This window comes from Rhipicephalus sanguineus, chromosome 1, assembly GCF_013339695.2.
Source record: "Rhipicephalus sanguineus isolate Rsan-2018 chromosome 1, BIME_Rsan_1.4, whole genome shotgun sequence".
In the NCBI taxonomy this organism is placed as follows: Eukaryota; Metazoa; Arthropoda; class Arachnida; order Ixodida; family Ixodidae; genus Rhipicephalus; species Rhipicephalus sanguineus.
This window is the reverse complement of record NC_051176.1, coordinates 102,617,933-102,690,021: the sequence shown is the minus strand read 5'-3', so window position 1 is coordinate 102,690,021 and position 72,089 is coordinate 102,617,933. Positions and strand designations below refer to the sequence as shown.

General features: G+C 44.6%; 4 protein-coding genes and 1 long non-coding RNA gene across 6 annotated transcripts; all 5 read right to left on the bottom strand.

The window, feature by feature from the left end:
- Window positions 1–754: 754 nt before the first annotated feature.
- LOC125756208 (uncharacterized) lies at window positions 755–1,400 on the bottom strand (the record flags this gene model as incomplete). The annotated part of the gene is made up of 1 exon (XM_037662022.2): window positions 755–1,400. A coding segment is annotated over one exon (633 nt), but the record flags the coding sequence as incomplete, so codon positions are not given.
- A 14,557-nt stretch (window positions 1,401–15,957) lies between these two features.
- On the bottom strand, window positions 15,958–28,929 carry LOC119394699 (acanthoscurrin-2). Of its 2 annotated transcripts, XM_049415492.1 has the most exons (3): window positions 28,870–28,929; window positions 27,419–27,599; window positions 15,958–16,574 (listed from the first exon to the last, which is right to left on the bottom strand). In XM_049415492.1, the coding sequence occupies exons 1-3, from the start codon at window positions 28,873–28,875 to the stop codon at window positions 16,162–16,164; spliced, it is 600 nt and encodes a 199-aa protein (XP_049271449.1). In that variant the 5' UTR covers window positions 28,876–28,929; the 3' UTR covers window positions 15,958–16,161. The 2 variants fall into 2 exon arrangements, with proteins under 2 accessions (XP_049271449.1, XP_037517942.2); XM_037662014.2 differs by lacking the exons at window positions 27,419–27,599; window positions 28,870–28,929 and adding an exon at window positions 18,156–18,376 and having other exon boundaries at window positions 15,960–16,755.
- Window positions 28,930–45,788: 16,859 nt separating this feature from the next.
- Window positions 45,789–48,772, bottom strand: LOC119377487 (uncharacterized). Its single transcript, XM_037646953.1, has 2 exons — window positions 48,767–48,772; window positions 45,789–46,748 (listed from the first exon to the last, which is right to left on the bottom strand). Exons 1-2 carry the CDS (start codon window positions 48,770–48,772, stop codon window positions 45,789–45,791), a joined length of 966 nt encoding a protein of 321 aa, XP_037502881.1.
- An 11,552-nt stretch (window positions 48,773–60,324) lies between these two features.
- On the bottom strand, window positions 60,325–61,230 carry LOC125756895 (spidroin-1-like). The gene has a single exon (XM_049411951.1). It carries the CDS (start codon window positions 61,228–61,230, stop codon window positions 60,325–60,327), a length of 906 nt encoding a protein of 301 aa, XP_049267908.1.
- A 6,398-nt stretch (window positions 61,231–67,628) lies between these two features.
- LOC119377367 (uncharacterized) lies at window positions 67,629–68,698 on the bottom strand. The gene is made up of 2 exons (XR_007416023.1): window positions 68,247–68,698; window positions 67,629–67,735 (listed from the first exon to the last, which is right to left on the bottom strand). It is a non-coding gene; the product is annotated as an uncharacterized LOC119377367 (long non-coding RNA).
- Window positions 68,699–72,089: the final 3,391 nt, after the last annotated feature.

Genomic DNA, 72,089 nt, shown 5'->3' with positions numbered 1-72,089 from the left:
GAAGTGATGCCCGACGTCTTCTTCTCGGTGATATGATTTCTCCTGCTGCACGAACTCCTTTTGAAAGCCCTGAAATAGAAGTGCTAATGTTATATACGGTAGTGACGAGAAATGCTTTGCACGTGCTTAGACAACGGCGCAAGCAGTTAGCGCGCAAATAATTATTTTTAAAGGGCTTGCGGTTCTGGAGCGCTAATCAAAATGAAATAAAATTAAACACAGGACACTTATTATATTACATAAGAATAAAATCAAATGAATATGTGCCATCTCCACCAAAAGGGATGACTTCGCTAAACCCATTTTTATTTACATGCATGATGTATCGCCTCAAAATGATTTGTCTTGCTCATGGTCTCTGTGCCTTTATTCAATTTGGATATTAAAAGTGTCTCATTGTTGTCCTTACGCTGAGGGTTCGCACTTCCTACGTGCCTTTTTAGCCCCCCATTGTACTTGATGCACCTACTGTCCTTTTAGATTACTGTAATGCACATCAGGGTTGACGTCCAGCTTTCTTTACTTCGGTGACTTCTTCTCATTGAAATGATTTCCACTGCTGCACGAACTCCGTTTCGCGTTTTTGAGGTCCAGCACATTAAAAAGATTGCAGCTTTACTTGTACAGCGAGAACTTCAGAACTGGCGACGTAAAAACTGCACAGCATCGTCTTCCTTTTTCTAACTCTTTCTCGACAGTTGAAATCCCACTTAATGCGTTCCATGAAGCTAACACGTGGTTTAAAATATTTCAAACAGTACCTACCATTAACCGCGAAGGCCAACGCCCGCATGGCCCACTCCCGCCGTCTTTCCGAAAGAGGACTGTCCGAATCCTCCCTGGTGTCCGGCGGCGCCTCCTTGGAAACCGGAGGAACCCTGCTGGTGGCCAGTGCCGAAGCTCTTACTGTCACTTGCGGAGAAGCCCGAGTTGTGGTTGTACCCCTGGTTGTTGTTGTAGGCGTTCACGTTCCTGTGGGAAGAGCCACCAGCGAAACCACCGGATCCCTGGTTGTGTCCAGCGGCACCACCCTTGTATCCAGACTGGTGGCCTCCGGCCGATGAGCCATAGCCGGACTGGAAGCCACCGCCAACTCCATGGCCAAGGCCGACTCCGTGCCCAAGGCCTACTCCGTGTCCGAGACCTGCTCCGACCAAAGCGGGGTTGCCAACGACTCCACCACCAACAAGACCGGGGCCTCCAAGTCCGGAACCCACGAGACCGGGACCAACTCCAGCGCCGTAACCACCAAGGCCTCCCAGGACGCCGCCACGCCCTTCCACATCCTTCTTATCTTCCTTCTTCTCGTCCTTCTTGGTGGCCTCTTCGGCGAAAGCCGTGCAAGCCACGAGGGCGAAGAGAGCGATAGTTGCAAAGACCTGCGCGTAAAGATAAAAAAGTGATTAAGATATTATGAGATAATGCAAGTACGGAATTGAAGCTTTAGGGTTCTTAAGCCACTTTCCTGAAGAAACAGAATGTGCTTGTTCATGTAACTGTCCAGCACCTTTCAGCAAGCTGAGAAAAAGTCCGACGTCATTGAAAATTTAAGCTCGAACTAAGACAGGGACAAGTAAGGGAATGACACCAGCGCTTACTCTCAAATGAAAACTTTATTACACCAGAACAAACATGTATACCCAAGCAGGGCACGGGTTCACCTCCAAATATGCGCACCGTTCGTATATTCCAACACCGCATCTTTTTTCCAATCCCTTTTCCTCAAGTAGTGACACTTCTTTGCCGGAAATGGTTATTTAAGCGTGTCTAATGAAGTTGGACCTTCTCGTCTGGATATGAAATTGTACAACAAGTTCACGTGTGATGCGATCGCAATATTTCAACATCTCAAAAGTGTCTGAAAAGCACGGTTCACAGCAACGCTTGGCACAGTGCAAAGCCAAAAGCGTGAGTGGTCTTGCTTTCAAAGACGACTGGCTCTCCCTAAAGCGTACGTTTATAAAGCGACCTGAGTGTTTCACATACATCTAGAGACATTACAATGGAATGCAATATACTATTAGTAGGACTGACAATTGGGATTCATAAATACGAAAACGGCGCCACGACGTAAGACAGGATCACGAAGGAACACACGCAACAGAAGCGCCGATCGGCGCATGCGTTTCGTGTGTTCCTTCGTGATTTCGTCTTCGTGGCGCGGTTTTCGTCATTACGAAACAATATATTATGTTCGTCTTACACGAAACTAACTTAACCCTATGACCAGTGGTACAACCACGCACGGCAACTTTGCTACTGGCGTCCAGCCTATTGCCGACGATCGAACATAAACCTGCTCAGCTTATTCATGTTCAATCGTCGGCATTCACGCTCGATTTCGGCATTCGACTTTCATGATAATTTGCAGTCATAAAGAATGGCAAGATAAGCACATTGAACTGGAGCGTTTTCAACATGACAAACTGCCGTCAAGCACATGCACAATAGAATCTAAATGTGCCAGCATTGCACTGAATCATATATATATATATATATATATATATATATATATATATATATATATATATATATATATATATATATATATATATATATATATATATATCATCAATAACCACGCGAAAACACCCAATAGCGCACCTACCTTCATGGTTATGCAGGCGCCGAACCTTAATAATAACGCAGTAGTTTCTCAAGTTAAGCTACTAGCTTGTGTCACTCCTTGGCAGCGATTATGTTGTCATAAGACTGTGCGTCCTCCCTTATATACCTCCTACATGGGAACCTAATGTACGTCACAGAAACGAGCAATTAAGACGCTGTAGGCGTTCACCCTTCAGGACACCACTGTATTTCAGTATCTATGGCAACTAAGAGAAGCGGGTCAGACCGCTTTTCGCCCTCCGAACGTTCCATTTCGCAAAGTTGCTGTCAGAGCTTCTATCGCATGCAACTTCTAAGAAGGGCAATATACTCTCTTTCTCTCGCTGTTTGTCGCCACTCTCCCTCAATCGCCGGGGCCTCCACATTCGATAGCGGCCTCCCCCGTCCTTGAATTCTGGAAAGCCGCGCGGCCTCCGACGATCGGCCGGCGCAATGTCGCGCTTTACGCCTGACTTCTGTTTAAAGCTTGCAATGCGCTTGAAATCTCTCATTCCGGAGCCAACTGAAAGAATACCCACTTTTTGGAAACGCCTGTCGTGTATTACCAGTTCTTGTTTATTAAATGTGTGTGTAGCACAGTTCTGCAATATACGTGATGCGCGCAACTTCCTCTTTCTTAGGGAAAAAAAAACATGTAGCAGACACTTCGAAGCTTCAAACAAACAAGCTAATAAGGCTGAAAGAGTGCACAAAATATACAACTGCTCCATCAAGCCGTGCAAGAAAATACGAAATAGGTTGAAATGCCCTAACATGTTGTTCGCGTACAGTTCAAACTAGCTTAATCTGTGCAAAAAAAACATGCGGTTTTCAATAGAGCACACACTTGAAGTTCGCTTGTACTTCAATAAATTACAGCCTGCAATACAATATACACCAGGTACAGTACACTATAGCTTACAAGTTTCAGAAGGGTATGTTCATACACACCCAGAAAATGTATACACCCGCAAAACACAGCTAAGGCATAACAACAACTTATATTGTGCCAATAATTATCAATTTTCTTGACACTTCCACGAAATAATTCAAGGCTCTAAATGCACTCGTATTAGTACTCATTTGTTGGACATAGTTCCTATAGGTTTTCTAGCGAGAGCGGCGTTTAGTCGAGAGCGCGCAATTTACCTCTTAATTTTTTCCTATGTGAAGCACCAGTGCTTCAATTCATCAAACATGTGTTCGATATGTTCTGATACTCAACGGCAGCACACCGCACTTTCAAGTCGATCTATTTTCTACAAAAACAAAATGTACGCAGTGTCTTCAAGCAGTTTTAGTGTTATTGCTCCGAGTGAACGGTGGACGTTTAAACGAAATGTTGAATTGCATTTTAAATGCGAAGCGTTTCTTAGCGAACGTTTGGAACTTTGAGCGTTTCTATCTATCTATCTATCCAGCCGCCTACGTCTGGGTGCTCTCATGATCGCCTCCTTAACTTGGCGTAGACAAAAAATGGCATGGGAGGGTAAGAGGCTTTGACGAATATGACTTTCAGGTCATGACATGAATAACGTGAAAATCCCCTCGCGTACGTCGTCAAACTCTTTCCTCCAGATACGTGTGGCACATACCCGTTTACCACGGACAGCGCTGTACGGGTATGTGCCACAGGTGACTGACAGTTTATATCTACCCAGGAACGGCGAGAACAGACATTGGTAATTTAAATGCCAGAGCGTTAACAGAAACCGGCACCGGCAGCGTTGACCCGACGAATGGAAAGAATAAAAATTAGGATCCCTGCAGGAATCGAACCCAAGCATTCTGCGTGGCAGTCGGGTATTCTAACACAGAGCCATGCCAGGTTTACAAGCTGGTTTGGAAAAACACCCTATGTAGGCCTAATGTCGGTGAAACTTCGTTTGTGGCTGTGGTGCTGGCTATCTAATTTTACAAGAAAGCCATAAACACTACATATCTACATATGTACTCCTACGATGGAGGTGTGATATCAGATTAACGTCTGTGGTTCTAGTGTTGACTCCGCTTTTATAGCAGTCGAATAAACATTACATTTGTATTCCTATAATTCAGCAAGCTATATTTAAACAATGCTTGACCCTGGAGGAATCCATTAATGAAAGTTACGTATGATTATCACATGACTGCACCATAAAGTGCACTTACTTTCGATAATACCGACGTATGTACTCTAACGTGAGGGCTCACGTTACGTCGCACAATAAGTTACCCTTTAAACGCTAGTGTTGTCGACGTGTTTGGTAAGCCCACGATGTGCACACAGCTACTACACTTACAAAAACACGTCGATCCACCTTGTAACGCTTGGCTCAAATCCATGAAATACAGCATAGAAGTACTCGCTGATTGCGTTGCATCAAACCGAGTCCCAAAACGAGTGGGATCTGCCGAATGTTTTTGACCAATCAAAATATAACAATGCTCTTTCCCGCCGTTTTCGAACCAACCACATATTTATCGAAAAGTGCATTGAAATTTCACGTAAGCTGCTACGTGCACCACTCTTTGAGATGGGTATAAGAAATGTATTACTGCAACTGCAAGCAGCTGTGTTACCTGCAATGCCGCAGTGTCTATGAATCCACTGAAATAAAATTTCATGCTAAACCTCTACGGCCTTTGCACGTAACTGATTGTCTTCATATAAAGAACATGATCACTTGTCGAGTCGAGGGTCAAGAGCGAAGCTTGTGAATTGTTCAGTGTGACGCACATTAGTAGTTGTGGTTGTGGATATATGAAGGTCAAAGAGGACATTATACAGCGTCAAGATGTGCTGTCGTAGAAATTATAAAGTGTCATAGCTTGAACGATCGCTGTTCTTTCATAGATTAGATGTAAAATGCGGATGCTCAACTTTCATTTTCATCGCAGCACTGTGTGTAAATCGAAAAAAAAAATACAACACAAAACATCTAGCAATGTTTACCATAGTTTATGTGTGTAGCATTTGAGCACCACGCGCACACACATTAGGGGCCCGAAACACTGGAAACGAAGGCATAGAGAGGTTTGATTTATTAAAGGAAGTGTGCTCTTGATGCGGTACAATTATTTCACTTTTTTCAGTGTTGAGCTAAATGGGAGCCTGTACCAGTGCGGAGGGATCGCTCATGTTCTTTAAGGCGCTCATTCACACAGCGGCCTCACTGACCTACATACACTTTTCCACAAGAGAGTGGAATCTTGTAGACCACCCCTACGCTGCACTCAACAAACTTCAGGTGTTTCTGTTCGCATTGCGGCTTTTTATTTTCTTTACAAACACGCCTGCACAGCATAGACAGTTTCTGGGGGGGGGGGCAGAAAATACAACTGGGATTTGGTACATAGTGGCCACATTCTTAAGACTGTGAGCCACTTTGTGGCAATGCGGCACTACTACAGGCCTCTTCTTCTGTGTGTCGTTTCTACACCTCTGGCGCTTGCCTTTCAGTTTCTGAAGCAAAATTTCAGAGACCGACGTCACTGCCACACTTGGGTAACGCGCATCCTGCAACCTTTTTAACTGCACGTTAAAGCTCTCGTTAGCGGTGTGATGGCACGATTTCATATCCAAGTGTGGTAGTGACCAAGTTGTGGTGGTTGTGCGCTTAGGGTGCACGACGCATGTCCTACCGGTATCTGGTTGGTATAAAGAGTGGAGTGACGCAATAAACCATGTCAGTTGAGAGTAGCGCAGTGTTCTATCTTCTTTCTTGTGGCGTCGTTTATTGCGCTAAAGAGAGCATTATGGATTCTGACCAACTAGCCCGCCAACGCATTCTCTTGGGAGCCGAAATGTCAGTAAATATTTTTCGCCTTGGTCGGCGTCCATCAATGTTTTAAACAAATATTTCACACCTATTTCTTCTTGTCACATCTACGAAACATGCCTATATTTTGTTTGAAAGTTCCTATTGTTCTCTATCTCCTTTTATTCTCTTTACCCCTTTCCACACTGCAGAGTCGCGAGCCGCTAGGTACACTGGCTAACTTCCCTGTTTGTGCACACTAACATGTTCCCGGTCATCATAATTTGTGAGCCCAACTTATCGAAGCCAGTAAGACTATAGGGGTACGAAGCTGTCATGTCCCCAACAAATGGAGCATGCAGCAAAGTCCTCGTTTATGTTCGTCGGGAACTCACTTATTTGTTGCATCCAATTGCGCCTCATGATGGCAATCAATGTGTATGCCTGACAATTAAGAAGAACAAACTCATGTTCACTCTGATAGGCGTTTATATATCGCCTTCAAGTAATTTTGACTCAAAAAGATTAGATAGTATCTTGGCCGTGTGTCCAGCTCCATGGGTCATCATAGGAGACTTCAATGCACATCATCTGGCATGGGGAAGTACGAGGACAAATGCAAGAGGGCGCCGATTAGCAAGTTTCGTTCACAATCATGACCTCACCCTCATGAACGACGGCAGCCTCACTTTTCTTCGAGGAGTGACATATGGCAGCTGCCTTGACCTTGCTTTCGTTTCCAACTCGTTCGCCAGGTGTGCTAATTGGTTTTCGGATATTGAGACACACGGGAGTGACCATATTCCCACTTATCTTCACATCAAAGGGATGTCCTGATCTGGTCCAGGGAAGGCCGTTCGAAGAATTGACTGGACCACTTTTAAGTCTGACATGGAGGATGCTTGCCAAGCGGGTCTAAGCACTGGGCTAGAGCAAGTCATCAAGTGCACAATGCAAGATGCCACGCGCACGATACCGATTACATCCAGGCGGAACGATTTTGATGCCAAATTGGAAAGACTGCGAGCGCTTTGCCGCCGTGCGGAACGCAGATATCGGCGCACAAAATCCGTCCACGACCTTAGAACAGCCAGAAGAATGCAAAAGAAGATTCAGCGTCGTATGGACAAGTTAGCCTCCGAACGTTGGAGAACGTTTTGTCAGACACTAGACCCCCGCAAGCCCCTATCTCACATCTGGAGAACGGTGCGTGGTCTGCGCTGCATTCCTGAACAGCGTTTTCCGTTCAAGGCGCTTGCGCTCTTACAAAAGCGGCGAGACATTGATGTCGCAGAGGACTTTTGCGCGAGGATAGCAGACCAAGTAGTTCGTCCAGGTGCTTTGGCCGAAAGTGACGCTCCTCATTCCTGTGACGGCCGCATGGACCTTCCATTTACAATGGAGGAGCTTGAGGCGGCACTAGCCCTATGCAGGCGTTATTCATCACCGGGGCCAGATGGTATATCATATCGAGCCCTGTGCAATCTGGGAGACTGCACGGGGAGAGCTGCTACGTCTGTACAACGCATCGTGGCAAGAGGGCAGTGTTCCTGACGTATGGAAGACAAGTCGTTTGGTACCACTTCTGAAGCAAGGCAAGTCCCCACTTGAACTTGCCTCATACTGCCCTATCGCACTGGCCAGCTGCGTGGGAAAGATAATGGAACGGATGATCCTTAGCCGCCTCGAGTGGTATCTCGAACATTACAAGGTTTATCCAAACTCCATGGCTGGCTTTCGACGTGATCACTCATCTATTGATAATGTCATTGATCTCGTAACGTATGTCCAACATCATAAATCACGCAAGCGTTTGTCTGCAGCCTTGTAAAAGGCGCATACGATAACGTGCTACACGAGGCCATTCTCGACGCCCTTGAGATGGTTGGCCTGGGTGGTCGAGCTTTTCGATGGATTAGTAGCTACCTGACAGCTAGATCTTTCTTTGTGTCAACCGACGACGGCCCAACCACACGACACTATACCTGTAGGGGCGTTCCTCAGGGCGGAGTACTAAGACCTACTCTGTTCAATCTCGCTATCATTGATCTTGCCGAATCCCTACCATGCACGATCGAGACATCTATATACGCAGACGACATATGTGTCTAGACATCAGCCGTCACACGCCTCCAGATACGAGCGAGGCTTCAAAAAGCTGCAAGTTTGACAGCGAGCTATCTCGGGAAGCAAGGCCTTCAAATATCCCCGGAAAAATGTGCATTAGTGGCCTTCACACGTAAACCAATGACGCACTATGCCATTTCTATCGAAGGACGGACCATTGCTTATGCCCGAAACCACAAATTTCTGGGTATAATCATAGATAGAGACCTTCGTTGGAGCCCGCATGTGTCTTACATGAAACAGCGCTTGACAGCAATCTCCCAGCTGTTCAAGTTCCTGAGTGGAAAAACCTGGGGGATGCCGGTCGACGCAATGCTGGAACTGTACAGATCACTGTTTCTCGGTTTTTTGAGATATAGTCTGCCTGTACTGACTAATACACGCAAGACAAATATTCGCACTCCGCAGGCTGTACAAGCTCAGGCTCTCAGAGTTTGCCTTGGCTTGCCAAAATGCGCGTCGACTGAAGCGACTATTTCCATCGCACGTGACCAACCTATGCAAACGCACATTGCGGTTGAAGCCTTGAGAGCTCATATTAGGCATTTTTCCCGGGCCGATTGCCACCACCTTGCAACATTGCCTTCAGAAAGACCACAGGCATCGTATTGTGCAACGATTGCGAACCATTCTGCCCACCTTCCGTCAGGCTTCAGCCCCGCATCTAAGCCAGCGATACCTCCTTGGTGCTTCAATGAACCTGAAGTGCACCTCAACGTCCCGGGAATCAGAAAAAAATCTGAGCTCTCATCTCCAGTGCTGAAACAGTTGTCTCTGATTCGTTTACACGAGAAGTACGCTGATTATGTGCATGTTTATACTGATGGGTCGACTACCCTCCAGTGTTCGTCCGGAGCAGTGGTCGTCCCAGCGAAAGCTATCAGCGTCACTTTCAAGACAGACCACCCAACGACATCAACAGCAGCAGAACTTGCCGCTCTTCGCGTTGCCCTTGGTGTAGTCAACCGTGAACAGCCCCAACGATGGTCAGTCTTCTGCGATTCGAAGGCAGCCCTGCAATCTTTGCTATCAGCCCTGAGACACGGACCATACGAGCAGTTGGTCTTCGAGGTTAGATATCTCCTCCATACTTCGATAGAGAAAGGACATTCTAAAAAGACAGGGCGTGCAAACACGGACAGAAGAAGGAAGTCAGGACACCACAAACGAAGAAAGGACACCACGTGACATTTCAGTGGCTGCCAAGTCACTGCGGCCTGATAGGCAAAGAACACGCCGACAATGCTGCTCGATCAGCTCTTCAAAGTGACAGGATCGAGACGATACCCCTATCAAGGACCGATGCTGCTAGCCAACTTCGAGTGGCTGCACAGGAAATGACTTCCTCCACTTATAATACAGCAAGCAGACTGCACAACCACCACCGCCACTGCCCGACCAATCTGCGTCTTCAGACACCTACGGGACTACGCCGAAATAATGCCACTCTGCTTTGCCGTTTATGGCTAAGAGTGGCTTTCACAAAGTCACTCTCCTTTCGAATCCAAATGGCTGACAACCCGTTTTGTGACAACTGTGGTAGCGAGGAGACACTACAGCACATCTTCTGCGACTGTCCTCGCTACAATGCGCAGAGAAAATCCCTCGCAGTCGCTCTTGCTCGCATAGATCCCAGACCGATGACGGCAGAAACCATTGTGGATTGTCGTCCTGATAGGTCATCGCGGGTGAAGGCGACGAAGGCAGTGCTCAACTTCTTGAAGACATCAGACCTGCACCGTCGGTTATAGACTAACGTCGTTATGATGACCGTGAGATGTGTGTGACTTTTTGTGCGTGCGTGCTCTCCTTCTCTCTCTCTCTCTCTATCTTTTTATCTCCCCCATCCCTTCCCCCAGTGTAGGGTAGCATACCGGTTCTTCTAGACTGGTTAACATCCCTGCCTTTCCTTTCTCTCCTTCACCTTCCTCCTTCCTTTCCTGTATTTTCTACTATTTTCCGTCCCCTTGAGATTGCTGGCAGCCATGAAAAATACCCTGCTTCTGCTGGCGAAGGCGCATTCTGTGGGGTAATGCCTCTACAATGTTGTATAGTTGCGTTAGACGTATGCATAGTTTTTGCTTTTTAATCCCCTAAGAAGCGGGTAATAGGCATCCTGTGTTGTTATACACGAAAGTAATGGCGGCTGATCTCCACAAAATCTCAAAGGGTTGGTGTGGTTTGCAATCATTGCAGCACCTGTCGTTGCACGTGATAGTCCAAGACATATATGCCGACTACAGGCCAGGAGGTGGCCGAGTGCTTTCTCTGAGGAGGGCGGTTGAATGCGGAGGACATGACAGAAATACGATATTCTTTGCTTTCTGATTCCACAATGCACGTGAAATATAATGAAGACCTTCAACAGCCATGTTAGCTCCTGTAATTCGCCGTAAAACATTTATCCTAGTTGGTACTGACGGGTTAGTTGGTCGCACATGATCTTGAGAACAGCCGCGCAAAATTGAAGAAAACATGGACAAAGAAAGGCACACACAAATACAGGCGCTAACACAAACACAAGAGCCTGTGTTTATGTGTACATTTGTTTGTCCATGTTTCCTTAAATTTTGCGCAGCTGTTCTCAAGAACATTTATGCCTTATTTAGTGTTTTATCCCACGTATTTTACTTGCGATTCCCATGTTAGTCATCTATCTAGGACATCTGAGAACATGTACTGACTTGAACGAATCAGAGGTTTCGCATTTATAACGGAACTTTCTCGCCTGTTTTCTTGCGAAATGGAGAACAGTGGTCTTCTTGTGTGAGAGAAACAACAAATTAAAATATCATTGGTACAACTAGGCCTTCTTGCAGATTCTGCTTTATGACAAGGATATGCTTGACCTAGAGATACATGTGCACAAAGCGTCCGCGCAAATTTTATAGCTCAGGGCGGCAGGCAAAACACAAAGAAACTGAAACATAAAACCAATAAACACTGACTTACTTAACACACTTCCTTGCAGAACGCGCCCTCTTGCGTTGCTTGGTCTTTCCGTCGACTGTGTCAGTGACTATCGTTGTTTCTTTCAGAAAATGTGTCATCCAGCGCATAGTCCTGCAGAAACTCCCAACAGAGGAACGCCGTCTAGAAAATGGTGTGACTTGCTGTATCACAAACCAGCTTAATATAAATAAATTCACCAACAGTAATTTATCCAGACTGCCGTTCGTGCTGAACATGCTTAATCAGATATATAAATGCGTCCATGACGCAACGCAAGCTGCAGAATCTCAAGAAGCTATTGCACACTATCTGGCTGTTTTCGACGCCCTCCCCCTTCCAATAGCATGGTATCAATAATTGTTCACACGCTTCGCATGCTCAGCTTGTAACTCCTGCAGGAAGAAGTTAATCTGAATAATTATTACTGGTATAATCCACGTCTGACTCCCTGAGAAACCCAGGCGCCGCTTTAATGATCAGCGCAGTTCTTGTTCATGTTTGTTTTTGTGACATCGCTTGCTTGTAACCTGAAGTGTTTTATGAGTTGCAGTATGGTAATAATTAGAAACAAGGAACTATGTAAAACCACTTTTTTAATCACCTTCCTTCCTTCCTTCCTTCTTGTATCGCTCGATTGATTTCGGCAATTTTCTTTCGCAGCCTACGGTTTAGTCTCTGGCCCTTCCGCCGGTTAAGTAAGGACTGTTTAGCTTCTATGAGGTGCTCTAGTCGGCTGTCCATCTTCTGGATCGGGAGATCAATGGCCATACATTATAAAGATTCTGTTCAGTTTCCATTATTTTGTTAGTACTTGACTATTGACTAACACGAAGTGACACCACCTCTCTAAAGGGATCGGTCACTTGACGGGACTTCGGCAATGACCGATTAGCTTGGTATTGTTGAAAGCGCGTGGAAGCTCGTTCTAGTTTCTTCCTGCTCAAATAAAAAAAAAATGTCTCGGCATCCAGGCCCTACATAAGTGGATGTCCAGCAAAGCTGTTGAAAACCACCACCACCCTGCGCTGAGGGGTGTATGCAATGCCTTATTGCTTAGGCTAATGGTAGTGGCAATCGCTTTCTGGTCACTGTGTCACACCGTGATGGGTTCTGCGACCACTTTCTCTGCATTCCTGGCCATGACCAGATCCAAACATAATCTGTACTGCACGGTTGGTTGATTTGGGTCGTTGTAGCATACGAGTCCATAGTTGTCCCTGAAAAATAACAGCAACCAGCCCTTCTTGTCGGGCTTCGCAATGTCAGCACTGATGCCCCCGACCATAACCACTTGTGTTTTAATATATCTGCTGGTTCTTTTATATCTCAAAGGCTAGTGACGTCACTCCCGACGTTGCAAGCTACAGTCGCTGCGGCAGCTTGAGCAACAGTAATCTTTACCGGAAAACGAGTGTGGGGAGCGCTACGTGCCTTGCATTGTCACTATAAGTGCGCCTTATCATCAATTATGTGGTTGGATGCTTGCTTTGAGCTTGTTCTTTATTGAAACGAAAGCTTTGCTGTATGCTGAATGAGTGATTTCAAATAATTTATGCTCTTTTCACTTCATTCACTGAAGATGTATTTTTTTAGGGGCGGTGGGGTGGGCAGGGATGAGTGGCAATTTGCAAATCTTACGCGCAGAACAGCAGAAGAACACCGAGAAAAAACCGAACAACACAGTCGTGGTGTTGTGTGCTCTTATCTCAGTGTCCCGTTACTGCGCTGTTTGAAAAAGTATGTGTACGTACCAATAATCCCTTATAGCCACGGTTTCCAAATCTTCCGGTGTAGGAGCAAACGCGCCATCGTAATAAATTATTCACGTAATACGATTCACCACGCAGTGACAATCAGATATCTATTCATTTAATACTGCCAACTTGTTTTATAAGCCGTAGGCAGGAGTGGATTGTACAAAAGAAAATGCTGAACAATATGTGAAAACAATTAGAAACAAACCTGTGAAATAAAAAACTAAAGACAGTGTTGAAGCAATCTTCGCAGCATGTGAATCACAGAAAACAATGGAATCCCGTAAAACACAGCACGATAATACAGGTGACAATACTCGCAAGAAAATACCGAGATCACAGAGAGAAGTATTGAGAGTTCAGGACAAATTAAATTACTACAAAGAAAAAAATGGCAAGAATGTGCAAAAGAACGCATGTTCATGCAGTAACCTGCTCAACAACAAAAAGATGGGTGTTATCGCTTTTCTTTCAACATCGCACGCCATTTGGATAGTGACAGACGCTATGGGCAATGCTCTCAGGTCATAGCATTAGCGAGACCGCGCACATGGTTGGGCTCCGCAGTACATTTTTAGGCAATGCGTTTCATTTATGGATTGTACGGGGGAAAACGATTGCTTTAATATATTGGTTCGGACCCGAATATTCGTTTACCTCAAACGAATGAGATGAACGGGTTGGGCGCCGACTACGTGGTTTAATACACAATTTCCTATCTATTTTGACATGTTCGCGCTAAATTAAGCATAACATCTTGATCCTCTCTCGATAGCGTCCGTGTCTGTAGAGTTTCGAGGTTCGCGTCCTGCAAAAGAGCACTTACGGATATGTGACGACGGTAAGAATGAAAGATAAATATGACTGCTTTCCGCTGTATGTTTTCGATTTCGTTTACGTTTGATTGGGTCTAAGGGCCCCAGACAGGAGTAGCGTATTCTAGTAATGGTCTCATGAATGTCTTGTAAGCCAAGCATTTTGTATAATACTCGTTGATTTAGCCAAGGTTCTTCTCAGGTATCCAAGTTTCTTCATGGCCTTTCTTTTTAATGTTAGCTACATGGTCATTCCACCTAAGGTCCGACGTGGTCACTAAACTAAGGTATTTATATTGTGTAACAGACGATGAATTATGACCATTAATGCTGTATAGAAAAGGTAACGACTTCTTTTTGCGTGTTGTGGTCATCGATACTGTTATTTTGAGGTTAATGCTCATTTGCCATTCTAAGCATGAATAGCTATAACTGATAAAGATGAACTTAGGATAGCCTGATCTGCCTCGCTGCGGATTTCATGGTAGAGTATGAAGTCGTCTGCAAACAGCAGAAATTTGACTGGTATGTTTTGCACTATGTCATTAACGAACAGTAGAAAAAACAGGGGACCCAAGGCTGATCCTTGTGGTATTCCAGACCACACATCGGATGAGTCCGATTTTGCGTCGTCGACAACGACTGTTTGTCGCCTGTCTGTCAGATATGCCTCTATCTATTGTAGTAGCTGATTAAGGTAAAGGCTATGCCTTTACCTTATTAATTCACCGATATACATTCACGTTTGTTAAGTATAGCAATTATAGTTACGAATTTTCGATGTTTTAGTATAGTTCTGTCACTTACCTATTCCACACGTCTTCAGCTGTTCAATGTTTTATCAGCGCGCAGTTGTCACTTTTCTGAAAACATTTCTTGAGTAGAGGGCGCAGAGACATATTCTCTGAACATTAAATAATAGCCGGCCTTCGCACTGCTATCTACTTACATTAGCGAGCGAGTCTGTGGCTTACGAATGCATTATAATTGTGGCCTGAGCAACCATCATTCAGCCCAAATAATTCATTCATTACCTGAATGAATTAAATGCTCATGACTTGAACGAGAACATTGGTCTCGCCGAACGTGATTCTCCGTAATTTTTTTTTTAGATTTGCTACATGTACAGGCTCAGAATTCTGCAATAATACCATTTGCGAAATTGTGTTCCGAAACCCGGGCACGCCCATGGCCGATTCTACGGCGACCTGCAGATTGTCGCGCCATTTGGGAGCAGCAATACAAAACACTACATCGCCGCAGCGCCGCCCCTGCGTGCGCTCCTCGCAAGCTGCTCAACGAAGCACGCAGCGCTGGCGTCGTCGCGACCGTTTATTAGTTTGTTTTTTGGTCAAAAGATGACGCCACAATCGACAGACCACCGCGATTTCGGCCAATGGCGAGCTTGGATTTTGATGCAAGGGGCCTACGGGGAGTTTAGCAGCTCGTATGATTGAAGAACTGTGGTCTCAATGACACAAGTCTAGAGCGGCCAGTCAGCCGTTTCAGCCGCTGTTCTTTTTGTAAAAATATGCTGACACCGACGCCGTAATGTTTCCAAATGTGTTCACAGCGGATGCTAGGTCATTGTGCTATAATACAAGCATCAACAGAAGATTGCAGCTAATGCGAGGTAGCAGCTGCGGAAGATGACAGCGTCCACAACCAAGCGTTCGACCACTCTAGACAAGTGTGATTCAGACTGTAGGCCTACTTATGCATATATTTTAGCAGATGTCCAGAAGCATAAGCCATCGTCCACCAGCACTTGTTGGGGTCGTTGAGGTCATAGAGGGCGCCAGCAGCGTGTGAGACACATTACTAAAAAAAAAGCTATGAAGGCTACCTGGAGTTGCGTCCGGTCTTCCAGCCTACAATGGCGAAAGGTAGCTAAAGAGGCAAAACATACGTTCCAGGCCTTCGAGCTGTAAGAAATAAAGACGATGCTTTTCACAGCAACAGTTTATTCATTCTTTGGATGACATAGCTGCAAAATAATGAAACATGAACAAACGTATCAACTGCTGTGTGCTCAGGTTTTCTTAAGACAGAGTGTTGTCGATTAAAACGAACCATTACTAACAGCATATTCGCTTCTGCGTGCGCCCGTAATGTGAATCAACGACGACATTGTTATGACCTTCTTCCTAATAAATAATGTTATATTTAGCCATGGAGACCGACACCAGCGTGGCCAACTCCCGCCGCCTTTCCGAAAGAGGATTGTCCAAATCCGGCCTGGTGACCAGCGGCGCCGCCCTGGAAACCGGAGGAACCTTGCTGGTGGCCAGTGCCGAAGCTCTTGCTGTCACTGGCGGAGAAGCCCGAGTTGTGGTTGTAGCCCTGGTTGTTGCTGTAGGCATTCACGTTCCTGTGAGAAGAACCGCCAGCGAAGGCACCAGATCCCTGGTTGTGTCCTGCGGCGCCCTTCTGGAAGCCTGCCTGGTGTCCTCCGGCAGCAGAACCGTACCCCGACTGGAAGCCGCCGCCAACTCCATGACCTAAGCCGACGCCATGTCCAAGTCCGGCTCCGACAAGGCCAGGGTTGCCAACGACTCCGCCACCGACAAGGCCAGGTCCTCCAAGTCCAGTGCCCACGAGACCGGGACCGACTCCAGCGCCGTAACCACCCAGGCCTCCCAGGACGCCTCCGCGTCCCTCCACGTCTTTCTTATCTTCCTTCTTCTCGTCCTTCTTGGCAGCTTCTTCGGCGAAGGTCGTGCAAGCCACGAGGGCGAGCATAGCACTGACAATGAAGAACTGTACGTCGAGAAAAGAAAACAAAGACGTTCTTGTAACCATGTGACGATAGGGCACTCTTGAACAGCAATCCCCCATAGTGGATACCAGTCGTTATTGGGAAAAAAGAAAATAAGAAAGAAAGACTGGCAGCTTTAAAGGAGCGATATCGCTAATTCTGTCGTGTACCGTCGCTAACGTCCTCAATAATTATAGCTTTCCACTCCGAAAACACGATATCTAACAATCTCTAAGCTCGTGATAGCGTGAAAAAGTTCGGAAAACCAATGGATACAATTGACATGTATGGCCTCATAGGCTGTGAACTCCTTTCGCACCATTGTGCAACCTAAATTTGTTTACTTTCTGCGGAAGCAACGAGCAGTAAACTGTACACTGCATTGACTGTGCATGCAAGGACATGAAGTTTACCACTCCAGATAAGCACGCCCTATTCCCAAATTGTAAAACATCAAGCTGTCTCGCTTTGTGCGCACTCACGCTTTGTATTTTTTTTTGTTTTTTAATATCACCTGCAATCATTACGAAAAGGCGCCGGAGTTTCTACATTTTTGTGGCAGTTCAATAACTGGCTTGTCTAATGATTATAGGAGTTCTATGCAGGTCACCACTCCTACAATGGGGTGCAACTCGGCTCTTAGAAAATTGTGCACAGTAGTTTAAACGCTGATTCCTGAGTAATGCTGAGCTCGATGATGTCGAAAGTACAAAAGATTATCTATATGGAGTTAATCCTCGTCAGGGTACGTAAGCTGTTGCCCGTTCTGGCGTAAACATAATTCAGAGATGAAGGGTGCAATTTCACACGACATCGTACAGGACAGCTTATGCCATTTGCTATTTTGCCTGTCTCTATAAAAAGAGGTGCTTTTGAACTTTGACTGTAATTTGATTCATCGTAGTAGTCAAACAAGAAGCACAAGAATTGGTCAGCTATTTATGAGGCATAAAATGGGTGATAAGCACAGCATAATAATCTGTGTAGAAAGTAATAATGGTGCTTGAAGGCAGTGGTAACATTTCTTTTTTTTTTTGCAATTTGTAATGCATTAGAACACAACAAACACTTACGCCTATGTATTGGGATGGGGCAAGAAGTGCTATCCACTAGCACAAATATAGCGCAAAGACTCTAATGATAAGTTGGAAGCGTTTGTTTTCTGTTACTCTTGACGAATGACCTCATGTTTCGACTTAACTAGGTACCAATTCGCATGTTCAAGTGAAGTATTCGAAGACGATCACTTCGAATTCGTCAGTTAAACTCGCGATCTTACTGTGAAATCGACCAGAACTCCTTGCCTCCTGACCAATTCTGCAAATTCATCGGCCTCTTCAAATTAGGCAGAGTGAAGATCCCCAAAAAAAGCATAGAATCGCAAGACAGAATGTGTGCTTACCTTCATATTGGCAGAGGAGATACAACGAAACAAGGACAAGACCTTTCTGTATTGGACTCGTGTACCAGCTCGTTGGTGGCGACTGATTTGCTGAGCTACGCCGCTTCGTCCTATTTATACCCATTCAATGACGACGGAAGGGGTTAAAAACAACAAAGTTGGACGCCGGAGTACGACAGGTCACCACGTGTTTCATTCGTTAATGGCAACAAACCGAACCGCGAAAAGAGAGCTGCCGCCCTTTCTAGCATTCCCTCTCAGCTCCGTTGCACTGGAAACTTTCACCGTTCTTTCTTTCGCAGAAGTGCAACCACCCATCTCACTCTCGTCTTTCGTCACGCCCTTCCTTCGATCATGCGTGCCTTGAACAGCGATAGCGGTGCCTTCGTCCTTGAAGTCCGGAAAGTGAAACGGCACCCCGTCAGTGAATGCGTCGCCTTATTGTCGCGTTTATTCGCAGTTTTCATCACGAAATTTCCACAGAGTTGAATTAAATATCGCAGGACAGTGTCTCGGAAGGATAGCAACTGCCTGTTCGTACTTTCTCTCTTGCCGTCATCATTCCGCATAGTTCAGAATCAGCTACACTGGCTCTACGGGCGCGGTACTATATTGCTTGTTTATTTCTCCGTGTTTCGGCATTGACGATGGCAAGTTACCTGTGACAAGTTCCGATGACAAGTTACCGATGACAAGTTCTCTGTGGGCTCTTCTTTTCGAGAAGCTTGAACATCAAACAAATCAGCGCGCATTACCATTACTATATTACGATGGTCGCGCATGTGAATGAAGCGCAACCAATGTCTTGCGATTGTACGTTGGCTCTTTCATAGACGTGTGTAATTTCGCTAACCTTTTGAATGGTGTTTTCTTTTGGTGGGAGGGTTCTTTCACACAGTCGTATAAATTTACTACACACGCTTGCTGCCATGCATGCAGCTTTTGTTTCTATCAATTATTTTCAGTGTAGTACGTTATTACGTTATTAGCTGTAGTACGTTGAGCTCAGCAGTAATTAACCTATAGTGCGTTTGTTTACAACTAGCGGGAAAGGAGTGAACTTTTGCGCGACTGTTTTCTTTTTTTTTCTGCGGATGTTTTCTATTAAGCGCTTACAGCATTTCAATCTTGGAAGCGTGCCTAAGCACATGCTTTCGAGAGAGCTTGTTCACGCGGCAAGTGCTAAGATGATAATACAATTGCCCTTACCACAAGTAATCGCTGCGCTTACTTTTCAATACAATATGTTATCGGGACTCGCGAAGAAGGTTGCCAACATTCCACGTCAAGTTGTCCAACATGGATGCAATAGGTGGTTGTCAATAAGGAGCGAATTTTCAAGTGAAGCTCGAACTGACTGACCTGTAACGCTGGCGTTCCAAAAAATCCTACAGCTGGCGCGCATCAAAGAAATAATGAAGAAAATAAATTTTTTCGTGGGGTCAGCCTGAAAAAAATCACTATGCAGAATCTCCTTTGAGAGTTGTCGAAGTGATGCGTAAGCGTAGAGTTTTATTGTGTAACATCCTATGGTTGCGGTCTTCCCTGGAAGGTTGTTTTCGGGCAGCACGGCGTCCTTCATCTTTCTAGCGTTCGTCAGGGTCGGGAACGGCCCAACGATGCGGCATCCCACGACTACCGAAGCGCAGGACACCAATGTATGACGAACAGGGCTCACAAGTCATATTATGATTAACGTAACATGCCCGTCGCGTGCTTCATGAAACCCCTTCCCCATTCGCGTGTGGCGCATTTCCTGCGCCTCTGCAACCCATTTTTAATGGCTGAGAAAAATGGAGGAAAACTTCGTAAAATGCGAAGGATGGTAGTATATGTGAACATATGTGAATTATCAAAAGGTAAAGCTGCATGTCTTCTACACTGCATTTAACTTCAACTGCATGTGTAATTTGCATGAATTTTGAACATTTCATTTGATATGCCCTTATCAAATCTCAACCTACGTAGATCAGCGCCTTCCTGGGCATTGTCTCTTTATAAGTGGGCCTTGTGTTTTGTTCTTGTCCTTGAGGTACCCAGCTCACTTGGAACTATATTGTAGAGCTGCTATTTATCAGGGGTGTGCGAGTAGCGAATTTTAGGACCGAATCGATTACAAGTCTAATGGTATTCGAATAACTTTCGAATAGTAAGACACTCATTTTCAATACAGACTTAAAATTCCACATTTATTTGCAACAAACATTCACAAACATTAGCAATGTAACTTTACCGTTACTTCCGACCGAAAAAATGTGCAACACTTATGCCACCTGAGGTAAGCTCGCATAAATCTGTAATAGGAACCTTCTACACACTTTGTAACTGTAGGTTTAATACAGCATTTAATTCAATATTTAAGGTGGTACATTGTCACCAGTCTTTAAAATAAAACTGAGACCTAAAATAACACTGTTTCATGATTCAGCATCATCAAGTATGTCATGATGATGATAGTGGACTGAGTACAAACTCGATTCGGCACCACTATTAAGCAAGAACATCTTCATCCGTTGATCGATGTAGCTACGAAACTCTCTTAAAAGCTTGGGCTGCACGCATGCTGGTAATTCAATACTTAAAACAAGAAAAATGATCCCTCGCCATTCCAACCTATTGTTTGTTTAGGGCTTTCACGACGGTTCTTATTAAAGTATTCGAAACATAATCGGCATTTCGACTGTGCCGTATTTTCTTCGAGTACCGAATCAGATAGAATAAATTTCACTTCGTTATTCGATATTTTAGAATATTTGCACACTCCTACAGTTTATGGGTGAAATGTAGATGAAGCTGATCGCTTTTAATTGGAACAAGGGGGATGCACCCTGTAAGATCCAGAATTCTAGAAAGAGTTTTCGTTAGTAATCGCTAGCAATAAATAGCAACACCAGACTGGAGGCTCAACTTTTATGCGCAGTAGTAAGAGATTTCTGATTATTTGAAGTATGTTGCATCCTGTCCAGCATTGATGAGTCTGTATTTGGTTTGCGTGTGTGTGTGGGGGGGGGGGGATGTTTTAATCAGAATGTGCTATACACATACATTATATTTTCTATTAGGTTCTAGCCAAATGGAGCTGCAAGGGCATCACAAGTACAACAAAGGTAATCCAAAGTTTTTAAACACTCTTTTACAAGCTTGCGTGATTAAGCACAATTTAGAAAGAGATGTGATTATTAGAAGTCAAGGTCCTTTTAGCTTAGCTGATTTAACACGTAATTGTTGAAATGTTTCTATTCGTATTTTTCTTGAAGATGTAGAATGTTGCCTACAATTTTCAGATCTTGACATCGCCAATGCAAACAAGCCTCCCGGCGTCAACACGCTGTGGTGAAGGCTCCTCAAAGGACCAAGTGAACCACATGACAACGCACGTAGGCGTGCGCAGGGTTCCCCGTCATGGGGGTGGGGGGGTGAATGTTCATCGCAGCGCCCTCCCCCCCATACTAAGTCTATGTACGAGGCAGATTTTGCACCCCCCCCCCCTTTTAGCTGACTAAGGAGGTCTAGTATGGGACAGATATTGCTCCCCCTCGTTCTTGAGTGACTAGGGGGGGCGGCCCCCTATGCCCCCCTCCCCCTCGTGCGCATGCCTAAGACAACGCAGCTCTCGAGTGAAGCTCCTGTACTAGAATCAACTGCTACTTCCATGAGCCTCGACGGCTCAGGTAGCTGTGTAAACACTGGCTTTCCGTGATATTAGTTCCATCGTTTTGCTGTGTCAAATAATAGTATCCCTGTATTAGGAAATGTAGCTGTGCCATTTCTAAGGCAACTTTTTCTGCACTTGGCCGCTGCAAGACACACCATGAAGAATGCGATGGACCTCCACAACTTTCAGAGGACGCTCATGTGCAGACTTAATATCGTCATCATCAGCCTGTCACGCCCACTGCAGGGCAAAGGCCTCTCCCATGTTCCGCCAATCAACCCGGTCCTGTGCTTCCTGCTGCCACGTTATATCTACAAACTTCTTAATCTCATCTACCCACCTAATTTTCTGTCTCCCCCTCACGCGTTTGACATCTCTTGGAATCCAGTCAATTACCCTTAATGACCACCGGTTATCCTGCCGACGTGCTACGTGCCCGGCCCATATCCATTTCTTCTTCTTGATTTCAACTATGATATCCTTAACCCCCGTTTGTTCCCTGATCCACTCTGCTCTCTTCCTGTCTCTTAAGGTTACACCTATCATTTTCCTTCCATCGCTCGCTGCGTCGTCCTCAATTTAAGTTGAACCCTCTTTGTAAGTCTCCAGGTTTCTGCTCCGTAGGTAAGTACCGGTAAGATGCAGCTGTTATATACCTTCCTCTTGAGGGATAGTGGTAGACTACCATTCATTATTTGATAATGCTTGCCGAATGAGCCCCATCCCATCCTTATTCTTCTAGTTATTACACTCTCATGGTTCGGCTCCACGGTTACTACCTGTCCTAAGTAGACGTACTCCTTTACAACTTCCGGTGTCTCGCCACCTATCGCAAAGCGCTGTTCTCTGCCAAGATTGTTCCGCATTACTTTAGTTTTATGCATATTATTTTCAGACCTACTCTTCTACTTTCCGCATCCAGTTCAGTAATCATGTGGGCTGTATATGTGGGTATACAGTGGGTAAATATAGTGCGTTGTAACACAAAGAAAGCTCTGCAGGAAGCTTAAACATGGATCCTTGATTAAAACCGAATATTCGTACGCGTAGTGATGAGGACATGACGTCCGATTTGTGTCGGCTGCCTACGGACGAACACATAACTTCAAGATCAGTCGTAAATGTTGTTGTGAAAAGTGCTTTAAATTTATTGCATACAAATGGCCTGCAAAAGGCTTTGATGTTTTTAATTTCAACATTACGAAGCGCGAAAGCGTTTGTATGAAGAGAATAGAATGTACGTCATACCCAATGGGATAGTTCTTTAAAATGGTAGCCGGGTATACGATGTACCATTGAAGTCCCCCTTGCAAAATTTATTCCAACATCATGACGAGGATCTTACGTCCAGCGACAGTTCTCCTTTTATGAAGATGTTTTTCTATATTGAATACTGAGAACTTCTCAATTGTGCATAACTAGTTATTGATCAGACTGAATACTGCATGTCAATACCTGTTTTATTTGTTATTTAATGTGGTTTTCTGTTTATTCCTAGTGTATTGATTTTCTTTCTACACAGATTTCATTCTGTATAGTTCTGTACTACGGTTTATTCTATGTGTTGAGGTTGGCCTTTCATTGTCTGTACGTACTGTACTTGTTTGCACCTAACCATGCTTCAGAGAGTGGTCTGTGGAATAAAGTGTTCAAAAGTATCTCCCATCTTTCTTTTACTTTTAGAATAGCAGCAGCCTTTCTTAGCAGTATTGTTCTTTGAGTAGCATTTCGTAGGGTTGAAATCTTCACAAATAAGTTTCTGCTTTCAGATCGTGTTCATATAAAGCAATAGCATCAGCTATTGCAGTTGTATCCTCGCTTATAATGTATAAGATTGCGATTTGTTATGTTACAGAACAATGTAGGCATGGATCTAAACCAAATCCTAAGCATGACAGCGCAATGCGAATGCTGCAGCCTTTACTGCGGTCCTTTTCATGACTTTTCAAATACTTTCATTGGGACTATTCAGCACTCTCTGACAACATGGATGTTTCCAGATACACCTAAAAAATTTACACTATCATTTTAAGCGCATTGAATATAGGAATGACTTACTTTCTGGTCATCTCGTGGCATTAATTTATGCACACCATGCTTAGTGTCACACATATGTCTGACATAACTAAACCGATGTGAGACTTCAATCCGACAAATCACCGTTGAATTTTCTTATATGTTTGCTGTATACCCGAAATGACAACTCAGGGGTAATTTTTCAGTATAATATGATAGGAACACTGAAAACAGATGTTTTACTGTAACGTTGCGCAAGCATGTCTTTGTGGAACACAAATATAGGTAAATTTACAGTAAATGAATGCGAAGCATTGTTCCACATGGTATGTGGAACAGGGCTACGTATATAACTAGATAGACTTACTGGAACTGTGATCAAGGTACTAAACAAGCGGAGCGCTGCTGCGTATACAACCCAGTGAAAAATAACTGAAGCACTGTTCAGCATATTTTAAATTTCATCTGGGACACTTGTTACACCTAAATAAGCCGAACTTTTTTGAAAAAAGAAATGTTCCGCCTACTGGCTAGACCTTATGTGGAACCAGATTAAGAGTGAAGGGCATGCCTAATAATCATATCGTGGTTTTGGCACAGAAAACCGCTGCAATTATTACCATTATCAAATGCGAAACATTTCTTAGCAAACCCAATGCCCTTTCACCGTTTCTATCAAGCCGCGTACAACGGGGCGCCCTTGTGGCCATCTGCTTAACTTCGTATATACCTAAATTGGCATAGGAAGACATGACTGTATGATGAACACGATGACTATAACATGAATAACGTGACATGCCCGTCGCGCGCATAAGGAAACCCTTTCCCACAGTGACGTGTAGCATATACCCGCATACCACGGGCCAAGGAATGCGGGCACGCGCCATAACTGCTATATCAGCGCTGGAACAGCGATAATAGACTTTGGAATTCGTGACACGATAGCGTTAAGGAACCATGTCGTAGAAAAACCGCTGCGGGCATCTGCGGCATTGTCGATGAACGAAACATTCCGATGGACACAAAGAATAACAATCACTGTTGAAGCCGGAATCGAATCCACGCATTCCGCGTGGCCGTCACGTGTTCTAACACAGAGCCAGGCCTGCGCATGAAAATCCTTTGGAAAAAGACCCCGTGCAAGCGTCACGTCAGGTCAAAGTCGTTTTGTGGCTGTAGTGTTTTCTATCCGCTTTCATATCAATGCAATAATATTACATAGACACTCCTACGACTCGGAAGCAATAGACAATAGTTGCTGGACGCAGGAAGAATACGCCGGCGAATGGCACACATACGTTGTAAATTGTATGACCGGACAAACAGCAGGAACAGAAGGGAAGAAGTTGACAGAACAGATGCTCTGTTTGTCCGCTCATACATTTCACAATATGTTCCACCAACTGGCCCAGCATACCACCATCTTGGTATACATATGGTATACATACATATCGTAGCATGCACTGCACTTCGCTTCGGCAAAACTGACGCCTGTACTCTGTTATAACGTGAATACCGACGTTACATCTGACCATTGGCTACCCTTAAGGAGCACGTGTAGTCGACGTGCCTGGTAAGAACACGATATGCGCACAACTACAAAAAGTATACGCAAAGACGTCGACCCATCTCGTAACGCTTGTTTGAAAGAAAAAAAGATGCTGCATAGGCAGCTCGTCGCTGACTGCTTCGCATGAAATCGACTCCCACAATCTGCGGGATCTGGCGGAATTTTATATTTCTGTGAGCTTTGTTTTGTTCTGGCTGCCTAAGTGTAAGCCCGTTTGAAGGCGCTACTTCCTGATACGGGTCGCAGTTTTCATATTTCGGGGGCTCTCTTGCTCAGCCAGAAAAATTTAGCACGGAATTAGTAGATTGCTTAAACTATCGCAGTTAGACTGTCATTTAAAAGTGCCTTCAGATGCCTCATTGATCCCTTGTTAATTTGGGCAGAAGTTCCAGAGTTACAAAATTTGTTATACTTGCCTAATTTAATGCCATTCACTGAAATATTACTGGCGGCTATTCCAGTGTACTGGAAACAATACGTACAACGTTCTCATCACTGATTGCCGAAACTTTCATCACTTATTGCTGAAACCTTGGTGCTCGAGAGCTGGGACACCCTGTACGGTACTCACGAACTGAAACATGACATCGCTTGTTTTTTTCTTTTTTCTTTTGCATAATGACTGCTATGACCGATTGGTCCTGATAACCACGTCATGTCGCAGCAAATCTGTCCACTCATGTAAGTGTTCGAGTGAATATTATGCCGAGATGACACAAACTCTGGACGCTGGACACAAAAGTACGTGCATTACTTAGTCCAAAATTTTCGCGCTTCCATGCATGAGTACTGTACCTGTATGCCACCTTCCGGCCAATGTTTTGGGGGCTTGGTTCTCACAACGCGTATTAATTCCCAGTCCTAAAGTTCTAACATGGAGTGTGTCATTATTCACAACCTGGCCAAAATTCAGGCGCATTTTACATATAACAAAGTAAATAACCATGAAACGTTTTGACACTTGGGCAGCATTGATAAAAGGCACACAAGCTATACAATAGTCATGAACAGTAGTCAACACGAATACGTAAAAATTATAGCCCTGCGCAACCATCATTTAGCAGAAGTAAGACCGTTACCTGAATGAATTAAATGCTCGCGATTTCAACAAGAACATTTGGTCTTGCTGAACGTGCTTTTTTTTATATTTACTACATGCAGTTATGCATAGATTTTAGCAGATATCTGGAAACATAAGCCGTCGTCAACAAGCACATCTTGTGGTCGTTCAGGTCATAGTTGGGACCAGCTGCGTTTTCTTCAAGATTAGCAGAAAACAAAGCTAGGAAGGCTACCCAAAGTTGCGTCTGGTCTGGCAGCCTGCAAAGGCGAAAGGAAACTAAAAAAGCCGAATGTACGTTTCAGTTCGTCGAGCTGCAAGAAATAAAGACGAAGCTTTTCATAACAACATTTTATTCATTCTTTGGATGACATCGCTGATAAATATTGAAACAGAAATCAATGTATGAACTGCTATGTTCTCGGATTCTCTTTAGATGGAATCTTTGAGATAAATGCTAAACCTTAGTAACAGCATACTCGCTTCTGTGCACGCTCGTAAAGTGAATCAGCGATGTTGTGATGATGTGCGGAACAAATGGTGTCCTCTTTAGCCGTGGAGACCGACGCCCGCGTGGCCCACTCCCGCCGTCTTTCCGAAAGAGGACTGTCCGAATCCGGCTTGGTGCCCGGCGGCGCCTCCCTGGAAACCGGAGGAACCCTGGTGGCGGCCAGTGCCGAAGCTCTTGCTGTCACTGGCGGAGAAACCCGAGTTGTGGTTGTAGCCCTGGTTGTTGCTGTAGGCGTTGACGTTCCTGTGGGAAGCACCGCCAGCGAAGGCACCGGATCCCTGGTTGTGTCCCGCGGCACCCTTCTGGAAGCCTGCCTGGTGTCCTCCGGCAGTAGAACCGTATCCCGACTGGAAGCCGCCGCCAACTCCATGACCCAGGCCAACGCCGTGTCCAAGTCCGGCTCCGACTAGGCCAGGGTTGCCTACGACTCCGCTACCGACCAGGCCAGGACTTCCAAGTCCAGCGCCCACGAGACCGGGACCGACTCCAGCACCGTAACCACCCAGGCCACCCAGGACGCCGCCGCGTCCCTCCACGTCTTTCTTATCTTCCTTCTTCTCGTCCTTCTTGGCGGCCTCTTCGGCGAAGGTCGTGCAAGCCACGAGGGCGAGCATAGCACTGACAATGAAGAACTGTACGTTGAGGAAGAAAAACAAAGATGTTATGGCAACCATGTGATGATACAACACATTTTAAGAACAATCCCCCACAGTGGGTACCAGTCGTTATTGGCACACAAGAACAAAAAGCAAAAAAAAAACTGGCAACTTTAAAGGAGCAATATCGTTAATTCGGTCCCGTCGCTAACTTCCTGAATTACTGCGTCTATGCACGCTAAAATAAAAATTAACTAACGACCTCTTAGCTCATGGTAGCATGAAAAAGTTCGCAAAAGTAATCAATACAATTTACACGTATGGCCTCATAGCTATGAACTGCTTTGTGTCACTATAGTATATAAATTTGTTTATTTTGCGGAAGCATTTACTGTGCAGGCAAGAACACGAAGTTCACGGAGTGGTACTTCCCCGCACAGCCGTGGTTGCTAGCCGGACCTATGCGCATAGGTAGCATTTACAGTAACTCTAGGTCACTCCACATGAAGGCGCCCTCTGCCCACGTTGTATAACACTGAACTTTGTCGCTTTGTGGACTCTCACGCTTTCATTTTTCGCTGCACTTCGTATCATTTCGAGGGCGCCGCACTGGTTGCATTTTTATGGTAAGTCAATAACAAGCTTTGCTAATGATAATAGGCATTGAATAGGAGTTGGAGATGGGCTGTAATTTAATTAACCGTAGAAGTTGAACAAAAATCACAAGAAGGGGTCGGCCGTTTATGAGGCATAAAGTGAGTGATGATCACTTCACCATGAACTAAAAATTATTTTTTTTTTTGCAATTCGTAATACATTAGAACATAACAATCACTTACATTACGTCAATGTATTGTGATAGAGCAAGAAAAAATAACTTTGAAGTTCGAAATTTATTTATTCCTTATACAGAAACAGAAGCAAGAGATGAAGGTCGTGTGACCTGACAGGATCTCACTCCCATGTGCGTTCGGCATACACGTATGTGATTTTCAATACAAGTGTCATCAACCACTTGCAAACACAGTGCCAATACTCCAGTAATAGGTTGGAAGCTATTGTTTTCTGTTGCTCTTGACAAGCAAACTCAAGTTATGGCGCAAGTGGAAACGAATTCATGTGTTCAAATGAAAAATTCTAAGACAATTGCTTAGAATTCGACAGGTAAACATGCGATCTTACTGTGAAATCAAGCAGAACTCCTTCCTTCCTGGCCGATTGGTCAGACTGCATCAGCTCCTACCAGTTAGGCAGATTTAAGCTCTCCAGAGAAAGCATAGAATGGAAAGACGGATTCTGTGCTTACCTTCATATTGCCAAAGGAGATGCAGCGAGACAGGGAAAGACCTTTCTGTACTGGACTCGTATACCAGCTCGTTAATGGCGACTGATTTGCTGCGCTACAGCGCTTCGTCGTTTTTATACGCATTCAATGAGAACGGAAAGGGTTAAAAATAGTAAGAAGTTGGAATCGGAGTACGACTGGTCACCACGTGTTTCAATCGTTATTGGCAACAAACGCAACCGCAAAGGGAGTGCTGTCGCCCTTTCTAGCATTTTCTCTCAGCTCCGTTGCACTAGAAGCTTTCACCATTTTTTCATTCGCAGAAGTGCAACCACCCATCTCACTCTCGTCTTTCGTCATGCCCTTCTTTGGATCATGCGTGCATCCAAGAGCGATAGCGGTTCCTTCGTCCTTGAAGTCAGGAAAGCGAAGTAGCACCGCATCAGTGAATGCGTTGGTTTACTACCGCGTTTTATGCACAGTTTTCATTACAAAATTTCCAAGGACTTGAACAAAATGTCGTAGCATAGTGTCTTGGAAGAATAGCAACTGCCTGTTTCCATTTTTCTCTTGCCCTCATCATTCCGCATAGTTCGTCGGCGGCTACACTGGCTCTCCGTGCGTAATGCTATATTTTTGCTTGTTTACCTCAGCGTGTTTCACTGTCCTGGCCCTCCCGCGAGGGCCAGGACAGTGAAACACGTCCTGGCCCTCGGGGTACTAAATGGAGGGATACAAAATGGGTACAAAATGTGTGTTGTACAAATAGGTTCTACAAAATGCCAGCTAATGTTGCCACTTGAAAGAGGGCATTTCCCATATATCATCTATGGGTCATTTCTGAAGGGTATTTGGCGCCAGGATTTTAACAACATATAGATACCTACAACAAAACTTCATGTTGGGCGAGTTGGTGCTGCATGACATGCGACATTTTTTTAGCGCAAAAGTAGAAGCAAAGGAATTCTGAGAACAGAAGAAGAAACAGTGCACAGGGCGAGCGCTAAACAACAACTGACTTTATTTCGGAAGAAAAACACAGAAAGTAGGCCCCTTAAGCGCATGCGTGCCGCCGCTGCGTGGCTAATCAAGCATCAAGTCAAAAAAGCTCTACTCGCTATTGAATAAATAGATAGAAGTGTCGCTAATACACGCCGTGCCCTTGTTCTTAATATGACAAGCTTCCAGCAACTCTCTTCCCAAGGTATCAGCATTTCTACCCAGAATCCTAACCTCGCGAAGCTGCGGTGCACATGTGCAAGCAGCGCAATGAACGGGTAAATGCGCAATGCCTTTAATTTTCAATTACAACTCATGTTCCCGCGCACGGTCGTTAATACATCTTCCAGTTTGACCTATGTAGGTCTCCCCACGCGATAGTGGCATGGCATACACAACGCCGATTGCGCACTTTACGTATTGCCTGGCATGTTTTTTCTGGCAACCATGCTTTTCTTTTTCTTGGCATACGCGTGTGCACAGGCCGCCCAGCTTTCGAGGGGCGGAGAGCACGACCGGCACGCCTTGTTTCCTGGAAACTTACTTAAGGTTGTAGGACAACCTGCGAATGTAAGGTACCAGTTCAGGTCCCCGCCTCACTCGTTGTGCGTCGCTGGTACTTTGCGGCTTCATGCCTCTCATCTTCTTCAACATGTTTTGGGAGATTGCACCAAGGACCATGCACAGGTAACCGGCTGCACGTAGCCTCTAATTGCACCTCAAAGCTGGACTGCAAAGTGTGCACGCACGACTTCACCACAGCCGACTCGACTCCAGGCAAAGTTTCGTAATACCTCTTTTAACTAACGTGGAGTATGCCGAATCATAAGGCAATAAATCTTTTTGAGCACGTGGTTTGTACCGCCAGCAGACATGGTCTCTTCTATGATGTAACCTGAAATTTAAAAACTGGATGAAACCATTGGATGGAAGTTCATGGGTAATAGTCAAACCTTTCCAATGCTTGTGAAAAGCGGTTAAAATATAGTCAACGCCGTAGTCCAAGGTAAAATTGGTGTTAGGCTTTAAAATGATTAAAAAATCGTCGCCATATCTGCGCAATCGTGCGCAATCGGCGTAGTGTATGCCATACCACAATCGTGTGGGAAGACCTTGGGAGATGTATTGGGAGATGTATGTATTGGGAAATTGGGAGATGTATTAACGACCGTGCGCGGGAACATGAGTTGCCTTTGAAAAATAAAGGTACTGCGCATTTACCCATCCATTGCGCTGCTTGTACACGTGCACCACGGCTTCGCGAGATGAAGATTCTGGGTTGAATTGCTGATACCTTGGGAAGAGAGTTGATGGAAGCTTGTCATATTAAGAACAAGGACACGGGGTGTATTAGTGACACTTAAATCTATTTATTCAATAGAGGGTACAGCTTTTTTTACTTGATACTTGATTAGCCACGCAGCGGCGGCACGCATATGTGCTGAAGGGGTCTACTTTCTCTGTGTTTTTTTTTCGAAATAAAGTCAGCTGATGTTTCGCGCTCACCCTGTGTACTGTGTTTCTTCTTCTCTTCTCATAATTCATGTCCTTCTACTTTCGCGCCAAAAAAATTCGCACGTGATATCGATACCTATATGCAAAATTACTAAAATCTGGACGCCAATTCTGAAATATAGTTTTGTTTCCTGGTTGTGTATCAACACATGGTGACCGCAGCGCGTGGCTCCCGAAAAAAAAACTGCTGTAGGTCAGTCAGGCCTGTGTAGCTCACGAGCATAGGCTTCCAAAGCAACGTCGAGCGGCGCCACTGCTCTTATCGCAACTGGGGGCATCCACGGCCACAACACTGCCGCGCAAGCTTCCGCGCACGCGCGAAGTTCTCAGATTGCATCTGTGGTGCTTCACAATGTAACTATTTCTGACAAACAGTGCTCTGGGAAGAATGAGGAGCGCATGCGCGCACGTGTCCTTGCCGCCGCCGCTCCCTTACAAAAAAACTTACAGCCAATCTGCAGATATTCTACAGACCACGAGTCACCCCTGATTCGGAATGCGGAAAGAAAAGCGAAAGACTGTCACCCTTTGTCACCTCCCAGTAGGCAATTGGAACACCCTTTCTGCAGAAAGTCCACAGAGCATTTGTAGCCGCCAGGATGCAGCATGCCGGCAGAATGTCTGCAGAGCGTCTGCAGAATTTCTGCAGCATTTCTGCAGAATGTGTGCGGAGCTTTGTCGCGGATGAAAAAAAGTCACAGTTTCGCCGCAAGGGCGAAGCAATGAATGCGATAGCAAGAAACTAATGCTATACGAAGTGAGGCTCGCCAATGGATACTCTCAGTTTGAACAGCGCTCCTGTTGCAAAGGCGGCCGAAGCAGCGAAGGAAACTAGCGTGCTTCAAGTGTCGAGCTGTGACACTTGATAGTTCGCGCTCATCTTCTGCTTGTTCGTTTAGCGGCGTCCATTGGGCTTGAGTGACTTTCGTACGCTCCGTAACATGAGCGCGGACATCACGGGGAAAGCGTGAAACATCCCTCTTCCCCTCAGCACGAGAAAACCGCGCGAGCAGGCAGCGGAAGGGCAAGGTTCTCCCTGCGCAAATATAAGAAGAAGCGAGCGAGCTCGCCGACGACTTTTAAATGCGCCCGTCGCGCTCCTAGCGCCATCTCGCTGGTAATGAAGAAACGCTTATAAGCGCCTGTCGTCTCTGAGTCCGTCCAGCGGTAAAGGGTGTGTATATAACGCTCGCCGTTAGCTACGTGGAGGATCTGCGGTTCGTGGCGTAGTTGTTAGCGCCACTCGCTGCGGAGCAAGAGGTCCCTGGTTCGATTCCGCGCTTCGGAAGCATTTTTCTGAATTATTCTTCTTTGGGGCTTTTATATATATATATATATATATATATATATATATATATATATATACTTATACATATACGGTGCATGACGTCGGCGACGGCAAAATTCAGCCGAGACTGTCCATATAATTGCTATCGCAATAAAAATAAATAGGAGCTACCCTTTGCGTTAGCACCAGAAGTCAAGTAACATGCAGCATCCAGGGTTAGAATACCGAACATACACCCACCAACACACGACCACAGCGTACACGCAACAACAGCACAGTAACTACCGCACACTCGCGCTTCACAAACTAACACCGACCACCCGGTATATATATAGCCATGGTATCTTGACCTGCCAATCAGTGGCGGTGGGAAAATCCCTTCGCTTCAAATTTTTAAATTTACACGTTCACAGAATGCGTGTAAATTTATGCTGAATGTTAGGTAGCCATAAAACGCGCAGATCTGTTAATCTACGCCCGCCAAATGTGCAGCGCTATTTTAATTAGCGCATTCCAATTACCAGCTGGCAGGCTGTCGCATGGTGCTGCAGAAAAGCTGCAGCCTTTCTGCAGAAATTCTACAGACCATGAACAACCCAGGTGCAGAGCATGTGAAGACAAGTGACAGACTTTCTGTCACCCCCTATCAGTGTGTGACTGAAAGGTGAAATCCATTTAATCATTATTATCAAATGTGTCATGATCCAGAATATATAGACACATACATATATATTATATACATCCGCACGCACGCACTCTGGGCGCTCATTATCAGAAAAGTCTGCTTGCCGTCTCCTAGGGGTCTGCAGAAAATCTGCAGAGTAGGTCTATATGGGGGTGACTGGTGGGTGACTGGAAGGTGAAATCCATTGAAATATTATTATCAAATGTGTCATGGTCCAGAATATATAGATACATACATATATATTATATACATCCACACGCACGCACTCTGGGAGCTCATTATCAGAAAAGTCTGCTCGGGGTCTGCAGAAAATCTGCAGACCAGGTGTGCAGAAAGGTCAAGTCTACAGGGAGGTGACTGGTGTGACTGGGTGGTGACTCATAGATGACAGACAGTTGAAACCAATTTTTGTAGGGGTAAATCCGGCGACAAACCGCCTTCGCGGACAGCGTCTGCCCCCAGTAACGCATAGCTCAGCCGCGCGAGCGTCGCGCCCAAACGCCCAAACTTGAGCTTGGGTTTCCTATACTTATTAAGCAAAAAAAAAAAAAAAATGGGACGGTGACAGTCATGTGCGGAGCGCGGGCCTCGTGTTTGAGACCCCTGGCATAAACGATTACCCGTTACCAGTAACTTCTCTGTGCGCTGTTCTGTCCAAGAAGTTTGACCATGAAACAGATCAGTACGCATTACCATTGCTATATCACGACAACCGCTAAAGCAGACGAAGCGTAACCAATGACTTTCGATTAAGTATTGCATCTTTCATACACTTATTGAACTTTGTTTATCTTTAGAATACATAAGTTTTGTTTTTGGTGAAAGGAATCCTTCACACAGTCGTCAAAATTATGCGTTATTATTATTAATTATTTTAACTATGATTTGCAGTACTACGTTGAGATGAGCAGTAATTAATGTAAATTGGTTTGCTTACAACCAGCGGAAAAGGAGTTCACCTATGCGCGACTTTCTTTTTCTTTTATTTTTTTTAGTTCTCACCAGCCACGGTGGCCTAGTGGTTATGGTGCTCGACTGCGGACCCCAAGGCCGCGGGATTGAACCCCGGCGGCGGCGGCGGCCGCATTTTCGACGGAGGAGAAAATGCTTGAGGCCCGTGTACTTAGATTTAGGTGCACGTTAAAGAAACCCAAGTAGTCGAAATTTCTGGAGCCCTCTATTACAGCACCCCTCACCATCATATCGTGGTTTTGGGACGCTAAACCCCAACAATTATTATTATATATATATTCTTTTTATTTCTTGGAAGCGTGCCTAAGCACGTGCCTTCCAGAGAACTTGCGGACGCTACTCGTGATCAGCTGATAATAGAATCTTCACTTGCCACAAGTAATAACTGTGCTTAATACTTTTTTAAATGCGGAGAATTTCTTAGCGAACCATGGACGAGACCCCCTAGGGGGCCATCGCCTCCTCTGGGCCAAATAAATTTATTCAGTCAGTCAGTCAGGAGCTTAGGCACTTTGAGCGTTTCTCTTCCCTCCTCTCTATTTCTCGTCTTTCTATTCCCCTTCCTCGATCCCCCAGTGTAGTGTAGCCAACCGGAAGTGTTTCTATTTAACCTCCCTGCCTTCTCCTTTTCTGTTTCCTTCCTTCCTTGAGCGTTTCTATCTATCTATCTATCTATCTATCTATCTATCTATCTATCTATCTATCTAGCCGCCTACGTCTGGGTGCTCTCGTGATCTCCTCGTTAACTTGGTGTAGATTGAAATTGGCATGGGAGGGTAAGAGGATTTGGCAAGAATGACTGTCGGGTCTTGACATGAATAACGTGAAAATCTTGTCCCGTACGTCGTCAAACTCTTTCCTCCAGACACGTGTGGCACATACCCGTTAACCACGGGCCGCGGTGTACGGGCATGCGCCACAGGTGATTGACAGTTTATACCTAACCAGGAACGGCGTGAGAAGACATTGGTAATTTAAATGCGTGAGCGTTAAGAAAAACCGACATCGGCAACGTTGACCCGACGAATGCAAAGTATAAACATTAGGATCCCAGCAGGAATCGAACCATAGCATTCTGCGTGGCAATCAGGTATTCTACCACAAAGCCACGCCAGGTCTAGAAACAGCTTTGGAAAAACAGCCTATGCAGGCGTAATGTCGGTGCAACATCGATTGTGCTAATTTTATAAGAAAACAATAAACACTACATATGCACTCCTACGATACAGGCGTCATATCAGGTTAACGTCTGTGGTTCCAGTGATGGCTCCGCTTTTATAGAAGTCTAATAAACATTACATTTGTATTCCTATGGTTCAGCAAGCTACATTGAAGCCTTGTTCGAGCCCGGAGGAATACATTAACGAAAATTACCTATGACAATCACATTATTGCAGCGTAAAGTGCACTTCGCTTAAATAATACTGACGTATGTGCCCTAACGTGAGTGCTGACGTTACGTCGCACCATAGGTTACACTTTAAACGCCAGTGTTGTCGACATGCCTGGTAAGCCCACGATGTGCACATAACTACCACACTTGCAAAAACACGTCGATCCACCTCGTAACGCTTGGGTCAAAGCCGTAAAATACAGCATAGAAGTACTTGCTGACCGCTTCGCATGAAGCCGATTCCCACAAGGCGTGGGATCTGCCGAATTTTTCAATATGATATGTTACCGAAACTCCAGAAGAAGGTTGCCAAAATTCCAAGTAAAATTGTCCAACATAGCCTCAACGGGTGGTCGTCAATAAGGAGTGAATTTTTGTGCTATGGATACGAGAGGTATTTGAAGCAAGAAAAGAAAATAAACCTCCATACGCTTTCTTTCCTTTCAGAATTGCATTGGCCGCCAGTGCATCGATTGTCTTCAAGTTTCAAAAATTGCCCTATTACTCCTGCGATAATGATGCTGAAATGCATGTCTGCTTCACCGTAGAAGTGAAATCATAATCATACCGCACCAACCCTACTACACTTTATTCCGGGCAAGTTTCATAGACACTAAGGTAGCAGCCACGTTTCGGAAAGTGCACCTCGAAAAGAAAGATACTTTAAAGCGGAATACCGGGCTGCTTCAGATGTCGAAATACCTTATCTTGTTATTACATCAATGGCGTCTCATATGCAGTCAGATTTGCCAAACAAGCTAACAAAAAAAAACAATCTGGAGCACTTGCCCTATCGGGAAAACGGGGAGCAAGCGAAGCTGTGCGTCGGTGCTCCTGACGAACTGCTTTTCTTTCTTTCTTTCTTTCTTTCTTTCTTTCTTTCTTTCTTTCTTTCTTTCGCACTGTGCAATGCTACCTCCTAACTATTTACTTCTTCCAGGCAGGGAATTAGACCTTCACCCACGTGCTTAACAGCGCAATACTTCAGTTGTGAAAGGGAAAATAGACAACCACCCGTTTGTTGCACGAAGCCACAAGGACATCTGGTAGCTTCGTGCTACAAACGTGTGGTTGTCAATTATCCCTTTCATAACCCTTCCGCCACCTTGCGGGATTCCGCAGAACTGATTTGTGACACTTCATTTGCTACAGGCAATAATGACGGTCATGCAACAATGAAATGTGGCAACGTGAAATGACAAGTCACCTCGATAAAAGATCAGATTGCTATATCAGAAAAGGCTGATCGCCGGCAAGCCCGCGATCTGGAGAGCATCAATTATTGGAAAACCGCGCCTAGCGGACTACTAACGGACTAGCGGACCCATCAAGGCCCCATTGCTCTACGTTCGCTGGCGCCGGGTTTTTGCGTAATACCCCCAAATCTGTAAGTTATAAAACGTTGGGTTAAAAATTTCAATGGCGTACACTTGGAAAAACACTATGTCCAGCACCGACTTCTAACAATGGGACCAGGAAAGCGAGTGACTTTAACTAAGCTTCACTTCATTGACTAGCCTACGTTGTGGGAGGGGCAAGATGCACAAAAAAAGTAAAGCGTGAAACCAGGAACCTTGCATCCAGTAAGGGTTGCCCAGTTTGGCTACTTTGCGCCAGTTTGGCTAAATTTTTTTTAGGCCTGTGGCGGCAGAAGAAGCATCTTGGTTACCTTTTGGCCACTTTCTTGTGGCCTCGATTTGAATCAAATTATCAATATCTTGTGACGTCGCAGCCGCTGGCGTTCGACTAGGCGTTGTCAAAACATGGCAACCAAGGCGTGTTTCCAGCTCCCAAAATTGAATTTGGTGCTTGCATTACACGAAAGAATTTTGGGGAAGTGGCTGCAACTCGGGGGGAAAATGTTGCATGGGGCCCCATTATGCAGACCAGCTATTGCTGAACGCTATTTTAAACTGTAATTGGAAGTGAACAGGGCAATCGAAAGCGCTCCGCATCCAGGACGCTCTGCTCTCATTGACATTAGAAATTGGATATCTGACGAACTGTCTGTGTTATTTCTTATAATTAGGTGCGGATTGCGACACGGCAATGTTAACTGCTTGGACGTCGTCATTATGCAAGAAACGATGCGAGTTAAGCGACTACAATTTATGCTTCAATCACAGCAACTGTGACCTTGAGCCCTCTTATGGAGTACTCATTTTTATTGTCGCCACAAGTCTGGTGCTTCTAGCCTTTTTGAGACAACTCAAGCAAGACGCGTAAACAGAGTGTCATTTCTGCAACAGCGCAAGAAACTTCCTGCATAAAATCATTGCTGAAATAAACTGTTTATGCGTTAATGATTGAAGGGTTCTTGCTGTACATACATTTCCACCAAATGGCCCTTGCATTAAGTCACTTAAATAAAAACGTCGCAGTTGTTTTCTCACACGTGTGGCTACTTCTGGCTACTTTCACTGCCCTTAGATCAGGCTGAGTACTTTTTGGCTAGTTTTTCTAATTTACTGGCTATTTTTTCGACCTGGCAACCCTTCATCGCGTAGCTTACGACTGCTGAAAAAACTTCACTACGCAGAAATTCATTTGGAAGTTGTCTAAGTGATGCTTAAGCGTAGTTTTATTCTAGTAAGCTCTATGGTTGCGGCCTTCACTGGAACGTTGTTGTCAGGCGGCGCGTCGTCTTTCACCTTGTTTCTAGCGTTCATCACCGTCTGGAACAGCCCAAAGGTAAGTGCATCCTACGACCTCCGAAGCGCGTGTTTAGCCTTAAATTTTAGCAAAGTCAGAATTTTCTTGATGGCTACGATCCTCCATGTCGGCTCCATTGCACAATTTCTCCATTGTATAAAGTGTGGAGTATGGTTCAGCGCAGGGTCACCCCATAGTATTCCAGCGGATACCCAGCCACAATGGAATAAAGGGCAATGAAGAGGCAGACAGACTCGCTAAAAAAAAGCCTTGAATGAAGGATATGATTGCGCAGTCTCTATGTCTAAGGCGGATATTCGAGTTATTATAACACACGGATCTAACCACTTCTCTAAGGAAAGGTAGTTGCCTCGCCACGGTGGTCTAGTGCTTATGGCGATCGACTGCTGACCCGAAAGTCGCGGGATCGAATCCCGGCCGCGGCGGCTGCATTTTCGATGGAGGCGAAAATGTTTGAGGCCCGTGTACTTAGATTTACGTGCACGTTAAAGAACCCCAGGTGGTTCAAATTCCTGGAGCCCTCCACTACGGCGTCTCTCATAATCATATCGCGGTTTTGGGACGTTAAACGCCAGATATTATTAACGAAAGGTGTTTGCTGATACTAAATCGAAGTAATCATTACTATTCAAATTCGTCCACAAAGAAAATTCTCAAGAGCGGCAGATCTTCCATGACATAGAGACGTTACTTCACAGGCTCTCATCTTCCTAGAATACTTCTCAGTGAGCCTTAAACTATAGACAAACTCTTGTATTGAGCAGCCATGTGCAGCAATATATGAAGTGATGAGTTATTCCGTGTACTGTAAGTAGAACGTGGAAAGAAATGCGTGCGTGTGAACGATCTCTTGCAAAGTGAACTCCTGCAAGCGGACTGTCTATTACGATCTTATTTTCTTTACTTTTTTCTGTTTGCTATCTTTCTTTCTTTACTTGTTCATTTTTTTTTCGTAAGCATTCCTTTTTTATGCTATAGAACGCATAGAAATGGAGTAACCGAGATTATATCGTCTTCATAATCTCCACAGCAAGCAAGTTAGAACAAAACAGAACAGCACTAATTAAATTCCACTAACCGAAAAATTACAAATGGCTACATCAGTGTACTGGAAAGAATATGTGCTAAGTTCTGTTCACAGAATGCAGTACCTTTCTCTAAAAACGTTGGTGCTCGATAGCTGGGGCGCCCTGTATCTGTGTGCCACCTTCCAGTAACATTTGAATATTTTGGACGTTTAGTTGGCACAACGCGTACTTAACTGACAGTCCCAACGTTGAATGTATCATATTCACAACCTGTCGAAAATCGAGGTGCAAGAATATTTTACATCTTAAGCAGTAAATTAGCCATAAAATATCTTGGTACCTGGGCATCTTCGATAAAAGCTATGACAGAGTCATTCCATTCCTCATTAACAGTAGAGAACAATTTTTATTATCATTCATCCTTTCCACTAGTATAGCAGTCCCACCCTTCCTTGAATATGAAGCACATGCGGATAATCACCGAAAACCATCCTTCATAAACTGTCAAAAGGTATTTATTTTTAAAGTGGTACTTAAACTAAGTGATTTATGTCATGGACAAAGCAACTGGGATTGTTGGAGACAAAAGTAAGCATTCTGATACGTCTTTTGCTCTACTTAGTTGGCGCACTATGAGGGAGTTAGTACGACAGAGGTTGTTCATGCTTCATGTGGTTTAGGTACTGTCAACACTAGGTATGTATTCGCAAAACTACAAGAAATTTTATATTTCGCAGAGTACAAGTTGTATTTGATTATGTGAATGAGTCTAGGTGTCTGTCGCGATCTGCCAAAGCGGTGTTAAGTACACCAGTCGTGGCAGGGACACTAGAGTCTTATAAGCAAGCTACAACACTGAGGGACATACGGCCACTCTCACTCCCGCACATGTTAATACCGTGTACTATTGATAGCGCTACAATTAAGAAGCAGACCTCATCGGCATACTCGGTTACTTGGATGTCAAAGAATTTTCTCCTGGTACAAACTTTATGGGGATCAGCAGCCTCTTCAAACTCACGAACTGCCACGAGTGTTTTAAGACATAGACGGTGCGCATAACATATTCGATATTCCTTGCATGATGTCTGCCGAGCTTGTTTTGCTTCACCGTCACGGGCAGCATGAAAACAGACAAAAGTAACACAAATGTGCATCACTATTGCGATAGTCGTTGTCGACAGACTATAAAAGCAATGTCTGAGCAATCTGCTGTTATATCGGCCAATAAAGCAGATATTGGTAGATGAAACATGATATTGGTAGCTGGCCCAAGAGAAACATATTGGTGGAAGAATAGAAGTGAGCAATTATTTAATAATTACTCGGGCCTTACATGCATAGCATGCTAACAACTTGTTCGTTCTCGATAACTTAAAACCAAGCTATGTCGTGTATAGTGAGAGTTGGGCAGGGCGGGGGGGGACTCAGGACTATTGAAGGCGACGTCAGTAAAGCGCGACTAAAACAATTCGCTTTAGTAATATTGAACTGTGTATCATCTTCTCAACGCGTTCGTTGCTTCTTAGTCAAAATTGTTTAATCACCATACAGCCCTTTATCTGCGGAGCGAGCAGATCAACACTTTCTGGTTTTGTTAGTCTCTCGCGGCCGCTTCTTGAGAGGATACATCAAAATTTGCGCTGTGATGAAGCGAAACTTCATGGCCAGCTATAATGGGCGCATTCTTGTGTTTATCAAAAAAGAAAGGCGTTATCTTTATAAACGCTAATGTGAAGTTGCAAAAATAAATTTCTTCAGTCACAAATAATTATGGGCTGCGAACAAGTGCACAGAAATGACGTCATAAAATTCAAAATAGTGCACATTTTATTGGAAAATATTAAGATGATATAACAACCGCATGTTGGATATTTAGGTGATCATCAACATTGCAGAGTAACAATACAGTGAGAAGATAGTGTACGAAAGTGTCATTCATAAAAATAACTAGACAATGCGCATTCAAGAGTTAGTCACTGGCAGCAACCATCATAAGAAAGGAAGAATTCATGTTCCAACTTTCGATGGAGGATGAGCTGTCCACATTTCCATTAAACTTGCAAGTTATAGCTTTCAGTAAAGGTATTCTGTGAGCACAATATTTCCTTAATTGATGTGAAATATAGCTACATTTGGTAGGCGGACGGTTACATTTACTTATCGCTTAATCTCTGCTCCTTTCTACAAGTCTCCAGAGCTCGGAATGGAATAGACTGCGAAACGAAACATGCATGTACTGCTTTTTATGTTACGCACTATAACCTTCATCCATATTTGTATATCGAAGACTGCTTTGCGAAAGGTTGACGAAAGTTATTATATTATTTTTGAAGTGGTATGGACCCCATTTCAATATCCTCTCAGCTCTTCATCGTGACAGCTGTGTTTTTGTTTTGTTTTTGTTTCACACCCGTTAAGTATTTTTTGTCGTAAAACAAAGAATATTGTAGCTAACGTAATTAGATCTTCCATTTCTCAACAGCAAGCCTTTTAAAAGAAATTCAGAACAACAATTACAACATCTCCCGCTAAAAGGGACCATGAGGCGATGCGAAGCCGGAGAACTTGCACGATCGCGTTCCGTTGGCGTTCGCTGGGCATGCTACCGACCTCGCGTCGTGGAGCGCGAAGAGGAACACTACGCGCGTCGTGTCTTTCCTCTAGCCTGGCCGTTAATTCTCACAGGGCGTGCGGGGAACGCGGTCGACAGGCGCGCGAGAGAGAGGCAGCGTAGGAGAGGAGAGAGAGGGGAGGGGACGCGCATGCGCTGGCCCTCATCGCGGCGCTGCGCAGGAGAGAATTTCGGCATGTCGAGCCCACATTTCAGAGGAGCCAACCGAGGCAAGCGCTGGACTGAACGCGCGCAGCGCTCTACCACTTGAAGGAGAGGAGACTAGAGGAGGAGAGTAGCGTATGCGCCGTGAGAGCAGAAGCGAGAACGCAGGAGAAGCGCAAGCAGGTGCTGGTAGAGAAGTGGAGAGAGTAACGCGCAGCTGTTGGAGAGAGGGAAGGAGGAGAGTCGCGCATGCGTAGTGTGAGTGCGGACTACTACGCCGCTTGCGGATTACCACGCCGCGTTACATACCCCCGAGCAAGAGATACTTCGCATCTAAAATGCGACGCCGCAGCCGATGGCTCCGGATTCATTTCGACCACGTAGGGTTGGCTACTAGAGATGAGTATTTTTCATTGCCAATGGTAGTGCGACGAACGAAGACAGAAAAAAACACACGGGACGAACGCTAAACGTTTGTCTCATCCCGCTAAACCACATTAAGAAACAAGGCAATGCGTATGTCAGCCATACTTCCGAGGTACTTTTCGAAAGTGTAGTGGCGCTGTTTGAAAAGCGCTAGGCATGCGTGTTGTGTATCACATTTGATTGGAATCCAGCATGTCACCTTCATGTTGTGTGTTCATTCACTTTAATCAGTGTAAGTGAGTCTGTATTGGTACTTTTATTAGCTTTCTGGCAGTGAGTTTGCTGGTTTTCGAGGATGGCTTGGTGGGCTAGTTGGTATTGCACCTTAGAAAGGTTACCGTGCCCATAGGCGGGGAAAAAGCGAAGGAGAAACAAGACACAGCGCTGAACTATAGACCTCATACTTTAAATAATAGTTTTTGGGGTTTTACGTCCCAAAACCACGATATGATTATCAGGGACGCTGTAGTGGAGTACTTCTGAAATTTTGACCATCTCGCGTTCTTTCACATGTACCTAAATCTAAGTACACGGACATCTAACATTTCGCCTCCATCGAAATGAGGCCAACGCGACCGGGATTCGATCCTGCGACCTTCCGGTCAGCAGTCGAGCACCGTAACCACTCGGGTACTTTATTTTGAAAGAGCAAAACATATGTACGCTCAACCAGCCAAGGCCAACGCTCTCAAAGCCAAACACCACCAACAACAACAACAAAAAGAAACACAAGAAAAAGGAGGCGAAATGATAGAGGCCCGTGTAGGTGCACGTTCAAGAACCCCAGGTGGTCTAAATGTCTGGAGACCTCCACTACGGCGTCCCTAATAATCCTATGGTGGTTTTCGGACTGTTCTTATTGAAATTGTTATTATTAAAAAATAAATCTAACATTAAGACAATCACCATTGTGCAATTCATATGCAATAGGCAGAGTGCGAAACAATGAGTGTCGTATTCTTAGCTTCATTTTTGCTGGTGTTTGGTTTTGAGAGCGATGGCATTGGCTGTTCAACATACATATATTTTGCTCCGTCAAAATGAAGTATCAGGTGTAGTTCAAGGCTGTGTCTTGTTTCTTCTTCACTTTGTCCCCGTCTGTGTGCGCTGTAACCTTTCTAAGTGTCTGATTTCGCTTTGTTTTGTTAGTTTCAAAGGATGCGAATTTTGTAAATCAAAAGCTGTAGAAGCCCAGCAGTTGTCTAGTGCGTTTCGTCGGTGTCTTCGTTCGTCACGCTACCAGGTACAATGAATCCTAATCAACTCACCCCAATTTTCTGTTCTGTTGAGTATTTTTCACGCGCACTCTAAGCATACGAGTGCTTTAATGCGCCAGAGACCGCCATACTATGTTCTTAGCAGCAGAACGTCACAGCTTTTGAGCCATTACTACCATATTTTTGCTTTCGTACTGCGCTTTTTATCATTACATTCAGTATTGCAGATATCCTGGAAACCACTAATGCTATCAAACACTGCTATCGCAGGGAACCCGCAAGTAAGAATCAGTAATGGGATGTCGAATATTGTTATTTTACGGAACTTGAGCTCCGCAGAAAAGCGATAACAGCTGATCCCTGTGCGGCATGGCGTACGAGCTCTGAACTAGTGCGCGTGTGTAAATCTGCTGGAGTTGCCTGTGAGCATACCTGCAATGACGCAGAACCGGAACTTGATTTAGTATCTGGGACTAGTTTGCAGGTAGATTACCAAGCACGGTGTTACGAAGCAGCACAGTTACTTGCATTTATTTCGAAGGACAAGACAAACCTTACTCCGCCATCATAGCTCAGTGGCGATTTGGGATTGCGTGGCGGAGTCAAATCGATCCCAGCCGCGATGACTGAACTCCCCGCTTTTGTGATGTCCGTCATAGAAGCACGCTAAAAGCACTAGAAGGTCGAAATTATTCCGGAGCCCTCACAACAATGTCCGTCACAATCGACTGCAATGGCATTCATAAGTAAACTACACTAAAAAATAAATTTTGGCGAGTTCGTTGTAATTAATCAGTGACAAGCTAGGGCGCTAAGCCGACGAGGACAGAGGGAAGAGGATCATGACACGAGCTGTGAGTCAGCGTTCGTCTGTTGAGCGCCGTAGCTTGTCAGTGATGGCACTCGGAAGGCTTACAACGTAAAATAAAACAAATAAAAATGAAAAGGCCCTGTACCAATCTTACAAAAAAAGGCAAAGACTCGATGCTGTTTATCCACGTATAGCGATTCCTTCAGAGAAAATAAATGTTGCAGACACAAACAACAATGGCGTGATTCGGAAATATACTTTATTGGGACTTTAGCGATGTCCAATGAGAGTGACTCATACCATCAGGAAGAGTAACTTGTGAAAAAAAAAGAGAAAAAATCCACCTTTACGCCAAATAGAGCGAGAGAGAACAAGAATACCAACGACGTAGTTGTGCGTAAGCATTGAAATGTAACGCCGATCTACCCGTGCAGGAGCGAGTAATATCTTTTTTACGCTAAAATAAACTTTCTATGCCTGACGATGGTGCTCGGTCATCCTCACTTGCTTATATAGTGCGGGTCACAATTGTATGAATTGAAGTCGTTCTTTATAAAGTACGTTGCAATAAAGCGTCGTGCCTAAAGACATCTGAATCATCGTCTGAAATGACCACTGTTATAATGTACTACGTGATTACGAAAATGAAACGTTGGTTACAACAATACAAAAAACAAGCACGAACAGGTTGGATTTACAAAGTGTCTCACGTGTCTGCTAAATTTATCGTGTGCCTTATTTGATCACATAGCTGGCTATTTAGTTATTTTTTTAACAGCACTCTGAAGACATGTTTTGCCATTTAACTCAGGCTTGCAACATGATACGTGCATTAGAAAGGCGAGTTCCTACCTATAACAATAATTGGTGTAGCTCAGGTTATTGGTGCGATCAGGCATTGTATTTCGCGATGTGCCAACAATTTTGAATAGGCTGAAATCGGAGCTTAATAAACACTTCAGCGTCGTATGTACATAGACTCAAGTATTGCATTTGTTCTTATATATCACGGTAACGCTCATGCAATCTAAAGGTTAAATAAGTGAAATACTCTTAAGACTTCGAAATACAATTTCTCCTTTCAAACTGTCATCTAAACATATTTAAATGAAGCAAGCTATTATATATACAGACCTAAAAAACAATACTTGCTTTTAATGCTGACCGATGGCACCAACCCCAATGGTTTTCCCGTACGAAGTCTGTCCAAAGCCCGACTGGTGTCCAGATGCTCCATTCTGGAATCCAGATGAGCCCTGCTTGAAACCAGATCCATATGTCTTGCTCTCGCTGGCCGAGAACCCAGAGCTCTGGCTGTAGCCCTGCTTGTTACTGAAAGCGTTCACCCTGCTTTGAGAAGCACCACTGTTGAAACTTCCAGATCCCTGGTTTTGACCTGAGGCGCCCTCTTCGTACCCAGCTTGGTGTCCTCCGGCTGAAGAACCATAGCTGGACTCAAAAGCTCCACCTATGCCGCGACCGCCGCCAATTCCGATGGGACCTGGGTTGCCCACGACTCCGGCTCCCACGGCTCCTGTACCAGCGACTCCAGGTGTAACGATGGCCGGACCAACAAGCCCAGCGCCGCCGAGACTGGTGCTATCAACACCAGTGCCGTAAAGACCAGCACCTCCAAGTTCAGCGCCGCCAACACCAGCTCCGGCTAGACCAGCTCCGCCGTAGGTACCATCCGTCACTGCAACTCCGTCCACTCCAGCCCCTCCGAGACCACTGCCAAGAACGCCAGGAACCGTCCCCGCGAGACCAGCCCCACCGTAACCGCTGCCAGTTAGTCCGACTCCACTAAATCCAGTTCCACCGAGATTAGTACCAGCAATTCCAAGACCCAAACCGGTGAGACCAGCTCCGCCGTAATTGCCTCCATATAAGCCAACGCCACCAAGTCCAGCTCCTCCGAGGATGCTGTATAGCAGACCAGGCCCCGCTCCAATGCCGTAACCACTGCTCACACCTCCAAGTCCGACTCCAGCCCCCAGGATACCTCCGCGGCCCTCCACGTCTTCCACATCTTTCTTGATATCCTTGTTTTTCGCGGCCTCTTCAGCGAAGGCAGCGGATGCGACGAAGGTAGCAACAAAAGTGATGGCCAAGTACTGAAGTGGAAAAACATGCAAGGTACCAAAAATTGTTGTGGTTACTGGAGTTGAAGCATGACTTGGTACTGATTTCGTAAAGTTTGAATATGGAATGAATGTTGCTAAGCTTGCGCAGCAACAAAAAAAAATTCATGGTAAAGGCAGGATTTCAGTTCACGAAATTAGTACCATGCTGAGTAACAGACACCAAGTTTATTTCAGTAGCAGATTTTTCTTTCCTAGAAGTACAATATAGTTTTAGCAAAATTCAGCTGCTTTAAATATGCTATTTCCAACGCAGGCACGCAGCGCTAATTTTGACAGCCTTACACGTGCTAGTCACTTTTTGCCTGGAACTGCGGATTATATTTAGCATTCAACTAAGGGAAATTAACCAGAGCATCCATTCATGCTGGCGCGTGCACGCCGAGCATGAGCGCCGCGCAGGCACTTTTGATACGTTATTTTGATACCTATCTATCCCTGTTCTTTTTGAGTATATGGCAGAAGCAACAGGTAATGACAACGTCCTTTAAATAGTCTCAAATTCTGAATCGCCGCCATCTTAAAATAAACTACGCATTTTCTATTATCACATACGTGTCGAACTTTGTAACTGTCGAAATAACAACTTAGTGAATATCATGCTAATACGTCCCGACGCATCCCCATGTCGTGTCAGCAATTCCGCCGCTGCTACACGACGCGAAAGAGAAAAGAAAGGAACAGAAGAAAATAAGGCCAATGCTGTTGGCACGCATAGCGAAGTGAATCGTAGTTGTTCTTAGAATAGCAATGCTAGCCAAATACAGGCCCGCCGAAGGCGATAAGAGGCAGCTTCGACCTAGTTATGTTGCCAAATAGTGATGCACTTGCTTGATCGCGTGAACACTAACGTACGTTACCATGACGGTCACGTGGGCGAACCAGTTCGCGTGGCAAAAAGCACTTAAAGGGCCTCTCACCACCCCGCGATCAAAGACGAGGGATTGGTTTCCTCCTCGCCTTCGCTACCCTTCCTACAGGCGATATCTCTGCCTCGCCACTGATTTCTTAAAAGCCCGCGTAGTACAATGTCAGCACTAGTGTTGAGCCTATCAAAATTTCGCGCTTTTCGCCTACACGCTGTTATCTCCGCTTGCGCAGTCGGAAACACACAAAATGACGTCAAATCAGTTGATCGCGCGCGATAGTCATGCGAGAGAAGAAAGAACGGATAGGCGGCTGCATGGCAAAGCAGTGCAGGAGACAATTCACATCTGATATTTCGCGTATATGGACCAATCGAGAGTGTGTACTATTTATACGTTATGGGAATCACTGTTCTTGCGTCACGAAGAGCGCCAGAAAGACGAGAAACGCCAGGAGAGATTAATGCGCTCGTTTTTTGTATTTCCAGAGGCAAGTGAGGGGCCCTCTAAAATCGCCCCTATTTCTCCTCGCCTGCTCCTTTAACGTCAGCCCGTAATCGTGGCGTAATCTTGACGTTATGCAGGCATGCTTCAGCAGTATTACTTTTATATGCCCGAAGTAAATTTCCGCTGTTTCTTGCGAGTGAGCGATAAGTTTCCACTCATATAACAGATCGGTACGCGGTCAGTATATAACATTTTTGTTAGTTTGTTTTCAAACTAACCGGCGCTATACTTTCTTTAAGGTGCCTAAACCTTTAATTTTCAGTCCGTATCTGGAAACTTGGAAGAAATAATAGTCTGAAGATACTATGCTAAAGTAACAGCGTCTACGAACACTATTAAAGAAAACGCTGATAAGTGTTAACAAACAAAAATAAGCACAAAACCCAAAGCAAAGATATGACAAAATTGAAATGGAAAAGGAATAACCTCAGGCTTCCAACCTCCCTACCAAGTCCTCCAGCAAAGCTTACCAAAAGATCAAAATTTCGCATATCTGCAAAGATCCACGCAGGATCGGTAACAAACCTGACCGTCTTTTTTTTCCGCCCTCAACAAATTAACAACATTTGGAGCAATGTACTGAAAACGTAAGTGTTCGGTTAGGCACAAATCACTCACCGTCATTATTGGTGCCAGTTTTGCACGTCTTCGCCACTCCACTGTGCGTCTTTGGCTTATGCCTGTATTCTTTCTTTGGTAAGTACTGGTTTAGTGATGGCTTCTGGGAGCTTTTTATACCAATCTCGCACCCCATAAGAATTTCAAGAGGAACAAGCACGACGAGATGTTAGGAATTGTCCAGGAGTTCCCGGAGTACAATGTATTTGGAGTTACCTTCTCAGTGAGCAACAAACAAGCCGCTGTCGACAATGAACTTGGCTTTCGACCACGTTCCAAGAACCGCGCCCACGTTCTCCGTGACCTAATCTCTCACCTGATATCCTTTCCGCATTTGTTAGTACGGCTCGTCCCCGTTAATCGAGTAACTGGGAGCGGCTGCAGTGGCCTTGACACTGAGTTAAAGTAACACAGGCTCGTCATGAATTTGCATTCTTGCATACACGTTGACTACTTGTAAAAAGGATTTCCTCCACCCGTTGATTCTATTCAGTTTCCTGCCTCCTGACGTCGCGTTCTTGGTTTGGTCTACTATTTTCAGAGAACTTTGAAACAAGTTTGTCATTCTCCATTCGGATTTTAAATTTCAAGTAGTGTTCCTGAGCTCTGACTTTTTTTAACACTGCCAATACCTTTTCTTGAGAGTCATTCATGAAAGTACTTTATAAGCAGCTTTTTATTGTGCACATGGTCAGGATTTTTTTTTTCTGAAAAAAAAAAATCGAAAAATGCTATTGACTAAAAATTACATCCGCGCGTTTAATTTCGGGCGCTGCGTTGGCACGACCTCTGCATGATGCCAGATGCCCACGCTATCATGACAGAAACAAATATGTTTTATGTATAATAAATGCACGATTACAGATAGCCACTATGTCATCAATATACGGCATTACCAGAAGTACGAAGCTTTTGCCAAAATATGCCCCTTGTCAATGATATAGCTGAAAACTCTATTTGGAGAAAATAACTTAGCTCTAAAGCGACTAGATGTGTCCACGGCGCACCAGTTTCGCTCTGTATTAGAAGCATTTCATTCTAATTCGATTGCCCAGCAGTCCCAAACACTTCCGTCTAGTACCTTCGTATGCGCATGCAGTGCCTGATTTACGACCGAGATCACAATTAGGAGAGCCCGCTCATGAATCACAAGGGGGGGGGGGGTACACCTCCGCAAAATCACACGCTTACAAAGGCTAAATAATAGTAATGCGCTGCTAAGTATTGCTCTGGGCGATATTTTTATCGACGTAACGAGGCTTTACTATAAGTGCTGATAGACAGCGTCGGCCCGTTGGGCACATATTCTTATGGACAGCTTGCTGCAGGCTGCAATCTGGCCTGGTAGGACAATATGAGTCAGTGTGTGCCCCGACAGACGATTTCAGCATTGGACATGTTAACCTGTGTATACTGCGCTATCTTTGCCTGTACCGAAGGATGGATGGGCCATGGTGAAGCCTGAAGTGTTACTGCACATTTTGTTTCTCTCTGCATACGCTTGTCTCTCTTCCCTCGACGAGCACATTCCGCTAAAATAAACATCTTGTTTGAGGTAGTCGGGGATTCGGAATTTTCATTCCTTGACTATGGCCCTCACAAAACAAGGACAAAGGACACGTAACAGTAAGAACGCTAGAGTCGAGCAAAAGATACTTCAGCCATTAATGATACATCTATTTACATTTTCTGTTCATCCTCTTCACAAAACACTCCAAGGTGATCAGATTACAATACAATGATACACATGAGATCGCTACAGCTGTCAGCCACCTAACAGTGAAGCAGCCCCTAATATATACTTTATTACATACATAACAGAGTTAGCAGAAAATGCTTAGCACATTTATGTAGTACGTTGACTCACTCTATGTAGGTCGGTACCAATTAGGGAACTAAATAATAAGATTGTTGCTTAGAAGGATACTCAATGCTGTTCTTTGAAGCGAGGCACTAAATTTAATGTTCTATGACTCTGTTCCCTATGTTTGATGACATAATTGTGCACATTCCAATGGTAATCAAGCTCTGAGTTACCGAGGATTCGACAATGGAACATACCTTGTGAACAGTGGACGAGCGGGAGTGGCACCGGGCCAGTGCAGAAATGAATGCGCCATAGACGTTGATTTCAGGCAGCAAATTATGTCTTACGAATTCTGGCTTTGCGATTAGCAAGCGACACAGTGGCTGTGAAGGACGCCGTGGTGGGGGGGGGCTTGGATTCATTTCGTATTCTTGATATTCGTTAATGTGCAGCTGAACCTAAGTACACCACTGTTTTGGAATTTCATACCTATGTGAACGCAGGTTTCGCCAAATGACGCCCAAGTAATGCGACGAATCTTAGCGCAAAAAATGGTTCGGTGCACCAGAAGCACGCATCGCAGTTCTGATGAGCAAACTAGTCGATGAAAAGGGCGCCCAGCGACAGTAGAGAAGCAACCACGCAAATTGCACGCATGTTTACTTAATATCGCATAGAAATAGTTAATTAATTCATGAACACTTAATGTAACATTAGCCATCTGTAAATCCTACCTAAAATGTTTTCTGAGTAGGTTATGTTCCTGACGTTGTTGGACCATACTTGCAGAGCACTGAACAGACAACTTAGGAAAGGACGGCGTGTAAGACGAAAGACAAGTGCTAACTAAAAGACTGAAAACTTGTTTGAATAATACGAAGCGCGTGTACAAGGAAGCAAGGAAGTTGAGCAGGCTACATCGCGCATCAAAGGCCGGGAGCAACAGGCAGGAGCAAAGTTAAGGCAACCTTTCTGAAAACAGTTCTTCACTGATGCGCAAAAGTGTCACTTATACACATCTCTCATTTCTCGTATGGAACGTTTCCGTGAACTCGCGCCAGCATATCACCATACTTATCCCGAACTCGGATGCACGAAAGCAAAGGCTGACGTTCAGAGAGCCGGGAATACGCTGGTAAATACGTTGCGTCATTATTATTAATTTGCAGCTGTTGTCTCCGCGCTGGATCACTGAAACACTGGCCTTTCGCTCCGATATAAATCGTTCGACATGTCAGCGAAATTTGGCAGACCACGATAACGGTGCACGTAACATAAGGCCTCGCAAGTACGTGGGCATGGTTTAGCCAGTTTACGTGGCACTGAGACAACCATAGGCGTTTTGTACTTTTTTATCACGTTCTTCAAGTTCTGTACCACCTTGTGCATGTACAGGACACCCCGTCAGGCCTGTTTTTTTTTTTTTTTGAATGATGAAATAGGAGAGGTTGGTGCCATTATGGTGGCACCGGCTACTCCTTCTCGCTTAGCAGACAAAATATGCCTTCCGAACGTGGGTTCAGGCTTCTACTTACCTAATTGAATTTTTGAACTAGAACATCCCACATAGAAACAGCATCGATCAGGGGTAATCAGCTGAATAAAAGCGTGCAACCTAGCTTTAGTAATTAGTCTCCAAGTGAGCGCAAGACTTTGCAAACAGCTATTCGAGGCACGCAAGAGCAATGGCTCGTTTAGTATGACTTCCTTTACTCAGTGTCACATTCTGTTGTAATAAACATAAGAGAAAGATGGAGCCTGAACCCATGCTGACAACAAAGAGGCCTTAAGCGCTGCCTTACGCACACAAAGTGTCGTTCAGTTTGAAAAACACCCTCCGAGGAAGCTTAAGAGGTAAGGTGTCACGTGGCTAAGCTTGAGGACGCGAGTTTGATTCCCGACCGGGGGCGCAATGCAATGGAGCCGAAATTCAAGAACCCCCGTGATCTTTAATCTAGGTCCATGTTAAAGAACCCCACTTAGACAAAATTAATCCGGAGTCCCCCACTACGGCGCACTCATAATTATATCGTGGTTTCGGCACGTAAAACGCCAAAAATTAACTGCAAACGCGCCACAAATATATTTAAAATGGCTATAGTTTTCTCGGCGTCACGTACTTTAGCTAAGCTATACTCACGCATTTTGTGCCACCAGAAAATCCCTCTGCGACAGAAAGCTTGCCAGGCCTGTATATCTTAAGGAGATATATCGGTAATTACAGGCTGGCGTACCAAGCCACGAGTGCTAGTACACCAGCATCACCAGCATCACCAGAACACCATCAGTTATAAACCAAGCGCGACAACACCAGCAGTAAAGTAAGAGTAAAGCCATATGGCATTTACCGGCGCATTACCGATCCTATGAACGTGAGTCTGCTTTCGGGTGTCCTACTTCTTGGTAAGAGCTGTGACACGCTTGGACGCGATTTCATGGAAGCGTTCCTTGTGACAAAAAAATCACAGCATATCCACGGGGTGAATGATGATGAGTGGGGCGAAGCTCCGGAGAGAATCATCGGTAAACCGCGAAACTTCCGTGAAATTCGCCCAGTACATCATATAAAGAGTGTGAAACACCGTGTATATATTAAACATCAAACTTTTATTGTACTGTTGGTTTACGTGGTCCCTTCATTATCACCGCTTTGTGATTGGTGAAATGCAGGGAAAGTGTCCGCTCTCGAGCGAGAGAGAAAGCGCGCCAAGAGCGAGCGCCTTTTACGATCGCAGGCATCCAATGACATGCGCCATTCGCATTATACAAACGCCATCTGTCATCTTTAAACAGCAACTCTAAGAAATACATGAAACGCCATCTAGTGAGCAATTCATTAACCTAGAGCTGGATACATATTACTACTGCTACAGAGGAGGGAATGACCGACACCCTAAGGAGCTTCTCCCCTAAAATGTCTATAAACGCGAGGCGAAATCGGTATTGTTTAAGAAAGTTAGTAGGGCTCGATGGGCCTGGTCACGCCGAGCAGCACATCCTCCCGGGAACAGGAAATCATCAAGGTTCGTACACTTAAGACCAATAAGTCCATATTTCTTGACGAACAAGGCTCGCGGCATATCGAATGCAGGACACTCAAAAATTATGTGTTCTAGTGTCTCACAGAAGCCACACGACTTACATAGCGGACTGTCCCCACGTCCTTGACGGCATGATCACTCACGCACTAATACAGAGCCAACTCTTAGCTTATATGCTGAGGACTCTGTCACGACGAGGCAATCCACGACCACGAATAAGGGAAGGGAAAATTGAGCTTGCGATACGCTGGTGAGGGTGTTGCTTTAAAGGTGTCGGCGTATCAACAGACGAGCGTTGTCAAACAGGCATGACATTTCTTGGCACTCACACTCGTGGCGGGCACAACTTGAAGCTAGGTGATGGGCCTCTTCATTCCCAGCAACACCCACATGTGAAGGTATCCAGTGGCAAATGAGCGACACCCCACGAGAAATAAGTTTTGTGGCAGATTTTACGATACTGCATGTAATTGGGCCGTCGGAGTCTTTTCTCAACAGTCTTCTAAGGGCAGCACGAGATTCTGTAAGTATGACAACCTTTGATGCTCCTAATTCTTCTTGAACGTATTTCAGAGCAACGTCAATTGCTGACAGTTCCGCAGTTGTTATAGCAAAACAGTACAAAACAAAGCAATAATAATAAAGATGATCATGCCGATTCGATTATACAAATGCATGTTTACAGTACGAGGGAAAACAGAATACTTAAATGTGTTTGTTCTCGCAAAGTAAGGTGTTAATGCCTCTTGTCTACGGTGGCGTGTGGTTCGGGTTAATAGCTGCGATAGATACAGAGGTGGGTGTAGGGATAAATTGTTAGGATGGCGTCATAATGACGTCACAGATCTCCAATATTTAAGGCACCATCATGACGTCATCCCACATCTTCGCTTGATCAAAGATGGTCCTATCCCGGAGGCAGTGCGAAACCACGTGAGATACAGACAGCTTGCAATGCCTCAGATGCTAGGAGGAGGCAGTGCAAAACTACGGTAGGTACGGAAATTTTACGGGGTAGGGGGTAAGATGAATACAATCGACTGAGCAGAAAATATGAAGGAGAAAGAAGAAGTAGAAGAGAATTGCTTTCGGCTTGTCGTCTTAGACGAACGCATAAGGGGCCGTGTGACTTTTTGCCTTCCAGCTAAGGCTGTTGTTCCGATTACATATCTAAAGTTGATACTTCGGAAATGACTTCGGAAATTGTTTCGACTTTTTTGTCAGAAGCAGTGACCGAGTGGTTTGAACGTGTTTTTGACTTCGTGAAATGTACCCTTTCTCGAGTGTTCTTTTTCTAGACCCTATCTTTCTTTGGCTTCATATGTTCATCCCAGGATACTCACTTTACCTATTCGTGATTTTTTTTCAGAACAGCTCAATTTCCAGACATCGTCACTTTTCATACCACTGCCTTCAGATGGTTCCCTTTTAAGCATTCTCGAATATTTGGTCACAACCTACTGTATGCTGCTGTTTAATACCATGGTTTATTTGACAAGGTGTACTACTTTGGTTTATTTGAATTTATAGTCTAAAATTATTTTATACACTCTTGAACAACTAGGGCACTCTTACTCAACGAAACGAGAAACAGCTCGAAACACAGGACAGTGAAAGAGACGGACCAAGCACTGATCCGTCTCTTTCACTGTCCTGTGTTTCGCGCTGTTTATCGTTTCGTTTAACATGTGCCAAGCGGCCCAAATGAGCACTCTGGTGCAGTTCCCTCTTACTCATTTGTACTCCTTGTGGTCATCTCGTGCACTCTGCTTGTGTGCTTGTGTATATATCAATCTTTGTGTAACCCTTATCCATAGATCTCCGTTTTTTATGTTATCATCTTCGAACTTTTGCGGTAATCATCAGTTTCCATGTTGTAGCATCAAGGCCGTCATTCGATACTTATTAATTTTCTGCATTTATGTTGCTGTTTATGTTCTTGCATGATTCGTGCATCAAACAGCCTTTTTTTCGTTCTTTGACTTTTCTTTGTGTTCAGTATTCTGATAACTTAGTGCAGCATTCTTGTTTTAATAGGAGAGCATAATACAGTAATATAGTCCTATGGATCGAAGAGCCGCAGAGACCACACCGTAACTTCTGCAGTTTTTGTAGTTTGATGCAGCATTCGCACTTCCAATGGTTTTTACATGAGGCTGCGGAACCCATGGCAGTGATCCTCGAACAGGATGTGCGGAAATGAAGACAGAACTGGCGGATCCAGAAATAAGAGATATGAAATCGATAAAGATACGATATGTGCTCATTTGACGAAATATTATGGCAGAACTTGCGCCTTATACGTTATGGCGTTTCTAACAACAGCGTTCCACTTCAAACGAAAGAAAAACTGCGGCACAAATGTTCTTTCGTATTGCTATCATCGACCTGAAGTGACCGTATGGTGACGTCACACAGAACACAACAATCTGAGCTCGTGTAAAACAGTCTAGTTCTTATGACGTTGCTCATAGAAAGAAGCAAAGAGCTTCGTGCGTTTCCTCTGGCCGCGCTCCAACGTGGTATCAGCAGTAATAGCACTTCTAGTGCAAATAAATGTGTCACGGCATCATGACGCATAGATCTTTTGGTAAAAAAATTCGGCAGATCCCACGAACTATGGGAATCCATGTAATGCGAAGCAGCCAGCAAACAGCTGCATACAAAGAAGTTTTGTTTTGTCTTTGAGGCAACTCAAGTCATTCACTTCATGATATTTAGTCGACTATATATGAAACGTTTGTCATGTATGCATGCGTGCATGTACGATATGGTATATACCATGCAAATGAAACGTATATTCTGGTACATACGTGGCAAGACCAGTCATTTATGTTCGTCACGCACTCATGTCATGCCGTACCAATTTTGGTGTATATCCAGTTAACAAAACAGCCGGAAGCGCACCACAACAGTGTCACGTACATACATCATGCCGTACATCACATGTACGTCATGATTTTCATCTGTCATTTATATTCATCTTACAGTCACGTCGCGCAATACCAATACTAATGTACATCAGGCTGGCGAACCGGCCGCGAGCGTACCATGAGCGGGGTATGTAAATCATGCCCTGTATGACATGCATGTCATGATCGCCATGTTAATACCTGCCATTTATGTTCGTCGTACACATGAAATGCATGTCATGACTGCCGTGTTACCACCTGTCATTTATGTTCTTAGTACAGTCACGTCACGCAATACCGATTTTGGTGTATGTCAACCTAAGGAAACGGCCGCGAGCGCACCATGACCCTGGCATGTAAGTCATGCCCTACATGACTTGCATGTCATGGTTTTCATGTTACCACCTGTCATTTACCAGTCAAATCATAAAATACAAGTCTTGGTGTATATCAAGCCAGCGAACTGGCCCCGAGCGCACCATGAGCATGGCAGGTATGTCATGGCGAACATGACACGCATATCATGATTTTCATTTCACAACCTGTCCTTTATGTACGTCATACAGAAATATTTTGACATAGCAATTTTGGTATATATACACTTAATTAAACAGCCGCTGCAGCCGGCCCCCACACCATGTCGTGTAAATCATGCTGCGCATGACATACGTGTCATTATTTGAACGCTAGGACCTGCCACTTACGTTCGTTATACACTCTTGTCAAGCCATACCAACTTTGGCATATATCAAGTTAATGAAAAGGCCGCAACAGCGCCAAGACCAGTGGTAGGTATATAATGCCGATCATAACATACATGTCATGATTTTCATGTTATGACCTATCATTTATGCTCCTCATACAGTCATGTTATGCCATACAAATTTTTGTATACATCCTATTAACGATACGGCCAGGAGAGCACAAAGTCCTACGCGGATAGATAGATAGATAGATAGATAGATAGATAGATAGATAGATAGATAGATAGATAGATAGATAGATAGATAGATAGATAGATAGATAGATAGATAGATAGATAGATAGATAGATAGATAGATAGATAGATAGATAGATAGATAGATACGCTCAAAGTCGCAGAAGTTCGCTAAGAAATACCTCGCATTTTAAAAAACCTAAACTCTCAAGTAGCCACGAATGTAAATTACATACATAAAATGCACCGACACTTGTCAGTATGTTTGCAGGGTTAATTTTAAATGGACATCCATTACACTGCAAATAAGATCCGAATTTGAAACGTCATGCTGGTATACCTTTAAAGGGGCCATGACACGGTCACCCATCGATTTGCGGTTTTCAGAGGAAAATGTAAATAGAGGGTCTGACTCTACATATAGGAAAAATGGATGATTGTATAAGAATGTTTCATTGCAAAATAAGCCCTAGAAGCAGCCAGCTATAAACCCCGCCCACCACCGGTGACCGCTATGTTGCCATGACGTGTGTGACGTCATGTACTGCATGGAGCAGAGCCGTCGTCTTCTACGAATGTTTCAGCCGCTGTAAATCATGCAATTTCACTGTCAAGCTGAGCAAAAATGAAATAGCTCAATCACACGCGCAGCTTATCACGGAAGAAAATCGTTCGCCGGAATGCAGACGCTCGCGCAACAAGCAGATTGGGTGCTATGGAGGATTGCCCGAGTTTGGCGAAACCCGAAATCTCTCCGAGCTCTCGTGACACCCCCTTTTGAACGAACTAATAGTACGAAAAAGTGAAATCCAGCCCTCAGCGCTGGCCGCGATCCGTTGGGTACGATGGAACGCGGCACCACGTCAAGGCGGTCGACAAAGGTGGGTGGCGTCTTCAAACCAGCGGCATCTTCTTTCACTTGCTAGTCTTTCCACTGAGTTCAGAGGTGCACACATGCAAGAAAAATATCATAAATCTTTAGTAATTATATGTTAGAGGTACCGGCTGCTTAAACTTACATTAAATCGTTTATTGCTTGCACTAAATATTCTTAACAATAACTATACCAAAGTCTTCAATATTATCTTCGGCCGAACGCCTTTCAACAACGCGCGGCCGGACCTAATCGCCGAGACCACATGCATCAACATCGTGATCATCATGATCGGCCTCTAGCTTCTAGCGCGTTGCTCCGCCGGCGCGCGCTCTCTTCGCCCTCTTCTTCATCTCTGCTCGCTCTCCGAACACGTGCGTCCGTCAGATTAGCTAATTAACTAGGCTCTAGACCTAGCAAATTACACCAAGACATGCTATGAGCAAGCTAATTAAGCCAAGTCATGCTAAGGGCGGGCTTATTAAGTCACGTCTTGCTAAGAACACGCCAATCAGGACCATGCTAATTAAGACCATGTTAATCATGGACAAGCTAATCAGGACCTTGCTAACTCAGATAGTGGTAATTAAGACTATGCTAATTAACTATATACTAATTAGGACAACATAATCACTAATTAATCATCATCTAATTAATACTCCGCTAATTAAAGCTACACTAAGTCAGACAAGTTTATTCATTACCATGTTAATAAGGCCTACTAATTCACACCAGTGTAATTATTACCGTGAAAGTTGATACCGAGCTGACGCGGTTGTCACTCCGAAGCAGACTGAGCAGACTGAGTTGACGTTCGGCCCCGTAAAAAGCTCGAAGAAGCTGCTAATTAACGTCCACCGCATGAAACGTTTGACAGTCACACTGGCATTATGATAGTCACCAGTTGAACTGGGGCCTTCTCGGAATCAACGAGTTTGAAGCCGAGCTCCCGTGCCAAGTAGCTTGATTGATAGCCGTCCACGGGTAGGCTCGGGCCCGCCCAACACGTTTGCTCTTGCCGAGGCACAGTACTCACGCCGCAACGCCAGCGAGGGGCACGATTCAGCTATGAGCTGCGGCGTAACTTCATATTTGACGTAACATAATAATCGAGTTAATATTCGAATGAAGTGAAACAAGCTGCACGATAGTGCTGCGTGTGCTCCCTTGTCTACACGAGTCCAAGAGGAGCACGAAACAAACGTGTGACGACACGCCCAAGACAACGTACACTGGCTACAGAAAAAAAAACCTTAGTAAGCGGGCGCTACACTACAGAAAGTGGCAACGACTACGTGTAAAAGCACGAACTTGAATGGGAGCCTTTCTTCGTCTTCCTTTTTTTCGTAAAAGTTATAATGTCATGCATTTTCTCGCGTTTTTTGCCGTTTTGCGCATGTTTTATATACAAAAATATGCGCGAAGATGTCGACGGATGGTAGTAATGGTCGAAACAATGCGAATACTTTTTGAATTCTATTCTTTTTTTTTTACCGTGCGACTTTTCCGAAAGGCCTTTCTATCTAGATATTTCTGTGTCTGTAAAGGTGTGGTTATGACCTTATGTTAATTGGTGCCAGTGATACTCCTTCTAACTGAACCCTCACATATAAGCAGCCATTTATTTCTTGCCCAACCAAATGTTCGTCCCGTAATCAGAAAAACCTATAAAAGTTAGATAATTTGGCGTGGCAATTTGCAACTATTAACAGAAGTGCATGTCATGTGCCCAGTGGCGCTGGAGAAAAGCAACCACTGTCATAGAAATGCGGCTAGCAAGACATGTCTATAATAGAGCGAAGCGAGCAGGTGGCAATATATTCAAGATAGGAGCTTTATTATTTATTTAAAAAAAAGCAAGCATATGACAAGCACTGTGGCAATTTATGTTCTTGAACAAGTTGTGACCCCACTGCGTATGTGAGGAAAAGGAGGCACCTCGATCCATACAAGCTAACTAGTTGTCTTAACCGATTCAGACTACTATTCAGCCGTGCAGGCCAACACCACCAACGCCGACTCCGGCAGTCTTGCCGTAAGAGGATGGTCCAAAGCAGGACTGGTGTGCAGCTTCCCCATTCTTGAAGCCGGATGAGCCCTGCTTGTGTCCCGATCCAAACGTCTTACTGTCACTGGCCGAGAACCCAGAGCTGTGGCTGTAGCCCTGCTTGTTGTTGAAGGCGCTCACCTTGCTTTGAGAAGCCCCGCTAGCGAAACTTCCGGATCCCTGGCTGTGGCTGGAGGCACCCTTCTGGAATCCAGCCTGATGCCCTCTGGCTGACGAACCATAGACTGACTGGAAACCACCCCCGATACCGCGTCCCCGACCAGTTCCTACGAGACCTGCGTTGCCCACGCCTCCGGTTGCCACGGCTCCTACTCCAGAGACTGAAGGTCCAACGAGAGCCGGGCCAGCAAGCTCAGCACCTCCAAGGCTTGCGCCGCCCAGCCCAGCGCCTCCAAGACTGGCTCCGCCAAGGCCAGCACCAACAAGACCGGCTCCTCCGAGGCCAGTTTCACCAAGAGCAACTCCACTTAGCCCAGGAGAAACAACACTGGCTCCGCCAATATCAGCCCCAGGGAGACCAACTCCTCCGTAAGTAGGCCCAGTCAGTCCGATTTCGCCAAGTCCAGCTCCTCCAAGACCAATGCCGACAAGACCATGAACTGATCCAGCGAGGCCAGCTCCACCGATACCAGCGTCTGCGATATCAGGACCCACTCCGGTACCGTAGACACCGCCTACACCTCCAACTCCTGCACCCAGGATTCCTCCACGTGCTTCAACTTCTTTCTTCTCGTCTCTTTTGTTCCTTCTGTTCTTTGCTGCGTCCTCAGCAAACACAGAGCAGACGAAGAGGGCGGCAACATAAACGGTGGCGAAGAACTGCATTTGCACATGAAAAGGGCGTTACTGGAAACTTTTTTGTTCGTTTGATACCATTAGATGCGTAATTAGGCTGTCGACTCATACAAGGGAAGGTTAATCATGGAAAGGGCCTGCTATTGTGATTTTCCGAATTGCGGTATGAGCAAAAATACCTTAGTACGTGTTATTCAATTATTAAAAATATTCAATACATAGCAGACAGGAGTTCTGACCATAATAAAAATTATGAAATATAATCGTTTTGTGGAATTGGTCGAACTACGGAAAGTAGCGTTGTAAAAAATGAACAAAGGTACCTGATAGGATAGAAAATGATGTAATTTCAAGTTACAATGAGAAATAACTGCATACTTGCGTTATAAATTTGCTTTTCAGAAGACCGCACAACGTGTTCAGCTTTGTGCATTTCAAAAACCTAAATTTAATAGTGAAATGCTTGTATTGTTCTTTGTAAATATGAGAATCGTCCGAAGCTTTACATTTTTATATGAAACGTGCAGCAATGTCACGGGATACTTTTTACATATCTCGCATACTCAAGAATGTTAGTCAACTTTTCAACTATAAAAATAGGAGCTATCATCTTTTATCACTCTTTTATTTTTGGCAGCCACGTTGAAAACTTACCTTCATTGCTGCAGATGCCTTGTTTGAGTTCACACAGGCTTTGGGTTTAGCTGTATTTGGCTTCAAGTTCTATTTTTGGTGTTCAACGATGCCCAGCGGTGAATTCAGCGCCTTTTTATAACCGTTTTGCGTGGCTACTTTATATGCGAAATAAACCTTAGCAAATGCACAAAAAGAGTTATCGGAAGTTGTAGAAGTAGATGCACATATCAGTTGCGCTTCGATACACCAACAACCATACTTCTAAGGGAAAAAAATCACTCGCTTCCCTGAAATGAGCCACCACTTCCTTTCAGCTGGACAAGCTTCTTCGGTCTCTTTCACTCGGGCGCAGTGTTCTTTCTCATTTGCCAAGAAACCTGAATGACTGTAGAATGACCTTGGCCTTGTAAGTGCGTACACCTTCGCAAAGCGCGCTAACACAACTGATGCGTCGTGCAGATAGCAGGAATTGAAACGACTTCCTTATACTTACCGTCCAATGACATCACTCTCGTTCCTTTGACATAGATCCTCTGTTACAATTCTGCATTGTAGCTCTGAGAACCTGCTGCGAACTGTCACTCTGCTTGTGCGCTTTCAAATCTACTTGACAATGAATGTATGCTAACTAGCCCAACTTCCCGTTACACTTCAAGGCATTATAGTATAAGAGCTCTAGAAATAGCAAGCTGACATTTTCATAATATACGAAATGTTTATATTTCGCCTTTTATATGGTAACTTTCCTGTAGTTAGTATATATGCAGAATGGGGGGCCTGTAGAACAAGTTTCCAGAAATACTAATTCCAAATATTCCGCGACATTCACATGTGCGTTATAGTCTAATTATGAGTTCAACGCCGGAGGTGGCGGGACGACAAGAAGCATGAACGAACACTTGTCTGTGTTCCTTGTCGGCTCACCTGTTTTTGCGCCTTTACACTTGATAGACTGCGTAAAACCAGCTAGCCCAAGCTTCCACCATTCTTCCTGTTTCATTGACCTTGTTTCAATGGTGAATGCTTAAATCACATGTTGAAGACGCTTACCAAATAGGCCTCGCCGGCAGCCTGGACAACACCATCGCAGATGCAATGAAAGCTTCCAAATGTAAATTATCACTCTCCTCTAAAATAACGCAGTTTGACACTGAACTTGAAAGACTACGTGCTATACGTCGGCGTGCCTGAACGACGATACAGACGCACGAAATCAGTTTACGACCTGAGATAAGCACGAAGGCTCCAGAAAAAGATTCAACGACGCATTCACAAGCTGGAAGGTGAACGCTAGCCGACATTCTGCGAATCTCTAGACCCTCGGAAGCCGCTGTCATATATCTGGAAAACAGTGCACGGCCTTCACTCCTTTTCGCAGCAATGGCACCCTTTTAAAGCTTTGGCACTCCATTATGGAGGAACAGAACTCGATGTGGCCGAATAATTTTGCACAAGAGTCGCCGGAAGTCTTACGAACAAATGCATCGACGCCGTTGTCATTTCTGAGGCTCGTATACCAGAAATAGACATGCCCTTCACCATGGAAGAACTCGAAGGTGCGTTAGCCGCTTCTAAGCGCACGTTACCCCCAGGCCCTGACGGGATTACTTATAGTGCCTTGGGACATCTAGGACAACACGCCAGAAGAGAACTTTTAACAGTGCTTCAATAACTCCTATAGCGGCACCATTCTCTGACAGTGGAAGACAAGTCGAGAAATACCACTGCTAAAACTAGGATAATGCCCATTAGACTTGACGGCGTATCGCCCTATTGTCCTAGCAAGCTGCCTTGGAAAAGTGATGGCAATAATGTTTCTCTTCCGTCTGGAGTGGTATCTGGAACATCACACCATCTACACTGCCTGCATGGCAGGCTTCAGCCGGGGCCGCTCCTCTACCGACAGTGTCATTGACCTATCAACATTAGTTCAAAAAGAAAAAGGTCGCAAGCGTATATCAGTTGCACTCTTCCTTGGGGTGAAGGGTGCACATAATAATGTAGCCCCTGATGTCATCCTTAATTCACTCGAAGCAATGGGCATTGGCGGACGAATGTTTCAATGGATAAGAGACTATACAACTGGCCGGTCCTTCTTTGTGCAAACAGATGAGGGTAAAACAACTGAACCTTACGCACACGGCGACGTACCTCAGGGAGGTGTGTTAAGCCCCACCTTGTTCAATGTTGCCCTCAATGGTCTTTTGAAGGTTCTGCTAAAGTCGGTCTGCCTATCCATATACGTAGATGACATTTGACTCTGGAGTTCATAATTGCCAATCATATCATCAATTGGCATTACGTCCGAACGGTTTGTTTTAGGACCACTTTTCTTCGTCATCTATACCAATCTAGCCGTCGACATTACTCCAAGGTCAGTTATTAAACTTCTGTATGCTGATCACGGGCCACTCATGCTTAAACATTACTAATATGCATAGCCGAGTAGTACCCCACGATATATGTTATTCATTTTGCAAATGCAGCAGCACCTTTCAAATGAAAATTAATAAGGTATTAATGACGGTCAGTAACAAGAACGTTCTGCTGTGCTTAATTATTGCTAGTACACATGACCAATTAATAATGAGCGACTTATTTCGTTCGTGTAGCAAATGGAGCAACGCGTTTGATATGATGATTGAGAAAATTGTATTAATGACATTCCTTAACCAGAAAGTGCCGCTGTGCATTCCGTAAATATAAAAAGTCGTCAGCTGGAACACGTAAATACCTTATCTTGGTGCAACTTTTTCAATCGTGTTGAACTGGCGGTGACGTACTACGAAGAGGAACTGGACTATCTTAAAAGTAGATAAAAGAGTGGACAAGAGATCACAAGCTTACAGTTTACAGATCCTTCGTAATGCCTGCGTGGTAATATACCGCTGTTTTATGGGCGTCTCGCAATTCTCAAGTTATATATGTAGCGGCATCATCATCATCACTCACGATCATCATCATCGTTTTACCATTTACGCGCCGCGCCTCTCGCGCAGCTCATGCCTAGTGCTCGAGGCGCGAGCAGTTAAGAACGAGCTCACGCTCCTGGAAGCTGGACGCCGGCAGCAGCTGCCGCTCTGCTTGTACCAGGGCCTTCGAATAAAGTGGCGAGACTTCGGCACGGCCACGTCGGCCGCCTTCACGTCTCACTCTCGCTACATATATATTCTGGAAGAAATTCCGAAAAAAAAAAAGACTATAATAATTTACACTTATTAATAACAAGTTAACTACCGGCATTTTTCACTCGTCTTATATTTTTTTATTATCACTGGACATACTTCAGGTTGTATGCATACATAAACTAATTAAATGTTTCACTTTTAGAAAGTAGATGGTAAAAGGTTAGTATATAGTTGCAGCTGTTTACTAGCTTTTTGCTGCCAGTGAACTAGCATGGGGGCTACATTAAAGTGACAAACAGCCAATACTTAATGTTAGTGATTACTGCTACGTTTTCAAGAGTACCGCATAAATTTGTCAATGAACAAATTTGTGTACTGATGCCCTTAGTTTCTTTCTTAGTGCCGCCACAGTGGCTCAGTGGTTACGGTGTCCGGCTGCTGATCCGAAGCACGCGGTTTTGATTACGGCCGTGGCGACCGCACTTCTATGGAGGCAAAACACGAGAGGCCCGTATACTGTGCGGTTTCAGCGCTCATTAAAAAGCCCCAGTTGGTCGAAGCATTCCGGAGCCCTCCACTACGGCGTCTCTCATAGCCTGAATCGTTTTGTGACGTTACACCCGATGAACCGACTAAACCATCTTTCAGATATGTACTTCACGTGTTACCTGCCGCGACTTTACTCCTTAGATATTAAGCTGTCCACCCCAGATTGTTACATGTTTTCGCTTTTCCTTTCTATGATTTATGCGCAATACGGCAATTGTCGAACGAACTTTTTTGTAAATAAGTTTTCTGAACAGTGTCCTTATTGGTATTTTTTGTACGACAGTCACCTTAATTTTCCCTACCTAATACCGCAATGTCCCGGAGCCATTGGAAAAGAGTATGTGAACTAAAATAAATTAGTGCTATTGAGCGAAAAAGTCACACAGATATTAAAGAAAACAACCACCCCTACTGACAGAATAAGTAAAGGGGGGACATGGGTCTTGAGTTCTCCTTAGTTGTTATTTAACAGAATTTCATAAAAGTTCACGCAGCTCGGTTAGTTCGCTTTCCCGATTCTGCAGGCGCAGTTATTTTTTCCTGTAACTTCATTATTTCATTGAATATAATTAAGAAAACAATATATTTTGTTATTGCCACAATGGACAAATAACCGCCTGACAAAGATATTCAAAGCACATATGCACCAACAGCGGAAGGCACAAGGCTCACAACAAAAGAAGTACTTTTGTGATTCAATCTGCATTTCTTACTCTATAGTGCACTAAACTCCACTGTTTTAAACATATCCATGGAGTGGTCACACAAAAGACAAATTTTAAGAACTTGTGACCAAAATAATTAAAATCTGCTTGCTATGCGGTGTGCTCCAAACCTTTAGCTTAATACTGCAAAAAGAATGATTCTCTTATCTGTGATAGCCACTGATATATCGCAGTATACGTCTTGCAGGGCGTTGAAAATTAGTATTTTGAGAAAGTACTAATTTTTAAATACTTATTTTGAAAAAAAAATGCGACATTTCATTGTAGAGAGTAAAAAATGTTCGTACACATGCACATCCGCAAAACATTCGTAGGCTATGATTAGTAGACCCTCAGGCCAATGGAGTGTAAGAGTAGCATCATTAGGTATATTGTTTTCGCATCGACACACGCGAAAAATTGGGTGCCCTCTAGGTTTTTCAATTGATGCTACGGCTAAAATATTAACTTAAGAGATGGGAAACCTCGCATATAATGTGAGTAATAGATGCCGATTCCAAAAATGCTATTTCCAAAAATGTATTTTTTCATCTTTTTTTTTTCTCTGAAGACCCATGTTAAGGGTCCGTTCCAGTAAAGCACGGGTCCGGGTAAGATGTAAGTATGCTCGCATCGCGACATTATCGTTCGACAAGCTATAGTTCGTGCAAAAGGTTTGCAAATATCAATAAATCTACTTTTACTGCTATCGACACATTCAGTGGTCTACCTTTTGAAGACCTAACTATAGTAGCATATCCTCATTTCTGGCGGAGATTTACGGTACAAAAGTTTTTGCGCGACTATCATAAAGTTTATAATTGGCAACATACTTATTTCTAAGTCATCCGGGCTGGAAAGAAACAAATCACTCCAATCGCATCGAAGTATACGCCAGAGAATGGAGTGCGCGCTTTTTTTCTCATACACAAAACAGAACTTAACGCATACGGCCTGACATATTCCAATATGGCTAAAAGTAAAAGATGGCGCAAGTCATAGAAATATTTTTTCATTACAATTTGCGAGAGCCAATCAGCATGGAGAGAAAGGCAAAGGAAAGGCAGGGAGGTTAACCAGGTTGCATCTTGTTTGCTACCCTAGAAGGGGGAGGGGGAAAGGGAGGAAAAGAATAGAGAAAAGGAAAAGGAAAGAGAGGACAACTAATAGGCTCGCATGCATAGCAGTGTTCTATAAGGCATCTGGTAATATAACGGACGAAACTTTATCCCAGTCAACCCTCCCTAGCCCTGCACCGAAACTTCAGAAAAAAAATTTTATCAATGCATGTATAACTGCTTCATTTATGAAGCCGCATTCCGTCCTCAGCAAAATCTAATAATGAATGGTAAGCTTTCCCGCCTTTTAAATGTATGAGAATATGTGCAAAGAAAAATGAACAAACATGTGATTTTGTGTTGCAACATTTATTGCACAACAAAACGGTTGAATGCCCATCGGTGTTGGTGAGGGAAAACAGAAGTGGTGCCAAGATCGAGAAGGGTCCGAACGTCGTCTCTGAAAGGATAAAACAGAGAAACGACGGCTGAGTAAGCCATCTTGATGTAAATAATAATTCTATAGAGGCTACTTATTGTGCCACATTTTCATCTGAACAACCTACGAAACGTAACACTTAGCAATCTCTTTACTTCAGGCCGTACAAATTTCACGCTTCTGATGATAAGTCGCCATTGCAAGGCAAAATTCAGAGCAATATAACTTAAGTTATATGCATATTTCCTTTTCAGAGAATTTAAAATTAATGAGATACCAACCTTTTCGAAAGAAACATTTGCATTTCCAGATAGGCTGAACTTGGTAAGCGAAATATGAAATTTCTTTTAACTAGGTTCATGAGTTCAGCTGGCCATATAATTGCATTATGAGAGTAAAAGCTCTGTGGAAAGGCTTGTTTCGTTTCTCAAAGTAAACTGAGGTAGCTTTTTTTTTTTAAGTTCACGTTGTCAGTCACAGAAACGTGTCTCCTCTTTTAAGCCTTATGACTAACAATCGCGCTGCCCCTCACCTTTAGCCGTGGAAGCCGTAGCCAACTCCACCGAAGCCACCGACGGCTCCGTGGAGGCTCTTGCCATATCCAGCCTGTTGGCCAGCAGCACCACCGACGTATCCCGTAGATCCCTGCTGGTGCCCAGCACCAAAAGCCTTAGTGTCGCTGGCAGAGAAGCCCGAGTTGTGGCTGTAGCCTTGCTGGTTGTTGTAAGCCTGCACGTTCCTGTGGGCGGCACCTCCAGCGTACCCTCCAGATCCCTGGGCGTGGCCAGCGGCTCCCTTCTGGAATCCGGCCTGATGGCCACCGGCGACAACTCCGTGCGCGGCACCGTAACTGCCTCCGAGACCAGCCCCAACGTAACCAGGTCCTCCGAGGCCTAGAGGAACGACTGCGGGCGCAAATACTCCTGGTCCAACCACACCACCAGGAGCAACCACTCCTGGACCAACTACGCCGGCAGGTCCGCCGTAGCCGCCGGAACCGTAGCCGCCGGAACCGACTGCTCCAAAGAGAGCCGGATTACCGGCGCCGACCAGACCTGGGCCATAACCACCAGCTCCAACGACACCCGGACCTCCAAGAAGGCCGCCACGGCCTTCAACGTCCTTATCTTCGGCAAAAGCCGCACAGGCCAGGAAGGCGAAGACGGTGACCGTGAACAGCTGTCACGCATGAGACAACAAACACATGTAAGGCGCCGTGAGAATGATGTGTGGATAAAAAAAATATTGTCTGTTATAGCTTAGAAGCCCGCTGTGCACTTCTGTCATCTTGCATTTGTGCATTTACTACTACTACTACTGCTACTACTACTAATACTACTACTACTACTACTACTACTAATAATAATAATAATAATAATAATAATAATAATAATAATAATAATATAATAATAATAATCATCATTGTTCTGGTTTTACGTCCCAAAACCACGACATGATTATGAGGGACGCTGTAGTGGAGGGCTCCAGAAATTTGGACCACCTGCGGTTCTTTAACGTGCCCCTAAATCTAAGTGCACGGGCCTCAAGCATTTTCTTTCTTACTCTTCTTCTTTCTCTCTACCCTCTCCTTTCTATTAATCCCCCTTCCCCCATCCCAAGTGTAGGGTAGCCAACCGATGCAAAGCTTGGTTAACCTCCCTGCCTTTCCACTTCGTATATCTCTCTCTCTATCTCGCCTTCATGGAAATGCATTGATATATTTATGTTACATTGAATGCGCTTATTTCGTTTCACCCCGTACCCTGTTGTACAGATTCACAAAAGTGTGGCTGCTTAAGTATGGTTTGTAAAACATTACTTCAGCGAAGGAAAGAACTGTTTTTTTGTATGCGTCCTGTTTTGTCACCTTCCTCATTTCCTTCATTGTATCGCGCACTAAAAAAATGTTTTTCTGTGTCTGAAGTGAAATATTCACAAATATGACACTGAATAACACTTTTTAAGGACAGTAAACACGGAAGCTCACAATTTTGTTACTGTATAGGTTACGGCAGCCCCTATGAAATCAATATATTTGATTAAATAAATTTCACTTTTCGTACGGACCAAGCGATAATTATTTATTCATTGCATTCGAATCGGAACAACACGAATGGGATGAATCCAACTGGCTAAGTTATTTCATTGCTAGAAAAATACACGAGGCCAGTTTTAACGTCCGCGATCAATTCCTTGACAAACAGTTTGAACATTGCGCTTTACAAGATGTCCAGATAAGGAGTGAAGTGTCTGGCAAATATGCACGATAGCGCTCAGTACGAACTGCAACATGGTGGCAATGGTTAAAGGGGCCCTAAGCCAGCGAAATGACACCGGCAAGCGTTAAATTTGTTTTAAAAATACCAGCAGTCGAAACAGCGTTTACTTCAATAATCTTGTTCTATGTCGGCGCCAGTGTGAAGTGCTGGTGCCACTTTGACCTCGGGCAACGTTTAAAACTCATATTGGGCGCGACTATACACATTAGGGTTGCGTACATTAGCCACGGTTTGATACAGCTATAACTAATTGCAAATGTGACATATATATATGATCTCAGTAGAGTTAGAATATTAGTCAGCTTGACCACTAAAACACTTCGTTCCCTGAGTACGTCATACAAAATCACTGTCAACAGAGAGTGGAGAACATTTGAGAGTGTTTACATCCAATCTCTTTTGACACTCCTAAACAATGTGGTCACTCTGCAATGTAACACAACATATCCGTTAAGTTCATGATACCTTCATAATCTTGCTCGGAAGGAGTGGCAGAGGTGAAGAGTGGGTTTTTGGAGACTAACAACGCTTGGATCCTCTTCCCGATCTGTGGCGGTTGCGTGCCAAGGCACGTCCTTTTATACAAGTCCAGGTATCCCCCAACCTCTAGTACAAGCGTTCAGACGCTGAAACATAAGTCAAAAGCGCCTCATCGCCCCCCTGGTCGGCCGTTAGAGGCCAGAAACCTCATTGAAGGGGCACCACACCTTCACCGCCCCCTGCCCCCTCCACATCACCTTGCCCTTCACAAAAAAAAAAGATTAAAGAACAAGAGGGTCCGAATTATCTGCCGATCTCTTACCGTACCACTATATCTCCATTCTTCAACACAACGTAAAAATATAACGAATGGAGGCAACCATGCCTTCTTTAGAGCACCCCGTGCGCTGCATTGCAGCCTGGTGTGTGCCTGGAGGCCGGGCATCCGAAAACCTACACATGGGTGGAAGGAGGCGCTTGACCTTGTCCTCGCGGCGCTACACTTGCCGCGCGTGCTCCGTGGGCTGAACTCTGCCTACGGGCTCCGGGCAAAGCCAACATAAAGACGAAACACGGCGATGTGGTGGGCATACTTTCTGTTGTCGTGCCGGGTTGGTGTTCAACCCTTTCCTGGCTGCAAGCTGTGTGAGAGAGGATGCCGTGCCTTTGAACCATACGAAGGAGTTCTCGGTCCTAGGAACTGGTTTCTAGGTTATCCACACGTCCCGGCGATGCCGCCTTGGTTCATGTCTGGGAGCAAACGAAAATAAGCGTTTCAGATAATCGTAAGCACGTACAGTGCGTAACCATGCGCCTCTGGGGCCGCCTCCTTTCCTCCAGTGGAGATTGTCGGTAGATAGCAGAGTTTGGACTAAGCGACAAAGAGAAGAGTTAGGTGATGGTCAAGCTCCCGGTCACACCTGAAGTGTCCATTAGGTATTCTCAGTAACCTTTAAGAGTTCCCGACCCTGGGACAAAAAGAGTTGTTCTTACCGTGGGAACCACCACTAGCAGAGGCGCGCAACGTAAGAAGTAGCGACACCTACAAAAAGCGTTGCAGCCTGATATGTTCTTATCCCTTCATGACGTTTGAAATTTCAGATTTAGTAACCGCATTTGAGTGATGTTGAAGGAAAAAAAGACTAGTGTTACAAAAGCTGCAACGCGCTATGAGTGTCAGTCATGTCTTTCGTCGTGAAGACAGAAAGAGAGAGAAAGAAAGAGCAAGCATTTATCTTAAGAGGCATCGTGGAAACAAAAGAATTCTACTACCGCTCAAGGTTGGCGGCTCATTTCGTCTTCAGGGAAGAACAAACCTTGCTTAAACTTAAAATTTTCATGTTCGTACATTTACCTGTTTTATTACTTTCTTTTATTGTTTTTTACACGCGACACTTTATAGGTCGTCCCGTGCTTCATTCCGATTCTTTATACTTTTCTCGTGTATGCACATTCGGTAAGTTTCTTTAACCTTAAAAAAAAAAGCCTCGACCTGAAGACGCATGAGCACTTAAAACTGGCTTAAGGACATTCGCATGGTGGTAACAGAGCGAGCCAAGCAGCTGGAGAATTAGAGGGCACATTGCCTCCGTAAACTGTAAAACACAAGCTTCAGT

Bases quoted from the DNA above. Each gene is read 5' to 3' on its own strand.
- LOC119394699 (XM_049415492.1), bottom strand. The intron at 16,575-27,418 runs GTCCTGGCCTGG...CTGGACTTGGAG, and splicing joins CGTGGGCGCTGGACTTGGAA to GACCTGGCCTTGTCGGTGGC.
- LOC125756895 (XM_049411951.1), bottom strand. From the start codon at position 61,230: ATGCAGTTCTTCGCCACCGTTTATGTTGCCGCCCTCTTCGTCTGCTCT.